The 72,089-nt window shown below is 34.4% G+C and overlaps 1 protein-coding gene and 1 pseudogene across 2 annotated transcripts; both read right to left on the bottom strand.

Moving 5' to 3' along the window:
* Positions 1-22,599: 22,599 nt before the first annotated feature.
* LOC120204949 lies at positions 22,600-25,929 on the bottom strand (annotated as a pseudogene).
* A 3,453-nt stretch (positions 25,930-29,382) lies between these two features.
* On the bottom strand, positions 29,383-30,478 carry LOC120204925. 2 transcript variants are annotated; one of them, XM_039204915.1, is made up of 3 exons: positions 30,079-30,478; positions 29,868-29,971; positions 29,383-29,436 (listed from the first exon to the last, which is right to left on the bottom strand). In XM_039204915.1, the coding sequence occupies exons 1-2, from the start codon at positions 30,455-30,457 to the stop codon at positions 29,880-29,882; spliced, it is 471 nt and encodes a 156-aa protein (XP_039060846.1). In that variant the 5' UTR covers positions 30,458-30,478; the 3' UTR covers positions 29,383-29,436; positions 29,868-29,879. The 2 variants fall into 2 exon arrangements, with proteins under 2 accessions (XP_039060846.1, XP_039060845.1); XM_039204914.1 differs by lacking the exon at positions 29,383-29,436 and having other exon boundaries at positions 29,704-29,971.
* Between the last annotated feature and the right edge of the window lie 41,611 nt (positions 30,479-72,089).

The following is a 72,089-nucleotide window of genomic DNA, read 5'->3' on the forward strand; positions in this document are numbered from 1 at the left end:
AACTCCCCCTAACTATTAGCAAAGAATGCGATCAAAAATATTATTTTTATAAACATTTTTCAAACATAATCAAAAGTGCTAAAATTATTTTAAACACTAAGTCAAGGTAGGTTTGTTAAACCTAATTCTCTCCTAAGTGTCCAAAATCTTTCTTTATTTAAAGGTTTTGTAAAAATATTCGCTAATTGATGCAAAATATCAATATATTCTAGAACTACATCTCCTTTAGTGACATGATCTCTAATGAAATGATGTATAATTTCAGTGTGCTTAGTTCTAGAGTGTTGGATGGGATTTTTAGTGAGACAAATAGCACTAGTATTGTCACACTTGATAGGTATGGTACGTACTTCAATTCCATAATCTAAAAGTTATTGTTTCATCCATAAAACTTGTGCACGACAACTACCGACTGAAATGTATTCCGCTTCAGTGGTAGATAATGAAACACAATTTTGTTTATTTGAAAACCATGAAATCAACATATTTCCTAGGAATTGACAAGTAGCGGATGCGTTTTTCCTATCTATTTTGCATACTCCATAATCCGCATCAGAGAAGGCATGCAAGCTAAAGCTAGATTCTCTAGGGTACCAAAGTCCTAAACTAGGAGCGTCCTTAAGGTATCTAAAGATTCTCTTAACGGCTAGTAAATGTGATTCCTTAGGGCATGATTGAAATCTAACACAAAAGCAAACACTAAACATTATGTCTGGTCTACTTGCGATTAGATATAGCAAAGAACCAATCATTTACCTATATAATTTAACATCCATACATTTACCTCTTTCATCTTTGTCAAGCTTTGTTGATGAACTCATTGGAGTGGCAAGATGTTTCCCATTTTCCAATCCAAATTTCTTGAGCATATCCTTGACGTACTTTGCTTGATTGATGAATATGCCATCTTTTTTTTGGTTGATTTGGAGTCCCAAGAAAAATGAGAGCTCCCCCATCATGCTCATCTCGAATTCACTCTGCATTAGCTTAGAAAATTCTTGGCAAAAAACATCATTAGTAGAACCAAATATGATATCATCAACATAAATTTGAACTAGTAATAAATCTTTACTTTTATGCTTTAAAAACAATGTAGTGTCAACCTTCCCTTTTGAAAAATCTTTTTCAATTAAAAAATTTGACAATCTTTCATACCATGTTCTAAGAGCTTGCTTTAAACCATAAAGTGCTTTTGTCAATTTAAAAACATGATCCAGAAATTTTGAATCTTCAAAACATGAAGGTTGTTCCACATACACTTCTTCTTTTATAAAACCATTTAAAAATACACTTTTAACATCCATTTGATATAATTTAAATTAATTGAAACATGCAAATGCTAATAATATTCTAATTGCTTCCATCCTAGCTGCGGGAGCATATGTTTCATCAAAATATGTTCCTTCTTCTAGAGTATAGCCTTGAGCAACAAGTCTAGCATTATTCCTCACTATATTACCACTTTCATCAAGCTTATTCCTAAATACCCATCTAGTACCTACAATAGATTTATTACTAGGTCTTTCAACTAATGTCCATACTTTATGTTAGTATTTTTGGAAGCTCGAAACGACAACCGGAACGATTTGCAAAGAGGGGTCGGAATGGTTTTGTGTTTAGGGAGTAAGGAGATTGAAAGATAGAGAATTGCACAGCGATTTATAGTGGTTCAACTTTATCAACCAAAGTCTACGTTCACTACCTTAGCTCCTCACCAATGATTTTCCAAAAAATTCACTAATTTGTTCTTTCTTTTGAGGATAAAGAGTAACCTTACAAACTCCCTAGTTTTTTCAGGCTAAACTAGAACTTTTCTGTAGCTTTTACACGGGCTAAGCTAGAACCTTTCCCGTTTACAAAAGGATAAAAGATGTAAACAATAAAACCTCTCTAAGGTAGGTGTTTACAAGAATTAAGCTCACAAGAACAAAATATTTACAAGAGAAAGATGAAATAAGAATGAAAAACTCTTCTCTTGTGTTTGATTGCTTGGATAGTTGTTCTATTACTTCTTCAAGTGTCCTTAGCTTGTATTTATAGCTTGGAATGTGTTTGAAGTCATATCTAGCCGTTGGGGATGTTTTGAAGCCGTTTGGGAATGATTTTTCTGCAAAAATAGGCTGCCCAGAATGGGGGGAATCGGTACCCCTTCATAGGGAATCGATACCCCTTCATAATATTCAAATATTATGACCGTTGGGCTGATGAGCAGATAGGGAAGCCGTTTTGAATTATTTTTGTAAATTTTGAATAAATTCAATTAAGTCCAAATACATTTTGTAAATTCAATTCAAGTCCAAAAACCATTTTGCCTTAAATTGTTATATCGAAACATAGTTTAACACTTTACTTCTCTCAAATTGATTTAACTCTTCTTGCATAGCCATTATTTAATTCTCATCATCTAATGTTTCTTGAATATTCTTAGGCTCTATGCATGAGATAAATGCAACATAATTACATATATATCTAAGAGAAGATCGAGTTGTTACCCCTTTGGATGGATCACCTATAATCTCACCATCCTTGATATAGTTGTACTCTCTTGGGTAAGACTTCTCTTTCTTCAATGGTTGGATTCTCGAGAATATAATGGGTTTCCTCATCTTTTACTTTTTCCTTTGATGATGATTCTCCAACGTCATGTCTAACGTCATGTGTATTTACAATACATAAATCATCATTCACACAAGAATCCTTCCTCGGAAGGGGATTATCATCGAAAACAAAATGTATAGACTCTTCTACAACTAAAGTTCTTTTATTAAATACCCGATAAGCTTTAGAATTTAAGGAATAACCCAGAACAATTCCTTCATCACTTTTAGTATCAAATTTGCCAAGTTTTTCTTTATCGTTGTTTAAAACAAAACATTTACATCCAAATGGATGAAAATAGCTAATGTTAGGTTTTTTATTTTTGAAAAGTTCATATGGAGTTTTCTTCAAAATAAGTCTAATCATTACACGATTAATAACATAACAAGCGAAATTTGTGACTTTTGCCCAAAAATATTTTGGCAAATTGTTTTCACAAAGCATGGTTCTAGCCATTTCTTCTAAAGTTCTGTTTTTCCTCTCAACAACTCCATTTTGTTGAGGGATTCTATGTGCTGAAAAATTATGGCTAATACCATTAGAATTACAAAACTCAGTAAATCCAAGATTTTCAAATTCAGTACCATGATCACTCCTAACACTAGTTATGGAGTAACCATTCTCATTTTGGATTACTTTTGAAAGTGTGATGAATTTTTCTAATGCTTTATCTTTAGTACTTAAGAATAGAACCCAAGTATATCTATAATAGTCATATACCAAGACAAATGCGTATTGTTTTCTACCCAAGCTAGTAGTTCTAGTTGGCCCAAAAAGATCTATATGGATCAATTGTAATACTCTACTAGTTGATGCATCATTAATGGAATTAAAGGAAGCTCTTTTATGTTTTCCTTTAGTACATGCATCACATATTTTATTATTATCAAATTTTAGCTTTGGCAACCCTCTAACTAAATCTCCTTGAATTAGTCGTTGTAAAACACCCATGCTAGTATGTCCTAGTCTCCTATGCCATAACCAACTATCATGTTCATTCTTAGCAACTAGGCATAAATTAGTCATATTTATAGAATTTAAATGCACCATGTAAATGTTTTATATTCTATGGCCAACAAATATAATCTGATTTGATGTAATGTCAATTACTTTACAACCATTAGTTTCAAATATGACATTGTATCCATTATCGCATAATTGAGTAATACTCAATAGATTATGCTTTAACTCATTCACATATAAAATATTTTTAATTTGAATGGAAGATGTATTACCTATTGTACCTATACCTTCAATGTGACCTTTCGAATTATCACCAAAAGTCACCTCTCCTCCATTTTTGTTGTTAAGCTCGATGAATCGGCTCTTGTCTCCAGTCATATGTCTTGAGAGCATCCACTATCAAGGTACCATGAGTTTGAACTTGTATTTTGTGCCTTGTAGCAATGCTCCTTTTCCTACAAACATAGATTAATTTTTTATTTTTGGCACCCAATTTCTTTTGAGTCCATATTCATTAGTTTCTAAAATTCAAGTCCCCATGGGTATCCATTTGTGTAGGATATCTTTATCTTTAGTAGTAATGAGTTCTTTAGGAACTCATATACTTTTAACGATTTTTCCATTAGAGGTTCTTCGGGGACCTCTATGATTGTAGTTTTTAAAACTTTTTCTAACAAAGTTAGATTTTGAACTTTCTCCATTTCAAAACGTTTTGTTCCAACTTTATCAAAAGAAGCTTTAAGATCATCAATTTTCTTTTGATGATCATCATTTACTCTTGAAAGTAAATTATGCAAATCAATATTTTTCTTTTTAAACTCATCTAGTTTGATTTGCAAATCCTTAATTTTACTTTCAAGATCAACGTTGGTCTTGGATATGAGATTATTTTCACTTTTCAATTTTGAAATATCATTTTTGTATTTTAAAAATAATATCTCATAATCCGAAGCTAACCCAGTATATTCCTCTACTAACTCATCAAAAGAATAAACCTCAAAGTTGGATGAATTAGAGGTTACCTGAGAGTTTTCCCCGATGGCCATCAAGCACAAGTTTACTACTTCTTGTTCTTCTTCATCGGATTGTTCATCATCACTCCATGTAGCCACGTGAGCCTTGTGTTTTTTCTTTGATTGACTTTTTTTCTTCAATTATAGGCAATCATATTTGACATGCCCCTATTTTTTCATTCATAGAAAATGATCGGGTCTTTCTTATTCGATTCAATTTTGATGCCTTCATTTTGTTTGAATTTTCTTCCTCGGTTGGACTTCATCAATTTTCTGAACCGTTTGGCAAATAATGTCATTTCCTCGCCATCTTCATCAGAATCACTCTCATCTTTTGTGGATTTGAGAGCAACTCCAACGTTTTTCTTCTTCTCCATCTCCTTCTTTATCTCATCCCTTTTCTCGAGGTCTTTCTCATCTTGAAGCAACATTTCATGCATGAGGAGAGAACCAATAAGCTCATCGAGGGTTAAAGATTTTAAATTTTTATCCTCGATAATAGCCGTCTTCTTTGATTGCCAAGCTTTTGGAAGAGAGTAAACTAACTTCCTCACAAGCTTATCGTTTGGAATGATCTCTCCATATGATTTGAGACCATTGACAATCACGGAAAATCTATCCATCATAGCTTTGATTTTTTCATCCGGTTTCATCCTAAAATTTTCATAGCTATGAGTTAGAAGACTGATTTTAGATTCTTTTACCTCGTTAGTGCCTTCATGAGTGACTTGTAGTTTATCACATATATCCTTGGCTCTTGTACAAGATGAAACTTTCCCGTATTCATCTGGTCCAAGAGCACAAAATATAATATGGATAGCCTTTGAGTTGAGCTGGAACATTCTTTTCTCTCCTTCACTCCACAATCTTGAATGAGTGGAATGTATGATGTATCCGTCTTCTATGATATTCCATGCTCCCATGTCACTTGCTTAAATGAAGTACCTCATTCTATTCTTCCAATAAGAATAATTAGCTCCATTGAAGAAAGGAGGCTTGTTGACATGCATTGAATCAAGACCAAAGTCAAAGTTTAAAGTGGAGGCCATTGATGACTTGAATATCAATATAACTCTTCCCGAATCGACTCAAGAGGCAATTAAACCTTCAAATGAGTGAGGCTCTGATACCAATTATTGAGTTAATCGATCGAATAAATAGCTAAGAAGGGGGGTGAATTGGCAATAAAAATTTTGGTAGAAGTTTTTGCAGAAAATATTAAATAATTGCACAGTGATTTAGAGTGTTCGACTTTCTCAACCAAAGTCTACGTCCACTACCTTAGCTATCAACACTAAGGATTTTCCATAAATTCACTAATTTTTCTTTCTTTTGAGGATAAAGAGTAACCTTACAAATCCCTCAAGAATTATACCCCAAATTCTTGAGAATACTCTCTCCTAAAGAGAAAAATACAAATCTCGCAAACTTACAAAAAAACCTCACAAGGCAAGATGTTTGCACAATTCTAGAACAAAGAAACAACACTCAAGAATGAATACAATTGAGAACAAATGGTTTTCTTGAAAGAAAAAATGAATATTGAATGAAAATAGGCTTGAAAATGCTCAAACGATAAGTTCAAGGCTTTCTCTTTGATTCTCTAGATTCTATTCTTAATTGTTGTTGATCAATGGCTCCTAAGCTTTTTTAAATACACCTTGAATCACTTTTGAATGTTGGGGATCATTGGTGAAGTCAATAAAGCCATTATTGAGTAATTACCATTTAAAAATCTGGTGGGAGAGTGGGTGCATCGATACACTCTCAAGGGTATATCGGTACACTATGTGTAGAATTCAAATATTTCGACCGTTATAAGACCTAGTGCATCAGTACACTTAGGGTGCATCAGTAAACTAATTACATTTGATGTTTCAAAAGAGCCAGGAGTGTATCGATGTATGGTCTGTGCATCGGTACATAAAATGCATTCGATGTTTCAATAAAATCAGGAGTGCATCGATGCATGGATGTGCATCGGTACACAAAATGTATTCGAATTAGGGTGTGCATCGATACATCAAGGAGTGCATCGGTACATCCCTTTATAAACTTGATTTTTGGCTCAATTTTGGTTCGAAATACTTTTTAAAAATTGTTTAAAAAATATTTTAAGTTTAAAACACAATTTTACAATTCAGTAAGGATTGAAATTGATCTTTGAAAAACTTGGAGAAATATTTTGATATTCGAATAATTTAATCGAATATATTTTAAAAATGATTATAAAATTTTAAAATCCAATAACACTTAATTTGTTATATCGAAATATCAAAATGTTTTCAACACCTTTAAGTACCTAAAGATATACTTGATTGCTTCACAATGTTGCTTACCAGGTTTAGACATGTACTTACAAACTTGACTAACATCATGAGCTAAATCAGGACGAGTACATACCATTGCATACATCAAGCATCCAACATCATTAGAATATAGAACCTTTGTCATATCTTCAGCTTCCTTATTTGTCTAAGGGCACTATTCTGATGAGAGCTTAAAGTGATTCGCCAATAGAGTGCTCACTGGTTTTGCGCTGCTCATCGCAAACCTTTCTAGCATTTTCTCAACATAACCTCGTTGAGATAGCCACCGTTTCCTTGAGTCTCTGTCCCTGTAAATTTTCATTCCAAGAATTTTATTTGCATCACCTAAATCTTTCATATCAAATTAATGACTCAATATAGTTTTCAAACAGATAACACCATCCATGTTTTTCGCAACAATTAACATATCATCAACATACAATAACAAAAAATAAAAGAACCATCATCAAGGCTCTTAACATAGACACAACAATCATACTCACATCGCTTGTAGCCAATCTTGATAATATATGAGTCAAATCGTTTGTATCATTGTCTCGGAGACTGTTTCAACCAGTACAAAGATTTCTTCAATTTGCAAACTAAATGCTTGTTTCCAGGTTGAGTGAAACCTTCAGGCTGCTACATGTAGATATTCTCCTCTAAATCACCATGCAAAAAAGTAGTTTTAACATCCATATGCTCTAAATGCAAATCCCAACTAGCCACCAATGCAAGTATTGCTCGGATTGAAGTGTGCCTGACCACAGGAGAAAATATTTCATCATAATCAACTCCTTTCTGCTATGATAAAACCCTTTGCTACCAAACGAGCCTTGAAATTCTCCCCATGTTTTTCTATTACTACTAGTTTCTTCTTATACACCCATTTGCAACCAATAGGCTTCTTACCCTTAGGAAGACGAACTAACTCCCATGTACGATTGTGATTCAAATACTCCATCTCCTCAACCATGGCAGTCATCCACTTGTCATTTTCCTGACTAGTAACAGCATAATGAAAAGTAATCGGATCATCACTACTAACAATAAGTGCAAAAGATACCAAGTTTTCAAAACCTAATATGTTCGGAGGCTTTATATTCGTTCGTCTCACCTTGTCTCTGGTGAGACTATAATCCTGCAAATCAACCGTAGCAGAACCACCAGAAGTCGGTTGAGAAGTTTCTGTTTTCTCAACTGGAAACTGCTCGAAATCCACCACTATCGTGTTTTTCTTCTGTTACAGCATGGGTTGTTCATCAAAAACAACATCTTTACTGATCACAATTTTCTTCGCAACTGGATCCCATAACTTGAATCCTTTGACACCTGTCTTGTAACCTAGAAAAATGTACTCCTTTGATTTTGCATCACGTTTGGATATCTCATCAGCAGGTACATGCACATAAGCAGGATAACAAAAAATCTATAAGTGATCAAAAAAGTAACATCATGACCAGTCCATACCTCTTCTGCAACTTTCCCATCCAATGATGCCCTTGGTGATCTATTGATAAGATAACAAGCCATGTTAACAGCCTCAGCCCAGAAGTGTTTGGGAAGCCCTGCATTCAACTGCAAACATCTGGTTCTTTCATTCAATGACCTGATCATTCGTTCCGCAACACCATTCTGTTGTGGTGTCTTGCGCACAGTAAAATGCCTTTTAATCCCATGCTCCTTACAGAAGTTTAGAAACTATGAATCTGTGTACTCTGTACCATTTTCAGACCGCTAAGACTTCGATTTTTTGTCCTGTTTATTTTTCTACCTCAGCTTTCCATAGCTTGAACTTCTCAAAAACGTTAGACTTCTATTTCAAAATATACACCAATCTTTCCGTGAAAAATCATCAATAAAAGTAACATAATACCTAGATCCACCCAAAGACGATGTCGTGGAAGGCCCCCATACATCATAATGCACATAATCAAGAATCCATTCAGTTGTGTGTTTCTCAGTCTTGAAACGAACTTTAGTATGTTTACCAAGAACACAATAATAGTAAAAATTGAGCTTACAACTTTTAACACCATGCAACAGATTTATTTTATGTAATTCAGCCATACCACGTTCACTAAGATGAGCAAGACGCATATGCCACAATTTGGTAGTATCATCACAATACTCAACAGAATGAACTCCACCTACAACGGTACTCCCTAACAATCTGTAAATATTCCCTGCATTTATCTTTCCTTTCATCATAATCAAAGCTCCTTTAACAATCCGAATGGTTTCCCTATCCTCATCAGCCTTAGGGATAAAACCATTCTTGTGCAAAGTGCCCAAAGAAATCAAATTCTTCTTCAAATATGGGATGTGTCGAACACCACACAACGTCTGAACAGAACCATCATACATCTTAATTCTGGCATCACCAATACTAACAATATTGCAACATCGATCATCACCCAAATAAACAGAACCAAAATTAACCGACCTGTATGTCAAAAACCATTCCCTATTTGGCGTGATGTGATAAGAACATCCATAATCAAGAATCCAAACATCCGTCAATTGAGTCGTTGAAATAGAGAGCATATCACTCTCACTGCAATCAGAATTGTCATCCTCGACCGCATTCACAGACTTGGATGAGTCATCACTCTTCTCATCAGTCTGCTTTTTCAACTTTGGACAATCTCGCTTCCTATGTCCCGCCTTCTTGCACTTGTAACAGTGAATTGTCTTCTTATCCCTAGATTTGGATATGAAATTTTCTTCCCAGACTCTGTCATCTCTGGCTTCCGTCCACGGTCTCGATTACCCTTAACATATAAGCTATCATCTTGAGAGCTTTCCCCTACATTCTGCTTCCGCTGGTTGTAAGCCAACAAGGCTGCATTAATCTCCTCAACTTTGATAGTCTCTTTCCCATATGTAAGAGTAGTTACCATGTGTTCGTAAGAGGGAGGCAACAAACACAACAGAATCATCGATTTGTTTTCATCCTCAATTTTCATATAAAGCCGAGCCAAATCATAAATGATTTGATTGAAGACATTAATGTGTTGCGCCAAATAATGATAGTCCTGCATCTTCAACCCATACAGCTGTTGCTTTAGATACAGTTTAGTCGTTAAGGATTTAGACATAAACTGACTTTCCAACTTCTTCCAAATTTCATCTGGAGACGACAGATGCATGACTTGATACATGACCTCGTCCGCCAAACATAATCGTATAGTTCCTGCCGCTCGCTGCTGCAATTCTTCCCAATCTTCCTTCTCCATCGACATCGGCTTTGTAGGTCGCAAAGCCTTCAGGATCCCTTGCTGCACCAACAGATCATTCACCATTGTTTGCTATAATCCGAAGTTACCCTGACCATCGAATTTTGAAACTTCAAGTTTGGTTCCTGACATCTGATACCAATTGTTGAATAATCGGGTAAAGAAAACAGAAAGAACATAATAATTTTAACGAGGTTCAACAATGTGCTTACGTCATCGGTGCCCTAGGCAGCGCTAGAATTTTTATTCAATGTCTCATAGGTTTTGGTTACATCTCCTTTTATAATAAATAAACCATGGTACATATTTACAAAAATAACCCTGTACCATACCTTGGGGCTGCGCCCCCGCACCCCCGCACCCCAACCCACATAATCGTAACCCCCACTACGAGATTTTCTTTGTAAGAACAGATGACGTTCTCTTCTCTCACTCCACTCCATCTTTTGTCCTATTTATCGATATATTTATGTGGCATTTTTAAAAGTTTGAGGTCCAAAGAGATGGAAAATAATTTAAGAACTAAAATGAATTTTTAAAACTTTTGAGTGCAAAAAAAATGTTATTAAACCTAAATAAATTAGACAACTTTTTTTTCTTCTTCCTTTTTCTTTATTTCCTTCTATATGAAACAAGGGATATATTCCATGATTAGCCCCTTCAACCTTTTTAATAGCTGTAAGAACCAATGGATTTAAGTAATTAAAGCATTGTTGTTATACCATAAAGTCTTGGATTCGAGCACGATGCCTATAAAGAGTGTATGAACATTTATTGTCAAATGATTGAAATTATTTCAAACAAATATTACTCTTTGTATTCACTGCATATTAAAAAAAACCCTTTTAATACCCAAATTTGTTTATTTTAAACCAAATCAACCCAAAATTTAATAAGGCAACTTTTAATATTGGTAATTGATCATCATCACCATCATCATCGTTAAACGTCTTATCCTTATTTTTAGGTCAAAGACTAAATTAGCCACCCTTTTTATAGAAGTGACAATTTAATTTCAAAGTGGTAAATATGAAACATTGATTGTTTAAAAAATATGTTGATTTTTCGTGTTCTAAAATACTATAGTTCTCTTTTCACCATGTTGCTATAAAACCCTAAACCTATTCTTATCTAAAGATAGGCATGAGACCCGAACTCGATAGGTTTTGACCTAATCCAATCTGATCGGGTCAGAGTTTCTTTTTAGAAAAAATTTAGGTTCAGGCCGGGTTAGGTTTTTTTAAAGTGGCGTTCGGGTCGAGTCGGGTTCGGGTTTAGGGCGAAAAATACCCGACCTGGGAAAAATATAATTGTACCTTATATATTAAGAAATAGTTACAATAATATTCCTCTATATATTATTTTTTTCAATTAAATCAATTTTTTATTGAATAAAAATAATATTTTTTATTATTTCGGGTATGGTAGGGTCGAGTTTGGATTTTATTTTAAAAAATAGGGTCATGTTCGGGTCGGGTGGAGGGTATATATTATGCGGGTCGGGTCAGATTTTGGGTGAAGGAGTCATTGTTCTCGAGTTGGGTCGGGTGGACCAAAAATCCGACCCAACTCAACCCATCCCATCCCTAATCCTATCATCTACAATTTTACCTATTTACTCTTAAGATAGTTTGACAATTTTTTTTTTTGTTAGATTAAGCAAGTAGTTAGTAGATTGTTAAGAAATTGTTAATGATTGTTAGTTGGGTAGTTAGAATATTGTTAGATATATACGCTTTTCACTTGTAAAGGGTAAATGACCTTTTGATTCATTCTTGAGTAGTAACAGTTTCTTACAATTTTAATTCCAAGTTCATTAAATAGTCGCTGCTCTTCATCTTCACCTGACGTCGGTCACCGTCGGCACCATGCCACCTTCTTCACTTTTTTTATGTTATAAGTACTCGATATAATTATATTATTTTGTTCATATCTGTATGTTCATTTGAAAGTGTAATCATAATTGGATGTAAAGTTTTTATATTAGTATAAATTTTTTAAAATTTAAGTGCGTGAATTTATAATATTTTAAGAGTAAAAAATATTAATAGAAAGTATTAAAATATATATAAAATATATGATAATTTGAAATTTTCTGGAAGCAGCTGTCCCATCTCACTCTCGATCCATCCATAAGTGTATTGTATTTAAATAATAATTTTTTAATAGTTTGGGGTGATTACAAGATAATATTTTTTTCTGAATCTTTTTTTAACTATTAACAATGCATACATATCCTACAGACATAACTGTTTAAATTTGTGATCTTTAAAGAGAACAATACTCCTTTTTATCATTAAAATTGTTTGGAGGATTCAAAATTAAAATAATATCAAATATTGATATGTTTGATATAATGTTTAATACAAAAAATAAGTGCTTGAAATTTACCTTGAATAACATTTTAATGCCTAAAGATTTTTTCGTTAAAAATTAGTGTCTAACGTTTTCTCCGTTACTATTTTAGGTGTTTGGACGTTAACCACCATTAAAAATCCTCGTTAAGTGACACGTGTCATGTTGTGGTATTTTTGAATTTAAAAAAAAAATTATATTAAAAAAACTAAATAGTGTCGTTCCCCAACCAATCCCCATTCCCTCCCCCTTCTCCCCCTCCCCTGCCACGGTCGACTACCACGATCAAATTTCGACTGCTATGTCGTTGACCAAACGATAAATGACCGACCACCGCATCCAATCAAACGGTTGATTACCACGATCGATCTAAGGGATTTTTATGGTTCGAAACCCTAAAACAAAAATTTTCAATTACACCAATTTTATGTGTTTGATTGGTTGCGAAAGTATGGGGCTTTTGGTCGTCGGTGGTTGGCTGGTCACACACCGTTGGGTGTTTGGTCGATTGACGGTGATGACGTCGACCGGAGGTGACAAAGGATTAAAATAAAAAGTTTTAAAAGTTTGGATTCTTTTTAAAAAGTTTTGAAAAATGTTTTTTAAATAAAAATATATTTTTATTTTATTATTTTAAATAAAATTTCCAAAATTACCAGAATATGACACGTGTCACTTAACGGCCAAATTTAACTCTTGTTGACGTTCGGACACCTAAAAATATAACGGAGAGAATATTAGGTATCTATTTTTAGCAAAAAATTCTTTAGGCACTAAAATATTTTTCGAGATAAAGTTTAGACACTTATTTTTGTATTAAGCGTTGATATAAATATATTTAGTTTTTCATTATTTATTCTGTTAACTGATACAAATCAATATTTATAATATAATATAATACTATTTTTTATTTTATTTTATAGGGTGCTAATCATTTTTATTATACATAATTAGTGGTGCTTATCAAGTAAGTTGATCACGAGTTAAGATAGTGCTCGACTTGTGCTCTGAAAAAGTTTTTGTTTCACTCGTTACTCGGTAAGCTCGTTAAAATTTTGCTCAACTCATGTTCATTAAAAAAAATGTTGCTCAACTCGACTCGTTGCTCGTTAAACTCACCAGAATTTTTATCTTATTTTTTAATTATTTCTAAAATCTACTAATATTATATAGAACTTAATATAAACTTAAATTAATAAATTTAACAAAAAAATATCTAAATCTACTAATATACTATACAGGGCTTGATTTTTTTGGTTTAGTAAATTAATAATCATTGATTCATAATTTAGTGTTTTTATTATTATTTATTAAAAAATTAAATTAGTAGTAGTTATTATTTAGTAATTTATTATTTTTATTATTGAATTAGTATTTATTATTTCGACATTCTTTTTAATGGAATAAATTTTAAGATAACTATTAAAAAAATTATAAAAATTAATAAAATTGTATTTGATATATTAAATAACATTATAATGTGAAACAAATAATATATATATATATATTAATAAAAATGATATAATTATGAACTCAAATTCAAATTCCAAAAATTATATTACTAAAAAAATAGAATTATACACGTTAAATATAAATTATAAAACAGATATTAAAGATATCGAAAAAAAATCTCCTTCGACATGAACAAGAATTCAGGCAGCATTTCTTGCCTGGTACATATATATAATTGCATTGGATTCCGTGCATGTGGCATTTCGATTTCCACCATTTTCTCATGGCTTTAATTGAACCAATTTTGACATAAATTGTTCAACCTGGTTTGGCCCTATCCATTTATTGGAATCGCTACAATCCAAACGTTATATTATCGACTATAATACTGTTTAGCGGTGAATCTAAAAATTTAATGATGGGTCTAAATTTTTTATTTTTTTAAAAAAGTAATAGGGATGCAGAATTTTTTTTTTCTAATAAATAAATTAAATTTATTTATTTTTCTAAAATAATGAGATACATATAACCCCTATCGAACTTAGTGCATGTGCTCCTAGTACTACTTGAACTAATTAATACCGACAAAGCTTACTAATTATTTGGTACAACATAATTAAGCGTGCTTTATGTCTTATAGACAAACATTATTTAACAAACATGTTTTGTATTTTATTTAACCTTAAAGCACAATTTGTTGATTAAATTATGCTTGTTTCATTGAATTTTATTTTATAAATTATTTTAGATCATTTTGTTTTCTTAATTTCAAAAAACTATCTAAATTATTTTATTTTTTCTAACACATTTACAATCATGCCACATGACACTTTTAATCATAGAAATACAATTAACTTTAATGAAAATCCTAAATAATATGCTAAGTCTTTATAATTATCTTTTTATTCAGTTTTATCAATATAAACTATTTAATCATTAACTGACCTCTATTTATTTCTAAATTTTATAATTTAATTTAATATGAATATTTATGATTAAAATATTTTTATTTAGGAAATTAACATTATCAAATAAAATGATTATATGTATCACCATATTTTTGTTGAAGAAAATGAGATTTGATGTCTAATCATCAAATGAATTTAGAAAACTATTATATTATTAAAAAAAACTATTTATCATATATTGTGGTTACATTAATTACATATATATTTTTTTATTATATTAATTGATTAGCTACATAAAAGAAATTGAAATTCATAATCATATATAATCCATCCGACTTTTTATGAACACTATATATATTATAATGAGTAAATATATTTGATTCATTGATCATACTACTCATTTTTGTTCCTTATATTTTCTTAGGTCATGAAATGTAGTCTCACTAAAACACTCATTTTCCTTTTCCTTGGAGTTTCCCCTTCTCCTCCCCTTTAGATAGGATTATGATTAAATTTAAATTTTTCAAAAAAAAATACATATTATAATTATTAATTAATTTCAATAGGGAATGAATAACTCATTAATTACTTAATTAGATAAAAAAAAATTAAAATTCACCAACCATATACATAATGAGGATACCTACCAATGCCTTGTAAGGATTTGATCAACACATCACTAAGGTGGTGTTTGGTTCACGGAATGTAAGATTACCTTTGGGAATAACATTATTGGAATGTAACATTACTATGAAAATGTTGTAATATCTTGTTTGGTTTGTTTAGAAAGAATGTAAAATTACATTGTTTGGTTGGAGGAATATAATATTATTTGACTGTATATTTTACCAAATCATCATTGTGATATATATATATATATATTAAAAAAATTAAACTTTAATATTGAATTATAAATATTTTAATCGTTATACTATCTAATTTTTGAGAAAAAATATATTTAATATATAATTAGTGTATTAAACTTATATTCTTAAATAATTTTCATAAGCATCATATCTATTTATATAAAATATAATATAGTATAAAAAATTAAATATTATGATCTTTAGTGGACAAAGATATTATTTTTCAATGTATAAGATATATTTTTAATAACTTAATGTTAGATATTATTTTAAATAATTAAATTTTTATAATTATATTATTTTTACCTCATAAAATTATAAATAATTAATATATTAAATATTAAAAATATAAACTAATTTTAAATACTTAAATTTATTAATAATTTTGTATATTATTATTATATTTATACTTTTGAGTACAATACAAAAAATAAGAATTGAAAATGATCATTATAAAAAGAATTTATTATTATAGGGGTACTCTTATCCAAAATAGTGGGAACAATCTAATACCTAAGAATTTAAAAATAATAATATTCTCACTAATTTAACTAAAAAATATTACTATAAAAAATATTATTCTCTGATAATAATCTTTATCGTAAACCAAATACAATTTTAAAAAATATTCCCCTGGATAATATTGTTTTATGTGAACCAAATGCTCCTAAGGGTGATGAGATGCTCGCATTTATGATGGGATATATGCAGATTAGTGAATGTTTTTTTCTTGAAGTGATAACCAAGAACATTGCGGCTAGGGATTGGGCTCACGCAATTCAACTCACTCATCATCTTTTATTCCCTTTTTTTCTTAAGATTTTATTCAGGAATTCGAATCAAAACTGGTCCAAAATTAAATCAATCCAGGAGATCCAATGCACCATGCTTGCAATCTTTAGGGTTACTAGGGCTGGCCTAGATACAGGGCAGGAAAAAAGATCCACAAATCTTCATCTAGATTTCATTCCGATTCAGGGTTGGCTAAAGACAGAAATATCAGAGCAGTACGGCACTGGAAAAATCTCCATCCTTCTCGGTTTTCTCTCTCTAAGGATAAGTACCGAATTATGCTCCAATTGCTCCGCTTTATGCCTTCCCGATGCTCGTCATTTGGGACGCATGTATGCACCTTTAAAGTAATTGTGTATTTATTATTTTTAAAAATATTAAATATAGTTTAATATTCTAAGAGAAAGAATATATATATTTACGTTTTGAACTTAATTTTTTAATTTCTAAATTAGTTTGTTTGTGAAACATTATGTATGTTATTATCACGTGTCTACCTTCAATAATGCTTGGGCTTGCCAATGCATGCTATCATTGACATAAAAATTATCATACCATTATTATAAATTATCATGTCAACATATTGACCGTCATATCAACACTATTAACTTTTATATCAATATTGTTGTCGAAACGATCCTTAAGTTTTTTTAGAGCTAGATGAGGAATAATTCAACTTAATTTTTTTTTAAAAAAATATAAGATTTTAGAAAAAAAAATTTGGAGTCACCATCGACATATGAGTTAGGTAGGTCAAATACCTATAATTATCTTTTAAAAATATTTAAGAAAACTTAAGTTAAAAAATAAAACTAGCTTGTGTTTAACTAGAAACTCGTTTTGAAAAGGGTTCGGGACTCAATCATGCGTGGGGAAAGATGAGTACCCCCACATTGCCCTAAAATGGTACCTAAGTGATTATACATCATCTAAATGTTGAAAATTGCAAACTTAATTCTACCCTTAAATTATGATCCGTTTTTAGAAAGATTGAAAAAAGATATTCTTTTATAGGAATAACCATCAAAAACACACTTCTATTGCCTCATTGTTAGTTAAGGTGCGTCTCCATGGGTTCCTCTCACGGAATAAATTTGTCTTAAATATTTTTAAGATAAAATACATAAATTTAATATATACTCAAATAAAGATAAGAAATATTAGTTTGTACAAACAATTATTGGAAACACACTCATTGTCGGTTAAGGCGTATCTCCATAAATTACTTGCATAAAATAACATTATTTTATTTAAAAAATATTTCAACAATATATTAAGTGATTTACATATAAATATTAATTTAAAAAATCAGACATCTATATATATAAAACATTATTTAAAATAATATAACATATTACGCAAAACTATTTAAAACTACTATTAACTAAAAACAAAACGTGACTTTCACTCTTATATATACATGTAATCCATGCTTAATCTTTATGAAGTGCGCTAATTGTATACATATTATAAGCAAACATAAGAAAACCTAAGTGACAAGCATTACACCATTTATGAAATATATTTGATTATAATCATAACATGAAGGACCAAAACGCAAGGGTAGTAACTAAGTATGCGCGAAGGTAATCATGGCAAAGAATGAGGAGTCAAACGCAAATATCATAGAATACCTGCACCGGAAACACGAATAAACCACAGCTATCAGGGAGAATTAAAATGAAAACACGCAAAATTGCATATCAAATGTAAAATAAGTAGAAAATTAAATATATGTGCAAAGAGGACCAAAATATAAAACGCACGAATTACAAGGACCAGATCTATGATTTTAAAACCTCAAATTGAGGACTAATTCTCATTAATATTAAAATAGGAGGAGCCCTTACAGTAAATAATCCAAAAAACTCAAAACAGAACCCTAAGGCATTAACCAAAATATATATAAACAAAACCCTCGGACGGAAATAAGTATCTACAACAGTGGTGATCTACGTTGATCAAGAAATAAAATTAATATAATTAAACCACTTCAAAGATAAAATTAATATAATATTATTGATTTAAATTTATTTCAATAATAAATTAACGCTTTAAACTTGATATTTTATTTTGATAAATTAACATATAATTAATTAATCAATAGTAAATCTTTAAGATATCATATTTTTGAAATGATCACGCAAAATCAAAGAAACAAAGTTGTGGATGAGAAGAATTTCCACTAGTACAAAGTAATTGTTTTGTCTGTTTTACTTGTTTCTATTCAATGAAAATAAGGTGGGGGCAATTCACGTGGATGCAAAAGAAGGTTTCCAATGATTTCGGAACAAGTGGCCCTCAGCCTCATGTTGGTCCCTGCAGATTGGCATTAGGGCACAAACCTACTCATTTTGTTATCTCTTGCTTTTGTTCTCATCCTAATTCAGAACTACATTTTGTTTTGATCATAATAGTTGTATTACTACCAGATATTTCGGCTCAAACCAATTGTTTCAATCTTAATCTGAGAGATGAAGAGATGGCCACAGTAGTTGGCCTGTAATTTAATGATGAAAAGATGAAAATGATTATTTGAGAGAATGAGTGAAGAGAGATGTCATTTTTTTTGTCTAATGGGAGTTTATGTACCGGTTTATTATATGTATTAGGGTTAGATGTAATATCATGATTTTTATATGTAGGCTAGCAATGTGAATAAATGTGATCATCAATCCACATACTTGTATCTTGTCAGATTTTTTAGGTCTTTCGATAATCTTGTCAAGAGATAATGATTGACCTTAGGTATAATGTGCAACTTCGAAAGTATTCAGTTCCGTAGGTACAAGTGTTTAAATTTGATTTATTAGTTCAAAATGATATTAGAATTTCTGGGTTTAAGGAATTGAATCTGCAGGATATGTGTGCATTCTTAATGATTAAAAAAAATTATAAACATATACTCTCACCCTGTTTTAAAAAGAGTTTGTCTTTTTAGTTCAATCGATGAAAGAATTGCCTCAAAAACCAATTGACCAACATTGATTTAACACTAACAAATAATATTGGGCAACATGTGAAGCTAAAACTGAACAATAATGCAGGGGCTGATTGCAACATATCATTTTAATGAATAATATTGTTTGAATGACACCAATGTGAGAAAGATTGCTTGAGAGATTGTTCAATCGACTTATACTCATACAAATACGCTAAACGTTTCATTTCTTTCATTTTGATAATGGATGACACCGACGTGAGAAATATTACTTAAAAGACCTGACACGTGATATGCCTTTATCAAAAGAATATCATTTTAATGAATAATATTGTTTGAATGTCATTCTGATAAAATATAATGTTTTGGTTTATTATTCTCGGAAATTATTAAATTAACTAAACACTCTTTGAATAAAATGAAAATATATAGAGGGAAAATCATACGTGAGTATTTATACCTAACTTCTTCTGATCTATCCAAAGGGCTGCTCGATGTATGGTCAAGGCGTCTTGATTTGCCTACCCTACAATTTGTAGTCCTCGTGACATTGGTTGCTCGTGTCCTTTCTAATAAGATATTTGATAGCTGAATGTTGTGCTTGATCATGTTGAACACTTGTAGGCTTTAATTCCCTTTAAATGGTGTCCTTCAGCTTTCTTTGCAACATAATGGGGTTGTAATTTGATAACAAATTAGGCCTTCAGATTGATATGCGTTGCTTGACCATAATTCCTCTGGGAAGCCTTTACTTGCTATTGGAATATTCGTCATCCCAGTCCAATACCCAAGCCCACTAGTTACATTTCAGGAAAATGGGATTAAAATTATTTATAATATTTCTAACTCTCAACGTATTGAGTGACTTTAGTGATAAAAGATAGGTATGTAAATGAACGGAAAAAACATAAACGAGCATATGTTTATGTTCGTTCGTTTAATTTTAACCTAGCAAACGAACGAACACGAACAACTAAACCAACAAAATTTTTTGTTTGTGTTCATTTCTTAAGAAATTTAGTTTGTTCGTGTTCGTTTATGTTCGTTCTTTTAAATGATAAACGAATACAAATGAACGAATACAAATGAACGAACGTAAATGAACATAAACGAACGAACATAAAATTATTTGGGTTTATATTTTAGAAGAGTTTTTTTCTTTTCAAATAATTTTAGGATTTATATTTTATTTAATTAATTTGAGTATTTTTTATTTGAGTTTAAAATTAATTGAGTTTAAAAATATTAATGGGTTTAAGGTTAAATTCTATTAAGTATGTGTTGGCACAAGTGATTGGGATTTAAGAATTTGAGCTTGTAAGGTCAAGTTCGAATCCTACCACCGTCACTCTTTGTGGACAATCTGTAAATTCCTATGTAAATCCCAATTGGATCTTAGGTATACTCTGGCTATGGACTGGGGAGCCACCCCTTACCTAAACTTTACTAGCACCAAAAAAAGAAAAAGAAATAACAACTAAATGAACAACAGGTCTAAAGAACATAAATAATCAAACATCAACGAACTTTCAATTGAACGATTTACGATCAATTCGCTGAACGTTCGGTTCTTTTACATGCCTAATAAAGGATAATAATATTTTTTTAGAGATTTTGAATTTAAATAATTATGTCTACATAATATGTGTGCGTTATCGATAAATTTAAAAATTTCTAAAATATACTACATTATAATTATCTTAAATTGCTTAACGAAAATTCTAAAAACGAGTAATGCACTCGATATACATGATTAATATGAGACACCAAAGTGCAATGCAAGGTCATTATGCCTTCCCGATATTCCCCCATCGTTCTTGCATCACCTCTGTCAATCCACAATTTGGTGGTACAGACCCAAAATTAATTTCTTTTTCAGGAGTTGTCGGAGAAGCTCCGGCTTCCGCAGCCGACGGACCTGGATTCGAAACCTTCTGCTCGAACGATGAACCAACCAGGAAGTCGCTTCATTAGTAGGATTATTATCGTCCTCCATCGATACAATGCCTCCTTTTCTCGATGAACCTAAACTCTTCTCCTTTGACGGCTTAGAACTAGAAGACAAAGCACCTCCAACTAAATTCATATTCAAACTAAATTTATATTCAAAAAGAGAAAATTATGTTTTAAGTCCTCATACTTTAAAATATATGTAATTTAAAAAGTTAAATGATTTTGTTTAGTAGAAGTACCTGATCTTATTAAAAAAATGAAAATATAAAAAATTACAATAATAATTTACAATTATATTCGTAAGTTAAATACATAATTTAGATACTTTCTAGTAGCGTTGACATAAGAAACTTGTCAATCTAGAACACATAAAGGCCATACATGAAAAAAGTTTAAGACCTATCTAGAAGACTCAAACGAAAAATAGATACGAACAACTCTGACTATATTAAAAAATGAACTATAAAAGGAAATTAAGCTATTGAAAGATCATCGAGAACCTAAAATCAGAATCGATGGTTTGTGAGAAACTATCCAAGAACAAAAACTCGTATATTCAAACTCAATTTGAGAGTTCAGAGCATGAAAAATCATTATGATTATAAATAAATATCATTTTGATCAATTGTGATATTTTCAAATTCAACCATGAGAAAACATAAATTAAAAAGGGACAATCAAACGATCGAGAAATAAAACAAAAAAACGTAGCACAAAGATAAAAATTACAGAGTTATTCATATTAAAAAATATAAAAGAGAATCGATGAACAACCAACATCAAAACTGAATCCGCTAAACAGAGTAAAAAAAGTTGATATGATAAATAGAGAACGATACAAACTCAAAAAAAAAAAAACACAAACCCTAACTAAAATGAGTTTAATCTGTTAAAAAAATAGATAACACACAAACCCTAACTAAAAAAATAGATAACACTCCAAAGAGCTTAATCTGCTCTTAGAACAGAGTTTAATCAAAGGAAAAAAAGAAGAAAAAATAATGATCTTGAACTGAAAATATACTATTACCGATAGCTTTATTCTGATACATTTTATCATACAGAAAGCTGTTAGAAACAAGAGATTTTCATTTGATCATCCCACTGATGAAGATCCTCAACTATCTTTTAAAACCTCCATTTTTCTTCCAGTCAAAGCTTGTTAAAAAGAAAAACAAATTTTAAAGTAATGAACGAACTTGGTTTTGAATCAATCTTCCCCCTTCTTCCCTCTCTCTAGGGACAGCTCCAAACTGTTCCACCAAAATATCAGCAACTATAGGCACCAAGTCCTTGCAAGGGACACCTTTTTTATAAACTTGTCCCAAATGTGAGTCATACCCAATCCTCCCTCCCAAGAATATATATCCGCCCCTTCACACGGCTTCCCATTCTCATCCCTCGCCATGCATCCCATGAAACCTATATCCACGACATGTACCTGACCGCACGAATTGGGGCAGCCGGTCCAATGCATCCTCACCGGCCGCATGTGTCAGCTAACCGAGCTAATTCGTCCATGTCGTCGGCTTGGACTCAACCGACTGGAATGTGAATACCGATATAGCTAAAACCTTCTTGTTTCTGCGGATGGACACCGAGATAGTCTCTCCTTTCCCATTGCTTTTCAACTAAATCTTCAGGAGATGCTCTCTCTAACCCTTTTTGAGGCATTCTTTTGGCTATCTCTGATCTAAATACTTCAAGGCCCTGCATTTTAACGAAGTTTTTTGAGCCTGCTATCCCGGAAACAACCTAATACGGATATAAAAAACGAAACCAATGAAAGCAAAGTGTGTTACTCACTAGTTCATCAATCAGCCACATCATTCTTGTCTTCTGTCTTCTGAGAAATCTCGTAACTCCGGCAAGGTGGCCGGAGGCTGCCGAACGGCAGCAGTCAATGAAGAAGGAAGCTGGTATCTATTGTTTGGTGAAAAAAAAAGATAAAAAAGAAAATGAAGTTTATTACTAAATTGGATAGAAATGAATTACAAAGGCTTAGTCTTAGCCCCAATATTCAATAGGCTTATATAGTCCTTAATACCATGCTAACAAGCTAACTTTAATAGAACAACCAACAAAAACCATGTAGTGCTTGTGGCCAACATTCAACAACATCAATTTAGAACCAAATCAGTAACAGCTTGTTACAGCAATACGAATAGGAGCCCATGTCAACAATCAACACTAGTACACTAGTGATGAACAATGGATCTCAAATCAGCCATGACAAAAAAATCTGTAGCGATTTTCAACATCAATCTGAACCAGCAGTAATCTTTTATACAAATCTTTACCACAATCGATTGCTAAGTGCACATAAAACTAACTTCTCAAATCCACACCAACTCTAAAATCTTGCTTCCATAACGTTTCAAAAGAAAAGCTAGTTCATGCTACCACCAATTTTTTACCTACTTCCAAGTCAACTATCCAGATTTATAGCATCCACGGAAATTCTAATCTAAAAAAGAAAACGGTGATCAGCAACACCATCTTACAACCCAAATCTGTAGCAATGGTGATCAACATTCAACATAGTACCAATCAGGACTATAAGATTGAAAGATCTCACCGGAAGTTTGGAACCGAACATGAACCGAGACTCACATGCAGTAACAGTAAAGGAAGAAATTGGCGGTGTCATCAAATGGACGCAGGAGAATCGAAGGAAGACGAGAACAAAAACAATGGAAAAATAAAAAAATCTTTCGAAGGAGGCAGTGGCGATTATCGAGAGTGAGTCAACGCCAGAAGTTCTGAAAGTAGCGACAGCAGCAGCAATGCCTATCAGATCAGAAAACATGCAACAAAAACAATTGTTGTAACAATGGCGTTAAAAAAATAACTAAGGGGCTACTTGTTTATAGAATGATTAAGCGCTGAATGATTCAGAGGCTCTGAATGTGACATGCTGTTTGATAACGACTCTTAATCAGCATTCAACGCTAAATGATTCTATTAAGAAGCAAACAAAACAACCACTAAATCTCCAATTGACGGTACAGGCAGCAGAGGAAAGTGACAATCCAATGGCAGAAACAACAACGGTTGAACTGATTTAGATCTACAACAAATAAAAATAGGAGTAATGGATGAAGGAACCCAATAGCCAATCGATAGCGCACCAGCGAAAGAAAACAAAGGCGTCTGTATCTTTAGCCAATGATACCATGCTAACAAACTAACTAAATTCTAACTAATTAACAAAATTAGTTTCAACGCAATACTCTAATATGTCTATTGCCCCTGTAACCAAGATCCCTAAAGGCTTCCAACATAACCTTGCACAATGGGATCACATCATCACCCGGGATCCAAGCATCAAGAGGAATGGCCTCATCGTATCTCTTGCCACTAAAGAACCCACCAACCAGCAAATTGAACCCGAATCGTCCGTCTTTCGTGGCCGGCATGTAAGCAAGATCGTTGTGGGGATGTTCGTAAAGATCATGAGATCCCACAACACAAGCATTCCATTTCCTCGGCCTATTCGAATTAAAACATAACATCAAGAAACCAGGCACATTATAGTTTCCTAGGAACCAATGATGTGCAAGGGAAAAACTTACAAGTTGGCGAAGGCCGGATTGCCACGGGAATTGGCCGTAATGAATTGTGATAACAAGTTGGTATAAGGACGTGTATCTACGATCTCATCGACGTCGATGCCGGCGAGAGGGTTGCCGACGGGGTTTCTCACATTGTCCATGCCACTTCGCAGGCTTGTCAAGCCTACTTGTTCGAGACCATCGAGTATTTCAGGCACATCAGACAACATCACTCCTCGGATTTGCCAGTTTTACCTGGTTGTAACATCGGCACACCCTTCTCTCCCGTAGTTTCTAATCACGCTAGCTAAATATCGTGTTTGAGAACTTGTGGTTACTCCATTTGGAAGCTTCAATCTCATCATAAATCTTCCATCTGTCATCAATAACAGCAAGAAAATTTCTCCAATTGGAAGCTAATAAAATTCAGATTAAAAAGTAAAAATCAAGCCTTTACATTGATGCTTCCTGCGATGGAACAAACCGACTCATTTGAGTCTAATATCAATGTCATCCTTTGTACGCTTAGCTTTATCAATCTATTCAATCGGCATCTTAGCCAGTTCTTCGATCCCTCCTTCCATGAAAAGCTTCAAAGGGTCTTTCTCAATCTTGACTTTCTCTTGAGGGTTGATGCCTTCTCTGAACTTCTCTTTCAACAACAAGTATCCATCTGTTTCTTCCACTCGGGAATCCAATCTGACGGCGTCGAACTCCATCGGAGCCGACGTGTGGGCGGCGAGAACACGTGTTTTGGGCCTGACAGTGGAAGTGGTGGATTGAAGTGGTTGCTGTGGCGTAAAGAAACGAACTGAAAAGGAAGACATGAGGGTGGGATTAGTTGTTTTGAAAAGGTGCAAGTGGTGGAATTGTGGTGGTGGAAAGACGATTGAAGAGGATGTAAGAAGACATTTTTTGTAATGGGAAGAAGGGGACCTTAAGAGCAGATAATTTTTTTTTTTCTGTTAGTGTTTTTGGAGAGGGGACTTTTCGATTGTGTTAAGGGTCAGTTAAACTTGTTAACACGTTGTAAGTATGAACTGAGAAACATGCGGTGGTTCTGTCTTTTACTTTAAAGTTCTTTAGTAGTGATCTAATATTATTATCAACTGTATTTATCGACTTATTTAAGTAAATGTTGTGAAAAATAAAAAGTTAGACCGAGAGGATTTATGAAAATTATTATTTTTTTAAAAAAAAGTGAGGTTAAAATTTATAATATTTGTTAAAGTTGTATTAGAAGGGATTAATAGAAAAATAAGTCATCAAAGAATGCCTCAAAAAAAGGTTTTACGCCTAATTTTTTTTTTTTGTTAAAAATAAATGTTTAAAGTTTTCTTCATTACACTTTTAAGTTTCTACCGTTAAAAAGATCCGTTAAGTGACACGTGTCACGTCCATATTTTTTTAATAAAATATTATTTAAAAATATTTAAAAAAAAACTGGACATGAAACGTATCATTTAACTGTTTTTAACGATAGACACCTAAAAATGTAACGGATGAAACTTTATGCACTTATTTTTAGCGAAAAATTCTTTAGACACCAAAATTTAATTTTGAGTATAGTTTATGCATTTATTTTTATATTAAGCCTATTAGAAAACACAAGTGTTTATCATTGTTTTATTGAGTCTTTTAATTAGTAAAAGTTATGAAATGATATCTTAATTATAAGACAATATTTTATTGAGTTTTTCTATCATTACAAGTTACAAAAAGATTATCTAACTATTTATACGTTTCAAGCTCGTCATTTTTCATTGAAAATTTGATTCTACTAATTGATATGATAAAATTATATTTTTAATGATATCTATTTACACCGTTGTTGCTTTCAAACACTGGTTTGTCGACATAATATTTCAAGCACAAACTCAACATTATAATATAAACGGAGAGTTGGTACACAAAATACAACTAAACCGATTATGAAATCAGATTTTATCATATCCTAATTAACAAATTAACGTTTAGCTCAGACTACCGTCAATCTTTTAATGGAAAATGACGAGTTTTGTACATATAAATAATCGAATGATCATTTTATAATTTTTAATAGTCGAAAGACCTAAAAAGATAGTTTCATATAGTTAAAGGATATTTTTGTAATTTTTAATAATTAAATAATTCACTAAGACAATAGTTATAATAGATGAACCATTTATATAACACGAATATATACCGAGTTAAGTGGTGATTCATGTTTTAAGATTTTGGTTTTTATTACTAATAACAGTAAGTTAAAAAAATTGTATTTAATATTTTCTGGAAAATAATTTTTAATTTATTTGGGAATTAGAGCTAGTGTTCTCGCGTCAAGGTCATTGTTCGTCTTAATTTTAAATTCTTATTTCATTAATATTATATTAGATTTAATCAAATATTCATTATAATTAACTTTTTTCAATTATTACGAATTACTTGTTTTATTGGCCTTTTGCTTCTTATTTGTACCTTGGAAACCACACTTGCTGGCAGCGTACCGCAAATTGGTTCGGCCGCTAGATTTCGCGTTAAGACGTTATATTCCAAGATTTGTACATTATTTTGATATACCATATTTATATGTATTTTAATCAATTATTTTAGATAAATATTATAAAAATATTATTTTTAACTTTATATTGTTTATTTATTTATAATATTAAAATTAAATTCATTTTTATTTGTGTTTGTAAAGGGGAAGAGTGAGAGGAGTAGTAGATTTGTTATGAAAATGACGCTATATATTTTCTTTTACTTTAGATGTCAATTTTTTTAACTAAAGTATATTGATATTGTATTTAAGTTGTATTTATCACTATACAATAATTGATATTGTATAGACACAATACTGATACTAGATGGTGATGCCGGTAACTGTATGGGTTTAAGAATTTTAATCTTTCACTTTATATACCATATATGTAACATTGGTTTGAATCCATATACAAGTAAGCATTATTTTCATTTTATTTCATGTTTCTTTTATAAAAAAACATAACCTACTAAATTTTGATATTTTCATTATTGAAAATAAAATTTTATTTCTAGATTACCAAAAATAGTAAATGAAGATTATTTAAAAAAAGCAAAAAAAAAATATTTAGAAATCAAGCAGTCATATTCCTCTACTTTTTGAATTTAAAAACTCAATCAGTTATCGCATAAAATTAATATTACAATATTTTTAAAATGCTCTTTTAGTTTTAATGCAGAGAGCCATCCAAGTTGCATTCATAATATAGTACTCGTACGTATCTTAGTTATAATATTATATAGTATAATTTTGTTTGGCACTGGTGAAAACATAGTACTCTGCTTACACGTCTGCATCACAAATCTACATAAAAAAGAGCGAATCAGCACAAGAATTTTAATTGCTTATAGTTTCAGGCAACATTTGGAAATATTCCGTTATGCGCTTTACGTTTATAATGTCATCAAGATTCTGAATTTTATATACACTACCTCAAAATAATATCAACTTTGGTACATCTGCAGAGAAACAAATATAAAACTACAGCAGCTCTAGTTCAGAAATCAGACTTGAGTTTTTCAACTTGATCCCGATTCGAACTCATTTTGTCACATGTAATTGTTCTTAACCAAACTATGTGCGTATTGCCGGATAGCTAACCAGTTCAGATAACTAGCAGAGGTTAGAAAGCATGCAAGTTTAAACAAATAGGAAATGCTTTTAGAACGAAATCAAGAAGCTAACAACAGTTCTGGACTTACCCTTTAGTATTGCAAAAACAGGTCATATCATCATGTTCCTTTATGCTGGAACTTACCTGAACACGATTCTTCTTCCTCACATGTCATCTTTCCAGCTATGGATGTGGTCCAGCGGGAAACTGGGGTTCAATGCAGTGGGGCCTCCTCAAACCTCACCGCATCTGTTAACCGAAACTGGCAGTTCATCCAATCCATTCTACCCCATAAAGCAACACTCTGCAAGTCCTCATTTCTCCAGAATCAATCAATTATCTTTAGTAAGATCAAATTGGAGGCACACACACAACAATGGAAACTAAATCATGAGGCTTTACATTAGTAAGATCAAGCTGCTTGCATCAATCATGTGAAGTTCCGTCACCAATTTTAAACCAGTAACTCAACTGAAATGATTTGTTAATGTGCAGGAGAGTGATACATGTTCGTGGCAAAGCACAATGCACAAGTATATAGGAGGTAAGATCTAAGTACTTCTCAAGTAGGTTTCGTCTTCGGGAACCACGGTTCTCTTGGAACGGGGAATGTTGCTGACCTTTTGCCAGCACATACTAAATTGACGTAAAAACGGTCTTCCCTGGGTATCACAAGATATCAGCAGCCATCTTGAAACAAATGGTGCTGACCTTCTTTAGCTAACAGATAATAAATTGATGTAAAAGTGGAACAGGGAATGTTGCTGACCTTTTGCCAACAGATCACTGCTCTCTTCTAGCAGCAGCCATCTTGTAACAAATGGAAGACTTTACTTAAATAGAGGGAACTACAGCAAGCTGCAAAATTAGAAATTGAAATAAACGAAGCAATTCACTTCGATCATCGGTATCATCATATTTCTAGCAGGCATTAGATGGGACTAAGGGCTGCTATGCTCTCTAACATCCCTGTTCTATGATTGTCGTCTATGCTTTGCCGGCAATTATAAGGATCGCATAGTTCATGTACATATAAAGAAAGTAGACGATTGAAAAACATGATAATAACGTCACATTTTCAATAGAGATTTTGAAATTGAACCAGAAATCAAACTCAGCACCTTGAAAAGTTCTAGTTTTTGTATTATATAACAAATCCAAATCCTAAACCTAAATCATGTATTAGGATACAAAATTGAAGTTTAGATCTAGAACCTAAAAAGAAAAACTAATTACTATATCAAATATTGTTATCGCCTCTATACAAAAAATAACTCAGAGAAGAGAACCTCCGCAGTGAATCACTTTGATCCCCCGGAAATCTGCCGCACCGAACATGCAACCAACTTCGCCCATTGACGCAACCTAGTCTTAACCATCTCCGGATCGTCACCTAAAATACATAAAAGAACAGAAAAATCAAATCAAACGATTGAAAACACGATGCCAGAATCGAATTATTAAACTTAAAAAGAAAGTTGCGTTGATACTAGATTTTACCTTGATCAATTATGGAGGCAGTGCTACCAGCGTCACTTAAAGAGCCAATCGATGACGCGGACGAAGACCTCAACATTCCACCGTTATATTGGCGATCAACGGCGCGATAGAACTGCAAAACCGGTAGAGTTTCGGATAGTTTAGGGTTCAATTCAGGAGAATCAGGTTCGAAGTCGAAACCTAAATCTATACAGCCTTTGAGCTCCTCTATATCATCGACGGTGAAGCTCTGAGTACGGCGGAGTCCCTGGCCATAAAGATGCTTCCGCCTGTGCCACGCCTCTTCCCGTTCCGCTTCATGAGACCATGTCCACTGCTTTTGTAAAGCGCTTCGTTGCTGGAAGGGAGCAGGTGGAGAATGCGCGAAACGTCTCGACATTGGGTTCAGAGCTACTCTGGGGGTTTTGAGGTCAGCGAGGGAGAAGAGATGGACAGCCTTATAATTATTATATATGAATTACTGATTTACTTCTAATGAGGAAGATGATTTGTAGCAGACTTCTGTAACTAATGAAATATATATATATATATTACTTATAATGAGGAAGATGAATTATACTCGAATTAGGACTTAGTAGTAATTAACTAATTATACTCTCTGAAAGAGATTTATTTATTTTGAATAAATCTTTTTTAAATACTCTATTCATCCAGGGCGTTTTGTTTGCAAATTTTTTAAATTGCTGGAGGTTTGGTGGCTCCTTGTGGGGGCCATTCTCAATCCATTTGGAATTTCTACTAATAATTCGAGGGTAAAGCTGTAAATTAATACTTAATAGTTAAGTGTCTGGATAATTTAAGTATTTTTTTTATAAATTTTAAATTTAATTTTAATCTTAATTGAGAATTAGAAGAGAAAATTATAGAAAAAGGAAGAGTAATATTCTTAGTGAATTTAAAATCCATAATCTAAGCACGAATCAAGTGATCTTTGTAGTAAACGATTTATTATTTTTTGAGTACTCGGGTTCAAGCATCATAGATGTCAAGGTTGTAAGCGTTCAATGTCAAAAGATCAAATTTTTTTAACATATACTGTTTTATACTTACCCTAGATTAATAAAAAAAATTCATAACATAAAATAATATTAGAGGATAATAATAAATAATTTGCTCGGCCGATTACTTGCTCAAATAATTTAAATATTCTAGTTCGGCGTAGAAAGGTTTTTCAGTTTATTTTATTTTTTATAAAAGGATCAACTGTTGGCCCACCATAATGACGTGGCGCCAATAGATACAAAGTAAAGCAATTGTTGAAGTGAAAAGAAAAAAGTTCCAAGGAGCTTACAAACTGAAGTAAAAAAAAAAAGAACGTAACTCTTAAAGGAGAGCAACAGTCGATACCCTCTCCAATTTGAAGAGATAAAGACTTGAAGGCCAAGGATCAGAGGATGAAGCAGGGGTTCACTGATGAGTGTGAATAGTATATCCCATTCGAAGAATAGTGCCAAGTAGGATCAGGGAGGATCGAGTAGACGTCGGTCTTCAGTTGCGATTCGAAAAACTATATTTGGCGCTTCCTTTACCCATAAATGATCTAGAGAGCTGGAAAGACCTTCGACCTCCATTGCATGTGCTACCTTATTACCATTTCTTTATGTAACGTCCTAATCCAATATGACTCGAAGATCGACAAACTATGACGTTATACAGACCACCAGAGTGGCTAACCAAATTTTTTCCTTAAAAAACATAATCGTTTACTTAAACCCATATTTTGATATTCGAAATCAAATAAATTCATATCACTAGTTTACAAATCGTGAGTCCCAAAATACTTGAAATTATAGTTTACAAAATATTCAAACATTACATTTTTGACATGTCGCACACAGGGTTCATTTACAATAAATGCCCCTAGTACAAACTCCAAAGATGGAAACTGGTGCTAGTCAGTCTAAATAAAGGCTCCTCCAAAAACTCATACTCATAACCTGCTCACGGAAACAAATTCTGAACTCTGAGCTCACAAGCTCAGTGCAACACTAATAACCAATTTAAACTACATTCATCCTCAAATGTTCACACTTAAAATGTACTTAAACATACTTAACTCATACTTGTTAGCATAAAAATATGCTAACTAAAACATACGTACAAAGATAGGCATCATGGTGCGGTTGAGGGGCTACATCTCGGAGCTCACACACCCCTCTATCCTACCTAAGTTGGAAATCTGGAATTCTACATCGGATTACGTCACCCGTTAACTAGCTCTGTTGAACCTTGGGGCATCTACACCCAGTTAGCAAATATGTGCCTAATACATCATCTTAAGGTTGGCCATATCTTAACATACAAATGCTTCATTGTTCTAAAGTCATTCGGGTGTCTGCCACGTTTTTCGAACATCATACAAGGCAAGTCTTATGATTCCTTAAATTTTAGGGCTTTTAACTTTTTTACAGAGTTATCACACCCCCAAACTTAAGATATTTCTTGTCCTCAAGCAATGAATAGTATTAAGCAAAACAAAAATACCATGACAAGTTTAGAAGCATAATAGTTATATGGGATAAAATTTCAGCCCTCAGGATTTGGCTTCAACATGCTAGACTAGTTTGAGAAATCAAGTACTATCCCCTAGGGTAAGATTCTTTGTGTGGGTGTGTGCGTGTTTATATCCAGTCCATGCTTAACAAACCTAAAAATTTTCTAAGCAAGCTTTCTTAATTTGCCACGACATTTACAAATTTTACTCCCACATTGTTTTCTTTTCTTTCATTAATTCTGCTACGAGATGAGTCATCCCATCACTCCTACCATCCCACACTCTAGGTGAAAGAGAGCATACCTTCCACCCCCGAGCTAGTCAAATAGAGTCATCCCATGACTACTTTCATTCACTCATATAAGATAGCTATTATTTATTTATATCAGTTGCCAGGCAATGCCATGGCATAACGGAGTGCCTCTCTACAGATATGCCAAGGTATTTATTTATAACTTCATTTTTTTTGTTTTATTTTTTTAACAAATGTGGGGTTTTCTTCATTCAAAGTTTTATGCCACGATATTTAAGAATTCTCTCATAAAATATTTCTAAGTTCCTCAAGCATGTAAATTATACAATTGTGTATTCAAGGGTTTAAAAGAAGCAAGTCCTAGAGTTGGTTCTATCATCCTCAACCAGTCATGTACATTCTATCCTAGCCATCAAGAATTCTTCATCATCGGACATCCTTAATTAATTCCAGAAAACTAATTCTACATTTACTAATGTCATGGCATATTTATTATACTAATACTATCATGCAATGATTTGGGAACCCTACCTTCAAAACCTTGTCCGTGCTGTGTGAGTACTATATATAGGTGTGAAATTATGTGCAAGTATACACAATTGAACAAGTAATATAGTGATAAGTGAGTATCGTCTCCTCAGGGATTAGAGGAAATTTAATAGGTTCGGTCAAAGCACTTTACTCTGTCACCTAAGTAAAGTTAGTGATGGTATGTACAAATGAGAATGTTGTGGCAAAATGAGATGGATATTGTGGAAATGGAATGGTGGTAGTATGGTAGCAAATGGATATGTCGTGGCAAAGTGGATAGAAATGGAGATGCAACAACAAAATAAAATGTAAATATTGGATTTAATTCTCGGACTTTGTCTTCCTCACACAACAAGCTACTATGGGAATGAGTGATAGGAGTCACTAAGGAAAATCCAAGTCCACCTCTTAGAATGGTCTTACTTCTATGCCTTACCTGTCCGACAGAGTCTACTAGGGTGTCCTATGCTATCTCTAGTAAGGGACTCGATAGATTGAAGATGCCTTGGCAAAACCGATTGGCGTATGCCCCTGTAGTGATCCTATTGGTCCAGATAATAGGATATGTCTCGACAATACCTTTTTGCGACAACATTAACATTTAACCTATCGTTCATGCACAACTCCTTTTAGTCGAATGAAATCCTAGCCTTATCTCTAAGGTGGATTAGGCCTAGTTACTATCTAGAACCCCTTGTTTATGTGGTTCCTCCCTAGTTTCTCTCGAACACTAAGGATGTGCTACCTAGATATTCTCTCGAACCCTAAGTAATATCCTAAGGAACGACTACTCTCATAGCTCCTACAACCTTAAGGCACTAAGCTTCATAAACAAAACAAATTATAACATAGAGAAACAACCATTCATTAAAGTAAAACTTAAATATCCAAAATGAACTCCCACCAAATAGGATTAGTTCATAGTGGGGTTCGAAATAAGCAAACATAAAGCAAGTTTATCCGTTCCTTTCTATCCAAATGATTAAATATGAAAGCAAAGAGCAAAGAGAAGAAGGAAAAGCCTTTGACGTGCAGTAACAGAGCTTCCCTCGGCCACCACGAACTATCCAAATGAACTAGCTCCTCTCGGATGACTAAAACGCCACTCCCTTAAGCTTGTCAATGGAGAAATCCCACGGCAAATAGAATTGACAGAGAAAAGAGATATATTTTCCCTCTTACTTTTATGCTCAAAACGGAGTGGAACTAAAAGTCTCTACCATTGTAGCTTCATCCTCTATTTATAGGGGGAGTAAAACCCTAGGAATTACTATTGAAATTCATAAGATACCCCAAAGCATGCTTAATTCATGTGAGGATCAGGCAGATCTGGCAGTGGTCCAGTTGAGCAGCTGGCATTGATCCAGCCTTGGTGGCTGGCTGAGTACTAGGCATAATCCCATTGCAGAAGGTGAATGAAAGACAAGATCAGTAGTAGGGCGGTGTGGTCCAGCAGGATCGACTGTAGCAGCGCTGATCCCTCTAGGCAGATTTCTCGCTCACGGTCAGAGATCACGTAAAAGTAGGGACAACTGGCTCTAAAAATATATTCTTTCATTTTTTCGCTCTCGAAATGCCAACCAAGTCGGCATTTTCATTCTGCTCAGAAGTCTCCTTATGTCATGACATTTCCCTTTTTCTTTTTCTTGCCCTCAAATCCTGCATATCACCGAACAAACACCTTCCCCATAAAGCATCACTGATTTCAAAATAAAATGCCACAACAAATAGAATTCCACCACATACAACTATATGTTCCTAAATGCGTCTATATGGTCCTAAATGAGCTCTTAGACATTCAATAACTTAAGTGAAAAAGTCCCAAATATGACCTTTTTACGGAGTTATCACACCCCCATACTTAAGCTATTGCTTGTCCTCAAGCAATGGATAGTATTAAGCAAAACAAAAATACCATGACAAGTTCAGAAGCAGAATAGTTATATGGGATAAAATTTCAGCCCTCAGTATTTGGCTTCAACATGCTAGACTAGTTTGAGAAATCAAGTACTATCCCCTAGGGCAAGATTCTTTGTGTGGGTGTGTGCGTGTTTGTATCCAGTCCATGCTTAACAAACCTAAAAATTTTCTAAGCAAGCTTTCTTAATTTGCCACGATATTTACAAATTTTACTCCCACATTATTTTCTTTTCTTTCATTAATTCTACTACTAAAGGAGTCAACCATCACTCCTACTATCCCACACTTTAGGTGAAAGGGATCATACCTTGCACCCCGAGCTAGTCAGGTAGAGTCATCCTGTGACTACTTTCATTCACTCATATACCATAGCTTCCATTTATTTATATCAGTTGACAGGCAATGCCATGGCATAACGGAGTGTCTCTCTACAGATATGCCAAAGCATTTATTTATAACTTCATTTTTTTGTTTTGTTTTTTTAACAAATGTGGGGTTTTCATCATTCAAAGTGTTATGCCACGACATTTAAGAATTCTCTCATAAAAAATTTCTAAGTTCCTCAAGCATGGAAAACATACAATCGTGTATTCAAGGGTTTCAAAGAAGCAAATCTTAAAGTTGGTTCTATCATCCTCAACCAGTCATGTACATTATATCCTAGCCATCAAAAATTCATCATTATCGGGCATCCTTAATTAATTCCAGAAAACTAATTCTACATTTACTAATGTCATGGCATATTCATTATACTAATACTACCATGCAATGATTTGGGAACCCTACCTTCCCCAAACTTGAGAGAAGCATTGTCATCAATACTTAAAAACTAAGAAAAACTAAACTGCATGCTATAACATGCAATGCAATCCAATATACATCGACTTCATGTTTGTGGTGGTGCGGCGGTCGTACGACGGGTGTGCTTATGCAGTTGTGCGTGGCTGGAGTGTTCAGAGTCGGATGCTGGTGCAGTGGGGGGGATTATTGGGGCCTTCTGAAACTATTGACAGCTGGGGCTCCTTGTGCTTAGACACCTTCTTTAGTCGGCGTCTACTCCTTCTCAAAGGAACTTTATGTGGCATCTCAGATTGCTCCTCCTCTAATGACGCTGTAGGCTGTGGTATTTTGGGGTATTTCTTCGCCAGTGGCTCAACAAATTGTAGGGGTTCTGAAATATGTGCAAGTTGGAGGTTGGCTTCTCGATTTTCAGTTGGCAACATAGTGTGGAATGGGTCAGGGTCAACCGAGTCTTCCTCAACGGCTGACTGGTGGACCTTTTCACTGGCGGGCTGGTGGACATCTGCAGATGCTTCAGCATTTTCAGTTGGGTACACGAGCGTATCAAGGAAGACTGGGATGTTGAAATTTGTATGCGGGAGAATCTCCAAGAAAGCGTTGGTGAGGAATTCGTCTCGGCGTTTGGCATAGGTAAAGTATGTCATCATTTTTTCGCACAACTGCTAAACTTTCTCCTTAGTGCGCTTAGTGATTTCTTTTAGGGCATCTAGTTTTGCCCTGGTATTTGGAGTTACAGCAGCACGAGACGTGGTCGCCTCCTTCTCCTTTCCCTTGGCTTCCTTCAATCCTAGCAATATAGGAATCTTGGCATTTGTAATACCAGCTATGCCAGGTAAGACCTCGTCAAATTGTTCCTCGGACACATTTTTCTTATGGCAGAGATCCGTGATGTGATTTGGAAATACCAAGGCACTGGTAGGTCGCTTCAGGCATGTATGAACTTGGTCCACGATGATTTTTCCTATGTTAATGGGACGCCCGAATATAATTGAATGCAACAGAAGCATTCGTTAACAGGAAACGGTGGTGTTGTGGGAAGTGGGGAGAAACTTGTGCTTCATGAAGTAATTCCACAACTTGACTTGCGGTTGTAACCTCTCTCGGTCCACCGTCTTTTGGCTCATTTCCTGGCCATTCCATTGAGTGTCGGGAGGACAAAAGTCTTCCAAAATGCCATGGTATGTTTCATTGTATGCTTATTATGCGAAAGTGGTGTGGTGGTCGACAACATCCTACAATTTAAAATAGCGATTAATAGCAGAGGAAGTAAAGCGAATGGAAATACCATGAACCACCACGGTATGTTGATTCGACTCAGTGATGTTGGCGTAGAATTCCTTCACTAGCGACGCATTTACATTCTCAGGATGCTTGGCAAATTTTTTCCACTTGTGCTGGTTAACAATGTCGAGCATATCACTGCCTAGGTTGACATCTTTCTCATCAGAAAAGATAAACCATAACTCAAAGAACACCCGATAATTTTTAAGGTTTTGGAATCGTTCTTGTACAGCTTCATTCACGATGTGGGTGGCGATGTTGTAGTTGAGCTAGATGGACGGGATCATACCATGATTAATGAACAAAAAAAGGAAGAGTGAAAAAGACAGAGGCTTTTGTTAGCTATGGAGGTTCGACGCAAAGGAAGGAAAAAGAAGAGAGAAAATAAAGTGAAAGAGTAAAGTGAAAAAGTGGAGCACATAAGAACAAAATAAAGATTTTGGGGGGGGATATTTAATGAGTTGGTGGGGTTTAGGCGGGAAGATAACAAAAGTAAAAGTGAAAAAGAAATTAACCCTAAAGCAAAAGTAAAAAGTAAAAAAGTAAAAAAGTTTTCCCTCATTTTTCTTCTTTTCTTGTTGCCACCCTTTTTTCATTTAGCTTCCACCGTATGATATCACGTGCTAGCTATGTGGGATGGACCTTGCAAAGAAAAAATAAAAATAATTACTTAAAAGAAAATAGAATAAAAATAAAAAGAAATAAAATATTATTTATGCATAGAAGTAAATCTAAAATGTCACGGCATCTTCAAGATGCTTGGTCGGTATCAACATCGTGCAAGAGGAGTGCAGATTTGTCACGCATGGTGGGACTCCTTGATAAGCCTTCAGACGTTGGCTATTGACTTTAAAGATGGACCCGTCATCCATGTTCTTGATATCCACAATGCCATGAGGGTAAACATGGTGGACTTTAAATGGTCCCGACTATCTTGACTTCAGTTTCCCAGGAAAGAGTTTAAGCCTCGAGTTAAACAAGAGCACCTGCTGGCCATTATGAAAATGCCATGGCAAACGCATTATGTCATACCACTTATTGGTTTTTTCTTTGTAGAGCTTGACATTTTCATATGCTTGTGCTCAAAACTCTTCCATTTCGTTCAGATCGAGTAACTTTTTCTCCCCAGCTAGTTGTGCGTCGAAGTTCAGCTTCTTGATCACCGTGTATGCCTTATGTTCTAACTCTACTGGTAGGTGACAGGCTTTTCCATGTACCATCTTGAAAGGCGACATTCCCAGAGGTGTTTTGAATGTCGTTCGATAAGCTAGAGTGCTTCGTCCAGCTTTGGGGACTAGTCTTTCCTTCTAGGGTTCACCACTTTCTCGAGGATTTACTTGATTTCTCGATTGGACACTTGAGCTTGCCCGTTTGTTTGTGGGTGATATGTCGTGGCAATTTTATGTTGCACTCCATATTTTTGTAATGCCTTGGCAATTAGCTTGTTATCAAAGTGAGTGCCCTCGTCGTTGATGATAGCTCTCGGTACTCCAAATAGAGTAAAGATATTTTTGTGAAGGAATTTGAGCACCGTCTTAGAGTCATTCCTTAGTGTGGAAATCACTTTAACCCACTTAGATACATAGTCCGCCGTAAGCAAAATATATAAGTCTCTAAAAGAAGATGGGAACGGCCCCATGAAATCAATGCCCCAAACGTCAAAGAGCTTTATCTCCAAAATATTTTGCAATGACATTTCGTGTTATCTAGAAATGTTTCTATTGTGCTGGCATCTATCGCATGCTTTGTAAAACTTGTGAGCATCCTTAAACAATGATGACCAGTAGAAGCCTGATTGGAGGACCTTTGCAACAGTCCTCACACCTCCAAAATGCCCTCCACAGGGTGCTGTGTGGCAATGGTGTAAGATGTCTCGTTACTCCTCTTCGGGGACACATCGTCGGATCATTTGATCGGTGCATTATTTAAACAAATATGGCTCGTCTCAAAAATATTTTCTCATCAGGGAATTCTTCTTACCCTGGCTGTTCAATTCATAAGGAAAAATACCACTAACAAGAAAGTTAATAAGGCCAGCGTACCACGGGATTGCCGTGGCATATAAAATTTTCTCATCAGGGAATTCTTCTTTAATATAAAAAATGTCATGGCATTTTGAAATGTTTTCTAGCATAGATAAATGATCTGCAACCTGGTTCTCAGTACCTTTCCTATTGATTACCTCTAAGTCGAACTCCTGCAGTAGTAATATCCACCTAATAAGTCTAGGCTTGGCATCTTTCTTGTTCACTAAGTATTTTATTGCTGAGTGATCAGTATGAACTATGACTTTGGTGCCTATCAAGTATGACCTAAACTTATCAAATGCAAATACCATGGCAAGTAATTATTTCTCAATGGTAGTGTAGTTCAATTGTGCCTCATTCAAGGTACGACTAGCATAATATATAACATGAAAAATTTTACCTCTGCGTTGCCCAAGCACAACTCCCACGGAAAAATTTCTTGTATCACTCATTAACTCAAATGTTGACGTTAAATCTGGGGGAACCACGCTAGGTGCAGAGATAAGTCTTCGTTTCAGCTCATTGAATGCGCTATGGCAATTTTGATAGAACACGAATGGTTGGTTTTGTTGAAGCAGGGTACATAAGGGCTTAGATATCATGGAGAAGTCCTTGATGAATCGTCTATAAAACCCAGCATATCCAAGGAAACTCCGAATGCCCTTGATAGAAGTTGGTGGGGGTAGTTTATCGATCACCTTGATCTTGGCTTTTTCCACCTCAATGCCCTTTGCAGAAATTTTATGGCCTAGAACAATGCCTTCGATTGCCATGAAGTGACATTTTTCCCAGTTCAGCACGAGATCGGCCTCCTCGCATCGCTTGAGTACCTTTGCCAAATTGTCGAGGCATTTTTGAAAGTCATATCCAGAAACAGGGAAATTATCCATAAAAATTTCTAGAAAATCCTCAACCATGTCTGAAAATATGGCTTGCATGTAGCGCTGAAAAGTTGACGGGGCATTACAGAGTCCAAAAGGCATTCTTCGAAAAACATAAGTTCCATAGGGAAATGTGAATATTGTCTTCTCTTGGTCATCTGGTTTAATGAAAATTTGATTATACCCCTAGTATCCATCCAAGAAACAGTTAAATGCCTTGCCAGCAAGTCGATCCAACATTTGATCGATGAACAGCAAAGTGAAGTGATCATTCTTGGTGGCCTTATTGAGTTTGCGGTAGTCCATGCAGATTCACCACCCGATGACAGTGTGTGTTGGTAGCAACTCGTTGTCTTCACTTGTCACCACGGTCGTGCCTCCATTCTTCAGCACACATTGGACGAGACTTACCCAAGAACTATTAGAAATAGGGTAAATTACTCCAGCGTCAAGCCACTTAAGACTCTCTTTCATCACAACTTGCTTCATGATTGGGTTTAATCTTTACTGTGGTTCTATGGATTTGCCATGGCATTCTTCCAGTAGGATTTTGTGCATGCAAATTGTTGGACTTATTCCCTTCAGATTTGTCATCGTCCATCCTAACACTCTCTTTTGCTGTAACAAAACACTTAACAAACTATATTCTTGCTTAGGAGTAAGGGTAAAGGAAATAATCATAGGTAAAGTTTCATTATTTCCCAGATATGAATATTTAAGACGCTGTGGAAAATTCTTTAGCTCTAGGGTAGGAACATGATGTAATGAGGGGCTTAGGAGGAACAAACTCTTCGAAATTAAGAGGTTCAAAATATGTACATTGGCTAGCTATGAGAAAGCTAGCCTTCTACTCATCGGATGAAAAATCATTAGGCTCTCCGGCCTTTACGTCTTCACATAACCTCTCATCAGGGTTCCAGCTGAATGAAGTTATCATGGTAAAATTGATCTGCTTCTCTTGCGATTACTGTATCCACTTCTAAAATGCTCTGGCATTATTCAGAATCATCCATGTATTTGAGAGATCAGAGGAAATTCACAGTGACACTTTGGTCGGCCACTCGCATGGTCAGCTTGCCCCTCTCACAGTCGATGAAAATACGACCAGTAGTTAGGAAGGGACTCCCCAGAATTACGGGTGCTATGGCATCAAGCTCACAGTCCAGAATCAGAAAGTCGACTGGAAAAATGAATTTGTCAACCCGCACAATGAAATCTTCGATTCGTCATTCGAGACGAACATGTGAACGATCAGCTAATTATAAGATGACAGGGGTAGGTCTCGTATTTCCTATTCCAAGTTTCACGAAAATTGACTTAGGCATCAAGTTCACGCTTGAGCCAAGGTCACATAGTGCCTTTCCAACATATTTGTCTCCTATCGAACATGGGATAATAAAACTGCCCGGATAATGTCTCTTTGGTGGCAGCTTGCTTAAAGAAGCGCAAAATTCTTTTGCTGTGGCAATTGTCTCGTACTGCTCAGCCTTTCTTTTCTTGGTAACAATTTCCTTGGTAACAATTTCCTTGAGGAGCTTAGCATATGTAGGCATTTGTTCCATAGCCTCCAGAAAAGGAACATTGATTTGAAGTTGACTCATAATGCCAACAAACTTCTTGAATTGAATATCTTCGTTATGCTTCTTCAGTCTCTGCAGAAAAGGAGGTGGGGGTCTGACTTCTTGTGCTGACGGGGTGTGAACATAAGTTGCCTTGGCATTTTTGTTTGCCCCTCAGTTGCTTTACTCGATGAACCCTCATCCTTATCCTCTTCTATTGGTGTTTTTTCTAGCACTTCTTGCTCAGTTTGTACGGTATCAGGGGGTGAATTATCCTTTGGTCTTCCCCCAAACTTATCTTCGACATTGATCTGTGTACTACTTCGGAGAGTTAGCACACTGCATTGTTATTTGCCACGAAGTTTTGTGATTTTAGTGTCATTCAGTAGATGTCATGGTCGTCGTTCCTGTAATGCCGCAACAATTTGACCAACCTGACCCTCCATACCCTTAGCGATGAACTATGGCTCTAAAGCAGGGCTACTTGATTTTTGATGGAGGTCGCATGGTCTTGCAGCATTATCTCCATTGATGCTATGAACTCTTGTATTGTGGCCTCCAGAGAACTGGTGTTAGAGGAATATGGCCATCCCTTGTGAGAATTATGCTATGGTATATTCGTTTGAAAACCTTGGGAGTCATTGAAATTCTACTGCTGAACTGGTTGATTAGCACTGTTGGTTCCTTGATTTCCCCATGAAAAGTTTGGATGTTGACGCCATCCAATATTATATGTGTTAGAATAGAGGTTGTTGTTGCCTCTATTGTAGTTGCCCATATAGTTGATGGATTCTTGATTGGTCAAGCAGTCACTCTCATGGTGATTGCTGTGGCATAATAAACATGCTAAATTGGCTACCTTTACTTCTCTCACCTCACTTGGCCTTTGCAAATTCTTCAACATATTGGTGATAGCTAAAAGTTGATCGGACACCATATCCTTAGAATCTAGCTCGAAAGCTCCATGTGATTTGCGCCCAAGTCTAAGCCTTGTTGATGAAAATTGATAATCGTTGGTTACAATCCTATCTAGAATGTCAAATGCCTCTGCTGGTGATTTGTCAAGTAATGTCCCATTTGCCAAGGCATCTAGCATCATCCTCGTGGGTGTATTAACCCCATTATAGAACATCACCACTTGCGTCTAATCTTGGAAACCATGATTTGAACATTTACGAAGAAATCCTTTGTATTGATCCCAACATTCATACATTGACTCATCATCAGTTTAACGAAAAGAAGCGATGTCGTTCCTCAGTTGGGTGTTCATGTTCGGTGGATTATACCGCATCAAAAGTTTTTTATACAGATCAGTCCAGGACTCCATTGAACCCGCTGGAGCACCACTCAGCCAAGCCCTTGCTTGGCCATGCAGAGAATATGGAAATAACTTTAACTTCAGGACATATTCGTGCACTCTTTGTTGACGAAAATAATCGCACACCTCCAAGAATTTACGAATATGTTGCCTGGCATCTTCATTTGGCATGCCCCAAAATTGCCCTATGGAATTCAACATATTGAACATGACAGGTTTGTGCTCGAAGTGGGATGCCTGAATTTCTGGTGTCACTATTCCAGGATTTAAGTAATCTAAGATTGGGTTTAAGTGATCACGGATGGCACGAGGTCTGGCTACATCCCCAACATTTAGATTTACCTCGGCATTCTGATCCTCCTCATGACCATTGCCTTGATTTCCAATTTGATACATATTTTCACGTTGAGCACGTCTTCTTCTCCTGAAAAGCCTCTCGATCTCAGGTTCAACTGGTTCTAATGGCTCGTTCGAGTGTCATCTGGTCATACACCATGAAAAACCTGAAAAAGATAAGGGAAATAAAAAGTAAAATTATATATAAAGGAAAAATAAACAAGTAAAATAAAAATGCTATAACAAAACAAATTAACTTCTAGTTGCCAATCCCCGACAACGGCACCAAAAACTTGTCCGCGTTGTGTGAGTACTATATATGGGTGTGGAATTATGTGCAAGTATACACAATTGAACAAGTAATGCATTGATAAGTGAGTATCGTCTCCTCAGGGATTGAAGGAAATTTAATAGGTTTGGTCAAAGCACTTTACTCTGTCACCTAAGTAAAGTTAGTGATGGCATGTACAAATGAGAATATTGTGGCAAAATGAGATGGATGTTGTGGAAATGGAATGGTGGTAGTATGGTAGCAAATGGATATGTCGGGGCAAAATGGATGGAAATATCTTGGCAAATTTAATTGTATTGAGTGCAAACAAATGGAGATGCAACGATAAAATAAAATGTAAATGTTGGATTTAATTCTCGGACTTTGTCTTCCTCATACGACAAGCTCTTATGGGAATGAGTGATATGAATCACTAAAGAAAATCTAAGTCCACCTCTCAGAATGGTCTTACTTCTATGCCATATATGCCCGACAAAGTCTACTAGGGTGCTCTATGCTATCTCTAGTAAGGGACTCGACAGATTGAAGATGCATTGGCAAAACCGGTTGGCGTAAGCCCCTGCAGTGATTCTATTGGTTCAGATAACAGGATATGTCTCGGCAATACCTTTTTGCGGCAGTATTAATATCTAACCTATCGTTCATGCACAACTCCTTTTAGTCGAATGAAATCCTAGCCTTGTCTCTAAGGTGGATTAGGCCTAGTTATTATCTAGAACCCCTTGTTTATGTGGTTCTTCCCTAGTTTCTCTCGATCACTAAGGATGTGCTACCTAGATATTCTCTCAAACCCTAAGTAATCTCCTAAGAAATAACTATTCTCATAGCTCCTACAACCTTAAGGCACTAAGCTTCATAAACAAAACATATTATAACATAGAAAAAAAACCATTCATTAAAGTAAAACTTAAATATCCAAAATGAACTCCTACCAAATAGGATTAGTTCATGGTGGGGGTTTGAAATTAGCAAGCACAAAGCAAGTTAATCCTTTCCTTTCAATCCAAATGATAAAATATGAAAGCAAAGAGCAAAGGGAAGGAGGAAAATCCTTCGACGTGCACTGTCGGAGCTTCTCTTGGTCACCATGAACTGTCCCAACGAACTAGCTCATCTCGGATGACTAGAACACTACTCCCTTAATCTTGTAAATGGAGAAATGCCACGGCAAATAGAATTGACGGAGAAATGAGAGACCTTTTCCCTCTTACTTTTAAGCTCAAAACGGCGTAGAACCAAAAGTCTGTACCATTGTAGGTTCATCCTCTATTTATAGGGGGAGAAAAACCCTAGAAATTACTGTTGAAATTCCTAAGATACCCCAAAACATGCTTAATTCATGTGAGTATCGGGCATATTTAGCAGTGGTCCAGCTGGGCTACTGGCTTTGATCCAGCCTGGGTGGCTGGCTGAGTACTAGGTATAATCCCGTTGCAGAAGGTGAAGGACATACAAGATCAGCAACAGGGCAATGTGGTCTAGTAGGATCGGCTGTAGCACCGCTGATCCCCCCAGGTGGATTTCTCGCTCACGGTCAGAGTTCACGTGAAAGTAGGAGCAACTGGCTCTAAAATATATTCTTTTATTTTGTTCGCTCTCGAAATGCCAACCAAGTCAGCTTTTTCATTCTGCTCAGAAGTCTCCTTATGTCACGACAATTCCCTTTTTTCTTTTTCTTTCCCTCAAATCCTGCACATCACCAAACAAACACCTTCCCCATAAAGCATCACTGATTTCAAAATAAAATGTCACGACAAACAGAATTCCACTACATGCAACTATATGCTCCTAAATGCATCTATATGGTTCTAAATGAGCTCCTAGACATTCAATAACTTAAGTGAAAAAGGTCCCAAATATGACCTTTTTATGTAGTTATCAGTTTCTAAGTGAAATTTAACTTGTTAATATTGTAGTATAAAATTCCCATAATTCCCATAATTTCTTATATTTGAAAATGAGGTAGTATAAATATTGGCTTATCAGTATCGATACTGACCCAAGAGTATCGATACCCCTACTTGAGTATCGATACCAGCATCTTAAAATTGACCTTGAGAAAAAAGGGTAGTATCGATACCTCTATAGGGAGCATTGATACTCAACCTTTGGTATTGATACTCCCATGAGTATCGGTACCAAAATTGTATTTTGGAATTTCAGTGTCGAGACCTTTCCTTCATGTATCGAAAATGGGCTTATAGTATCGATACTCCTGCTTATAATTCTTTAGATTTTTTCCTTGCTTATGAATAACATCGATACTTATTCATCCAGTATCGATATTAACACCCAAAAATGTCCTATTTGGGCATTTTCAAACCTTTCTAACCCTTTATAAGACCCTAAGGAGGTTCCCAAACATTATTCGTAACTTATTTAAACTTATTAGAGTCATAAAGAGGCATCATATATCTTAAAAACACATAAAATTGAAATCTACCATGAACATGCTCTTAAATCCTTCAAAGCTAATGTAAGCTACATAAATGCATGGTAAGGCTTATAATTGTCATAAGAAGGTTATAAGGGCGTTACCTTGAGGTCTTGGTAGCTGGAAAGAGTACAAAATCACCCCAAATTTAACTTCTCATTCCCCTTTGCCTTGGACCCTTCTCCAACTTCCTTCATTATTACATAAAGAAATGGTATTACTAACTTATTTAGGAGACTATTAGGAGTCAAACATTTCTTAAAGTTCATCCTACCTGAAACACAAGATAGAATCCACTTGTAACATCCCAATCATCGTGTCAGTTATCAAAATGTAACAATTTTAAACTCAGTGATTGAATTAGAATAATTTGATAAATTCAAGGATGTATGGTGGAATTTATGTGTAGGGTTTGATAGCAAATATGAATTGTTATTAAGGGAAAAAATGGTAATTTATAGGAAATGATATTTTATTTGCTTTCTTATTGGATAAGTATATGGTAAAAAGAGATAAGTGTCTGGAACTCTTTATTTCTTTTCTTCTTCTTGCCATGGACTTCATTAGAAAAAGTGAGTTTTTGTAAATCTGATGGTTTTCTCAATTTGTGGTTTGGTAATAGAAGTTGGGGTGTTCTATAAGCTTAAGGAAAGCTTATATAAGATTAAAACAACAAGATGAGTGTATTAGAGATGAAATTGTAAAATGGGTTTGGAAATGAAATTTTGATATGGAGTAGCTTTTAAAGTTTTAATGAGATATTTGACTTGTTAATGATCTAAATTAAGAGTTAGGAGTGTTAGAATTTGTTAAGATTATGTTTGAAATTTTGGTATGATTTTGAGATTCAAGTGTTCAAACGAGATTTTGAATAATTAGGAGTAATAAAGGAAGTCAAGTTAGTGTGGATGTATAAGGGTGAGTTTAAAGGCTTAATGTGGGATAAAAAAATAAGAGAATTAGGAAGATTTGGGGTAATTTTCGAAGTGAAAATGGTCATTATGGGCTTCGAGTATCTGTACCATTAGAAAAGTACCGATACTTCAAGGGATAAATCTGTGTATTTCTTAAGGGTATTATCGATACTAGTTGAAGGAGGTATCGATACTGTGTGGGTAGTATCGATACCATTTTTAAGATACGATTACAGAATGCCAAATTGGTATCAATTCCTTAAGGAGGTATTGATACCCTTGAAGTGTAGTATCGGTATTGTAGAGATAGTACCGATACTTCTAAGCATGAAATGGAAAGTTAAAGTTTCTGGCATCATAAGTTATTCTGATTGGTTATTAGCAATTTGAAGAACGATATTGATTTTCGATTGTTTTGTGTAGTGAGTGAACGTAATCAACTTCCGGTCAGCTCGACATATTAAGTATCGATTCGAAAGGGTTAAGGATTTGGCTTAGAACTTCAGTGAGGCAAAGGTGAGTGCAACTTCTCGGTTTTGTAACAGAATTGAGGAAGGCTTACGATAAGCCAACCTCAGTGTTTTCGATCGAAAACTTTATAATTTCTTTTATGTTATATTGCAAAATTTTATTCAATTTATATTATACAAGCTATGTTTTATGATGATATGGTTATGGAAATGTGAACTTTGAACAAGTGAATGTGAAAAGATTCTATGTGAGAGGAATGATATGAATAAGAAACATTTTGAATAATGATTGAACATAATTATGTGATTAATATCCTAAAGTATATGTATGGGGATTAGAGGTATAGTTGGCATGCCAAGAGTTGAGGGTTTTATGTTGTCATTCGGGATAATTATATGGTCCTTCGGGACAATTATGTGGTCTTTCGGGACAAATGTGGTCTTTCGGGACAAATATGTGGTCCTTCGGGACAAATATGTGGTACTTTAGTGCAAATTACGAGTTGTGGTGACAACATTAGTGCACAACCTCAATGTAATCAAATACCTAGCGTTCTCAGTAGTATACCTTAGGCATTTAAAACAAAGCTATACAAAGAGAATAATACATAAGCTTACCTTCGTGATATGAAAATAAGTTGAAATTCCTTATAAAATATTCTGATCAAAATCAATAAAGTTTTTTTTATTAAGTTATCACTCTTAGTAATTGCCTCACTAAGTCATCAACTTAGCGTGTGATTTTCTCACACGTAGGTTTGAAGAAATCAAAAGATTGAGTTGTCAAGGATAACATACCGTGAAGATCAGATCAAGACGAATTAAATGTAGGTTTTTGTTAATTTTGTAAACCGTTGGCATGTATTATACGTTTAATTTGAAATGCTCTGATCTATTTTGTAAACTCATATATTTTTTAATTCTATACATTATCAAGTTTTATTATGTAAATATAAATGTGAAATGATTTTATTATTTGAATTAAGGTTTATATTTTTATCTTGATCAAAAATTTTAAATTGTTCATATTTGTTAATTACATGTGTTTTGAAAAGTCAATATGACACCTCAGATTCGTATCCAGGTTGGGTATGAGTAAGGGGTATTACACCACTATTTCATAAACCCCTACAAAACCCATTTTTAGTTTAAAGCTTAAAACTTGACATATGGGGCTTAAAATGAAGCTCTTGAAATGAAGAATGATTTCCTTACCTTGAATAAACTTAACCAAATGTTGAAATACCTAAAGCTAAAATCTTGGCTTCAGTTGAAAGAAAGAGAAATGGAGAGAAGAGAAAGAGTGTTTGGTGGAGAAAAATGAGAGTGGTTCACGTTTATGAGAAAAAATAAGGGGGTTTAACAATTGATTTGAAAAAAGGGGAAAATTACATTTTAGGTCCTTATTCTCTTAATTCTCAATATCTTATCCCAAACTCTTACTATTGGGCCCAAAATCAAGCTCAATTCCAATTTAACTTTTATCCAAATAGTTTAATGGGTCATTTTGGGCTCTAATTAAAGATTTCAGGTCAACCCGAACTACTAACCTGAGATTTGGGGTATTATATTTTAAATGAAGCTGAAATCACATGAGATTTGGGGTAAATTTCATCTTTTTTTCAATTTGTTGATGATGAGTTTTACATCACTCTCAATTATAATCCTGCTGAGTCCATGTCTAATGCGAATTGTATCCCCTGAAAAACAACTAGTGCCTCGGCAATGAAGATAGACGTAATTGGGTTATTGTTGATATGGCAAGATCCCAAAATATGCCCTTCATTATAGCGAATGATGATACCTGAACAAGCTTTATTTTCCTGCTGAATGAAGCTCGCATTAATGTTAACTTTGGCAATCGAATTCGATGGAGATCCCCATTTGGCTTAATTGTTTCCATTTTTATACTTAGGTATTTTTATTTATTAAATTTAAAAAAGTAATACATAAGTTATCTATAATATCATTTATTAGTTTTTTAATTATTTATATTATTAATTATTATATTTTGATCACTATATTATTAACTCTAGTTATCTTTATGATGTGACATATTAATTAAAAGAAGTCAATATTTAATTTAATTTAATTCTTAGACAGAATATTATTTTAAATTTTAGATAAAATATCATTTTGACCCTTAAAATTTAGATAAATATCAATTTGACCATTAATTCAACCAAAATTTCTCGTTGTTGCTATCACTTACCACCATCACCATCGATCGACATTGGACATCATCGTAATCAATTGTCGGATCTTAAAAGTTTTAATTCACTCATTTTTTGCATCCTAGATGCGAATTTGGTGTTATTTTACCTAAAATGTTCGAAACGCAACAAATCTTGCCTAAAACTCTTCAACCTCTTTTAAAATTAAATCATAATAATAAATTTATCATATTCTTTTAAAATAGTAAAGATACCAAACAACTAAATCTATATCATAATTAAATTATTTAAATTTATAATATTTTTTGTTGAATTTTTTGTTATGTTTATAATACTAAATATACTTGTTTAGTTTTTGTAAATTATAATATTATTTTCATTGGATTAAAAAACTATTCTGAATAGATGCTTTCTTTAATAATCTCAGTTTATTAAAAAATTATATTTATTTCTTTGTCACCAAGTTAATTTTGTCAATCATAATGATGAACTTTAGTTTAAATTCAACTATACCACTCTATTGTTAAATGAAGTCAATAAAGAGACAATGACATGGCTAATGATTGTTGATGCTACTTGTCACACCAAAACAACATCGTTTTAGACACTAGACTTTAGGGTGTATTGATTTTACTATTGAACTTTTAAACAAATTTCTTTTTAGCACTACAATTTTTTGCTGTCGGTGACAACCAAGCAATGTCTGTGATTGGTCATATTCTGTGGAAATATTAGTATCAAAATGTTCATACTTGTAACGCCCCAGATCCTAGGTTAGAAGTTTTGGGCTAACCTGATATGGGCCTTGGATTAATTCTTAGCTTGAATGAAGCCTTATCCAAATTGTTTTGGAGTTAAGCCCGACAAGGGATAAAAAGGGTAATTTTAGCTTTAAACCAAAATTAGGACGATCAAGAGTGTAATTAGATCCTAGATTAAAATTAAAGCTGAAAACCTCTTCAAGGAGATGATATCACGTTTGGTAAACCCGCATACCTCTCTTTACCAAATCATGCTCATATTTTCTTATCTTTTTTCTTCCCTATCTCATTTCTTCAACCAAGTTTAAAAGGTGCAAAATTTATAGTCTCAAGCCCCATTCAAACACCTAAAGGTAAAAAACTTAAACTACTCATTTCAAGCTTTAATTCATGACCTCTTTTAAAATGTTTGGCCATGGTTTAAGGAAGTGGGTTTTGAGAGGATGTAAGAAACTTTTGAGACCCAACCCAATTTTCAATACGTTTAGAACTTTAGAAGTGTCTTTAAACCTTTGTAGACCCCTAAATTCAGTTGGTAACCAATGCAATTGTTTTCTCAGAGAAAGAAGTTAGTGAGCGCTCTAAAGCTAGAGGAAGGAAAAACTTACTTTGGGTTGAGCCATTGACTTTTCCGACATCCAAGAAGCTTAGGTATCTCACTTCTAACTTTTCTATACCACTTGTATCACATTTAGATGGGATTAGTATAATGCATAAGCTTAAAGCATGATCATGGTAGATTACATAATTTGAGTGTTTTTAACATGTTTACACGCTCTTTATGACCCTTAATATCACATAAAACACTCAAATGTTAGTTGGGGACCTCAAGGGGACATATAGGGTAGAAAAATAGGATTTTTCGTGTCAAAATAAGGTACCCGTAGTAGTAATATTGATAACGTAAGAGCAATGTCAATATTTTTCTTCAATCAGGCATAAAATAGGTAATTTTCAAAGGGTATTATTGATACTCATCCTTAAAGTATCGATATTGATGCCCCAGTTCTGATACTGGCTGGCTTGGTATTGAGACCATCATAACAGTAAGCAATTTTGGTATTGATAATCACATAGAGTATCGATACCAGGTTAACGATATCAATACTCTCAGTAGAGTATCCATGCTGAGGGTATTTTAAAATCATTTAATCCAATTTGGTATCGATACTCAGTCCAATATCGATACCCATCACTAGAGTACTGATACTTAGCTTAGAGTATCAATACTAGCGAGTATTGATACCAGTGGGTAAGTATCAGTAACAAGGGTCTTGTATCATTTAATCAAGCATCCTTATTCAATTAAGGGGTATCGATACCAACGGGTGGGTATCGATACCAAGGGTCTTATATCGATACTGAAAGGTCAGTATCATGTCCACGAGCAGTTTTGGATAATCAATCCAATGATTAAGGGATCAAACTAGAGGTACCCCATATACTCAAAATAACAGTAAATAAGACTTGAAGTGATAACAATAATTAATATCATAACAATAAAAACAATAACAACTAGGATCATATAAAACTAGCATTGTTTGATGCTCGGGAAGTAGCCATGACACCTGAGTTCCTCTTAGCAAAAAATGATAATCAGTGGATCCAAGTTAGTGCCAAGGCACTTTAGTAGCCAATTGGACGCAGATACCCCAAGACTTAATGAAGTAAATTGGTAGGGTTTACATTTTCGATACAACTCTAGATCTCACCCATGTACCCAAGGGGACGGTGTATATTTTTTATGCATCTTTGGATCTCACATTGATACCCGAGGGTATTCCGACAATAGAGGGGTGTGTGAGCTCTTAGATGCAACCCCTCAGCCGCACCATAATGCATGCCATAATATAAGTTCAATAATCAATATATTTATAGACTTGTGCCACTATCCATCTCATTAAATGAATGTATATAGTATATTTAGTTATTAGTGAGGCACTGAGCTCGTAAGCTTAGCGTACGAAATATGTTTTAGTTCTCAGGTTCTTAAGGTTCATGGGGAGTTATCCTCACCAGACGTTTTGGTGCAGCAATGCAGACCAACAAAGACCATCAGAGTACGTCTTGAGTCATCTTTAAAGGGCAAGTACAGTATAGACCTTTTTATGTATTCAATCGTAACTTTATTTGGTACCCAGTATTTGTATTTTGTGAACGTATTTAGGAGCTCTCTATTGATTTTTAAACTCGTATTATTCTCACGTTTATTTTATTATTATGGATGACTTTTTGTTTAGAAATTTATAAACAGTTTTTAAAGAAAAAATTTGGGTCGCTATTTCGGTAGTCCCGTGTAACATTATAATCTGGGGATCTTCAAGTCAGACTGGATTAGGGTGTTATATTTAGTAGTATCAAAATGTTCAAGTTTAATTGTTTCTAGGATCTGCGGGTTAGAGTCAGACAATGTTTATATATGTACATGTCTATAGAGAGTCAAGAGTACTATAATAACTAGAATGACGATATTAATCCCTATTCTTTTTAATTTCATATAGAACCCATGGAAGATGACCCAACACATAGTTAGGATGGTAGAGACAAGAGTCATGTCTCATTATCATTAGATACTGGTGATGAGTTTGTCCCAGACACCTCTTAGCAAGAGGCTCTGGTAGACGCGGGGATTAAGGAGGCAACCTTCTTCAGAGACCTCTCCTCGTTTTTAGGCAGTTTGCTAGGTCCCTAACTAGTTCTCTAGCTACACCACATACCTCACCAGTGCCCTCAGTTTAGCCAATAGTCATCCCTTAAAAATCCCCAATAGATCGACTCCGCAGATATAAGACCATTGAGTTATTCGATTTAGAGGATGACGATCCTATAGCATCAGAATAATGGCTCAGAGAGACGTTTCACACCCTTAGACAATTGCATCTTACCCTAGCGGGTAAACTGGAGTGCGTCACTACCCTTCTTAAGGGTAATGCGATAGAATGGTGGAAGACTTTTGAGATGGTGATGGAGCCGGAGAGACCAACTTAGGAGCAGTTCCTCACTGAGTTCAGGGAAAAGTATATCGGGTGATCCACATTGATGATTTAATGAAGCATTCCTACACCTGACTTAGCAGGTATATGGCAGAGCTAATTTTGATCGAGGTGTATTGTTGTCGTAAGTTCAAAGAGGGTCTACGTTGTGACATTTTGACTTAACTTGTGATACCCCAAATCCTAGGTTAAGAGTTTGGGCTAAACCGAGATGGCTATTGGATTAATTCTTAGCCTTATAAAGAGCTTAGACTTAAAAACAAATGAAATTGGGCTTGAATTTAGCCCAATAGTGTATAAAAGGGGATGTTTTTAATCTGTAATCATAATTAAAAAGATCAAGGAAACAATTATACCTTGATTGAAATAAAATCTAAAACCAATTAAGAATTGGTGATCTCATGTCTGATTTTTCATCCTCATTTCCCTTATCTTTGTCTTCTTCCCCAAACTCTTTTCTTCATCTTCTTTCTAAGAATTTCAAATGAAAGGTGGGAACCTTATTCTTTCCAAGATTCTTCCTTCAACACCAAGGTAAGGATTAAACTCAACACCCCTAAAACTTCCATTTGATACCAAAATGATAAGGTTTGGCTATGGTTTTTAAAAGTGGGTTTTGAGAGTGGTTAATAAAATTTTGGGTTTTAATCTGATTTTCACTAAGCTTAGGCCCTTAAAAGTGTTTTTAAACCTTTTTTAACCCTAAATTTAGCTAGTAACCATAGTTTTACATTTTTTCTAGTGAGAGAGATTAGAGAAAACTTTAAGGCTAAATGAAAAGAAAAACTCACCTTAGGTTGAATCTTGAATGTTTAAACGGTAACGTTTAGCAAGATAACTTATTTTGAACTCACTTATACCATATGTAGCTCATTTAGATGAGAATTGGTACGTTGCATATGTTTGAAGCATTTTTATGGTTGATTCATATTTTTATGTTTAGCATGTGTTAAGACCTATTTATGACCCCTAATATTAATAAAATACTTAAACATTATTTGGGGACCTCAATGGGGCATTTGGGTATGGAAAGATAGGATTTTCGTGCCCAAAATAGATCACCCTATAGCGACGGTATTGATATTGTTCTTCAGTCGGGTATAAATTAGACAGTTTTATAAAAGTAATATTGATACCCATTCATTGAGTATCGATACCAGGGAAGAAGTATCGATACACCCTATAAGAGTATCGATACTTAGGTATTTTTCTAAACATCGAATTGAAATTTGATATCAATACTCAGTCAAGTATTGATACCTCATTACCTTAGTATCGATACTCATATGAAAGTATCTATACTTGCCTTAATCCAAAAGCCATGTTAGCCATGAGGTATCGATACCAATAAGTGAGTATCAATACGAAAGATTTAGTATAAATACTGAAGGGTTAATATTGGTACTCATGAGTATATTTGGATAAATAATCCAAGAAGTAAGAGATTAAACCCGAGGTACCTCAAATACACTATAATACAACAAATAAGACTTCAAGTGATGACAATAATTAATTATAGAACATTAGTAACATAAATAGCTAGGTTTACATAAAAATAGACTTGCTTGACGCTTGGGAAATAACAAGACACCTGAGTTCCTCTCTAGTAGAATATGACAATTAGTGGATATCCAAGTCAGTGTTAAGGCACATTAGCAGTCGACTGGGCGCAGATGCACCGAGACTCAATGAACTAAGTTGATGGGTAACATTTCTGATGTAGCTTTAGATCTCACCTTAGATACCCGAGGTTATCTCAAATAGGCTAGAGGGGTACGTGAGCTCTGAGATGCAGAACCCTCAATTACACCATGATGCCTACTCGGTAGATAAACCAGTGGGTTTGCATGTTTAGACCTGTGCCACCAGTTATCTCATTTTAGTGAATACATGTAGTATAATATAGTTATTAGTGAGGCACTGAGCTCGTAAGCTTAGCGTTCAGAATGCATTTTCGTGCGTAGGTTCTTAGGTCGGTCTGTGATGATTTATCGTTATTAGACATTCCAGTCCAGCAAATCAGACCAGGAAAGACCATCATAGTACATCTTGAGTTATCTTTAGAGGGCATGTACTATTTCGTGCGTAGGTTCGTAGGTTCTTTGGTACTGCATTTATTTTGGATACATTTTGGGAGCTCCCCATCGTTTTGTAACTCAGAATATTACCGTGTTTATTTTATTTACATGATGGATTTGTTCCAGTGATTATAAACAGTTTTTAAAAGAAATTTTTTGGTCACTATTTTAGTAGTTCCTTGTAACATTGTAAACCATGGATCTTCGGGTCAAACTAGATTAGGGTGTTACACACCTCGCAACTGATCCTCCTAGGGTTTTCGCTAAGTTGACCCACCAGGTAAAGACGGTTGAGAGAGTTCTTGATACACAAACCATGCAGGTCGGTAAGACTGTGGGACAATTAGGAGAGCTCTAGAGATAACGAGGTTATCTCAAACTCTATCCAAGAGGGCTAGAGACAGACAGGGTTTATCGAGGCCCTCAGCAACACAATGTAGTAAGACCATGCATAATTTAGAATGAGGAGGTAGGCGCGACTCTAGGAGGAACCATTGAATTTAGTCTCTGGGGTAGTACGAGTGGGTGCCAGAGTCTTCACCCATCCATTTGTTCGCAGTAAGAGAGGAGACACCTAGGGGTGTACCAGTAGGGTTCCTGGGGTTTCTATAGTTGTGGTTCCATATACCACTTTGTCAAAGACTACCAGAAGTTCAGGGAATAATATCCACGATGACGTAGAGATCGACGCTATCAGTGTAAAGGGGTTGAGGTACAACTAGGGGTGGAAATTCAGTATCTGGACAGTAGAGCCGTGGGATGACTAGATCGGTAGTAGGTATAGGACCTAGGGTAGCCTTCAAACAGTATTTTGTGAGCCCGAGAGGACGTTGATGTATAAGATGTTATATCAGGTACATTTACCATCTTTTCCATTTCCATTACTGTATTGATAGACCCTTTTCCACCCATTCCTACATTTTCTCTAACTTAATTCAAGAAATAGAAATCCCATCAGAAGATATAGAGATCGGTGTTCGAGTTTCAAGCCCCCTGGGTCTAGATATCCTGATGAAAAAAGTTTTAGATGTTGCCCAGTAAGAATTCAGAATTATCTTTTCCCTGTAGACTTAATATAATTACCCTTCAGAGAGTTCGACATGATTTTAAAGATTGATTGGCTAACCGAACATGATGTCGATTTGAGGTACAAAACTAGAAAGCTTAAACTTAGGACAATCGATGAAACAAAATTAGTAATGACAAGAGCGATCCCATTAGTAAAGGATAATGTCAGCTTTGAGATCCTAAAGAATGATTGACCGAGGGTGTGACACCTTCTTGGATCACTTGGTCGACACTCAAATTTTAGTTTAACAATCGAGGATTTTCACACAGTGCAAGATTTTTTGATGTGTTCCCAGAAGAATTGTTGGGGTTACCACCCGAGCGTGAGTAGGAATTCGACATTGAAGTAATGTCAGGTTTAGTCCCGGTGTCCATTTCTCCTTATGTCATGGCACCAATAGAACTAAAGGAATTAAAACCTCATATCCAAGAGTTATTAGAGAAGGCTTTATTCAACCAAGCATATCTCATTTGGGAGTGCCAATCTTATTCATTAAGAAGAAAGATAGGTCATTGAGCCTTTGCATCAACTACAGACAGCTGAACAAGTTAACCATTAAGAATCGTTACCACTCCCTAGGATAGATGACCTCTTCGACTAGTTGAAAGAAGCATATGTCTTCTAAAAAATTGTTCTGCGGTTAGGCTACTATCAGTTGAAAGTCAAAGAAGTAGATGTGGCAAAGACAACTTTTAGGACAAGGTACTGCCATTATGAGTTCTTGTTAATGTCGTTTGAACTCACCATACTTAGATTAGTTTGTGGTGGTATTTATAGATGAAATCCTAGTGTATTCCCGATCAAAGGATGATCATGATCATCATATTCATATTATTTTAGATGCTTAGAGATAGACAATTATTTGCTAAGTTTAGGAACTACGAATTTTGGCTATCAGAGGTTTCCTTCTTGGGCTATGTCATGTTAGCAGATGGAATTAGAGTCGACCCTAAGAAAATTCATGCTATAGTAGAGTGAGAGCCACCTAAAAATATGTCAAAAGTGTATAGTTTCCTTGGTTTGGCTGGGTACTATCGTCGATTTATTCAAGGTTTTTTGATGATAGCTGCCGACTAACCAAACTGCTTCAAAAAGGTGTCCTTTTTGTTTGGGATGAGAAGAGACATAAGAGTTTCAAATAGTCGAAGGTCATATTGACCCAAGCTTCAATGTTGACGTAACCAGAATTGGGAAATGAGTTCACAGTTTTCAGCGATGCTTCGTAAAATGGCTTAGGGTATGTTTTAAGGTACAGGACAACGTTATAGCTTAATCGTCCCATCAGATTAAGCCTCATGAGCGAAATTATCTTACCTATGACCTTGAGTTAGCAGCAGTGTTGTTTGCCTTGAGTATTTGACGACACTACCTCTTTGGGGAGAAGTGGCATATCTTCACCGACCATAAAAGCCTCAAGTACCTAGCGCAGATGGGTCGAATTGCTTAAAAATTAATACTATGATAGACTACCACTCAGGTAAGGCAAATTAGTGACATATGTATTGAGTAAAAAGTCAATGACAGAGTTGCGAGTTGACCCACAGTTGGTAGATGAAGTCAAGAAACTACAAATTTTAGATGATTGGTTGAGGACTTGGGTTGAGTAAGTTCATCAGAGTGAGGCCCTGAGTTTTGAGCTTTACGATGGAAACATATTGTACTTTAGGGGTCGATTATGTATACCCACGGACACTTAGTTGCGCAGTAGGATTCTTTATGAGGCACATTGCAGTCCACACTCAGTGTACCCAGGCAGTAATAATGTGTATCAGAAGCTTCACTGGTATTCTATTGGTCGGGTATGAAAAGAAAAGTGTCAGAGTTTGTCGTTAAGTGTCTAGTGTGCCAAAAGGTTAAAGTGGAATACCAAGTTGCCTCATGTTTGCTTTAGCCACTCAGATTCTCAGTGGAAATGAGACACAGTAACTATGAACTTTATGAATGGGTTTCCAATGAAAGAGAAAGGCATGAAGCAGTTTGGGTTATAGTAGACTACCTAACCAAATCAATTCACTTCATTCCAGTTAGAATTAAATATAACTTAGAGAGGTTAGCTCAATTATTTTTACGTGAGATAGTTAGTTTGCATGGTGTGCCGACCTCTATCATATTAGCACTACATTCTAACCTCAGATAGATGGCCAATCAAAGAGAGTTATCCAAATCCTTGAGGACATACTTAAGTGTACCATCATTGGTCTATATGGGAGTTAGGAAGACCACATGTCGTTAGTGGAGTTTACCTATAACAATAATTTTCAGTCAAGCATCCAGATGACTCAGTATGAAGCCTTTTATGAGCGTAAGTGTAGAACTCTGCTATGTTGGACTGTGCTTAGTGAGAGTAAAATAGTAGGCTCAAACTTGATCAAAGAGACAGAAGAAAAAGGTCGATTGATTTAGAGTTGACTAAAGAAAGCATTAGACATGTAGAGGTCTTACTCAAATTTGAAGAATAATGACATAATGTTCGCAGTTGGGGACAAGGTATTCCTCAAGGTTTCCCCATAGAAGAAATTGCTCATTTCATGCACAAGGGAAAGTTGACTCCTCGTTTTATAGGGCCTTATGAGGTACTGAAGAGAGTCAGACCAGTGGCTTACAGATTATCCTTACCATAAGAGTTACAGCACATTCACAATTTATTCTATGTATCCATGCTCAGGAGATATTGTTATGATCTTCTTACGTCATACTCCTAGAGTAGAATGAGGTCAGCTCAGACATAACCTATTAGAGGATCCAGTCAGAATCCTAGCAAGGGATGTGAGTGAGCTAAGGAATAAGATGATTCATTTGGTTAAGATGTTGTGGAAGAACTATGGCATCGAGGAGGCAAATTGAAAAACCGAGGAGGGCATGCAACTTTAGTATATTCACCTCTTCTATCCAAATAAATTTCGAATATCAAATTTTAATTAGGAGGGGAGAGTAGTAACGCCTCAGATGCGAGTTAAGTGTTTTGGGCTAACTCGAGATGGGCCTTAGATTAATTCTTAGCTTATATGAAGCCTTGATCCAAATTGTATTGGACTTGGCTTGAGTTGAGCCCAAAAAAGGATAAAAAGGGAATTTTTAGCTTTCAACCAAAATTAGGAGGACCAAGAGTGTAATTAGACTATAAATTAAAATTAAAGCTCAAAACCTTTTAAGGGAGATAATATCATGTTTGGTAAACCCCCATACCTCTCATTGCTAACTCTTGTTTTCTTGTCTTCTTTATTCCTCATCTCATTCATTCAACAAAGTTTAAAAGGTACAAACTTTATAGAATCTCAGTCCCATTCAGCAACCTCAAGGTAAGAAACTTAAATTACTCATTTCAAGCTTTAATTCATGACCTCTTTTAAAAGGTTTGTTCAAGGTTTGAAAATGTGGGTTTTAGGAGGTTTAAGAAACCTTTGAGACCTAACCCGATTTTCAAGAAGTTTAGACCTTTAGAAGTGTTTTTAAACCTTTCTAGACCTCTAAATTCAGTTGGTAACCAATACAATTGTTTGCTTAGAGAAAGAAGTTGGTGAGAGCTCTAAAGCTAAGGAAGGAAAAACTCACTTTGGGTTGAGCCATTGACATTTCCATCATCCAAGAAGCTCAGGTAAGTCACTTCTAACTTCTCTATACCACTTGTATCACATTTAGATGGGATTAGTATAATGCATAAGCTTAAATCATGATCATGGTAAAATGCAAAATTTAATTGTTTTCAGTATGTTTAAAGGCTATTTATGACCCTTAATATCATATAGAACAGTTAAATATCAGTTGGGGACCTCAAGGGCACATATGGGGTAGAAAGATAGGATTTTTCATGCCAAAACAAGGTACCCCGTAGCAGTAGTATCGATACTGTTATTCAATTAGGTATAAAACATACAATTTGAAAGGGAAATATCGATACTTATCCTTAGAGTATCGATAAGGAATCCCTAATTTTGATACCGATTGGCTTGGTATCAAGACCATATAATAATAGCTAATTTTGGTACTGATACTCACATAGAGTATTGATACCAGGGAAAAGTATTGATACCCTCAGTAGAGTATCGATATTGGGGCTATTTTTAAATCATCGAATCCAATTTTGGTATCGATACTCAGTCTAGTATCGAAACCCAACACCAGAATATCGATACTCAACTTAGAGTATCAATACTACCCTAATCAAGTAGCCTTATCAAGTCAAGGGGTATCGATACTAGCATGTGGGTATCAATACCAAGGGTCTGGTATCGATACTAAAAGATTAGTATCGATACCTACAAGCAGTTTTAGATAATTAATCCAAGGATTAAGGGATTAGACTCGAGTTACCCCATATACTCAGAATAACTGTAAATAAGACTTTAAACGATAACATTAATTAATATCATAACAATAGAAACATTAATAACTAGGATCATATAAAACTAGCGTTGTTTGATACTCGTGAAACAATCAGGACACCTGAGTTCCTCTTAGTCAAAAACAACAGTTAATGGATCCAAGTTAGTGCCAAGGCACTTCAGTATCTAATTGGGCGCAGATGCCCCAAGACTTGAATGAGTAAGTTGGTGAGGTGTACATTATCGATGCAACTCCGGATCTCACCCCATGTACCCAAGGGGTCGGTATATATTTTGATGCAACTCTGGATCTCACCTGGATATTAGAGGGTATTTCGACAGTCTGAGGGGTGTGTGAGTGATGCTACAAAAATGCTGTAGCATACAACGTAAGTCCACGCATCGCAAATCAAGTAATAAAGTGGAAACTACGAGAGTTTTGGATGTTGAACCCACATAGAGCATATTGTTGTCATTAGAGTTTTTATATAAACATGATATACTTATGATATTCTAGATAGAAAGTATTAGATCTTGCTACAACATTCCAGAAAGCAATTTCTCAACTACCAAATCAAAGGGTATGATATTATAACTTCCAAATTTTATGCAAACATGATATTCTCATTCAATATGATTAGCATTGATTGAAACAATTTGAACTACTTTAATAACTTTTATTAATTAAAGATTCAAACTATTAACAATGTTAATGTAATGGTTGCACACTTTTCAGTGTACCTATGCTACTCAGAAACACCAAAGTTCACAAATGTATATAGCAATTCGAATGAAAATACTTCCAAATTCAAACAAAAACACTATATTTAATTACAAACTATTTCTACTCACAATCATGAAGTTCAAAGCTCATAAACTAAATACCTAAGTAAATACAAAAGACAAAGTTCATAATAAACATCCAATAAAAGTTTAATTATTTAAATCATTCTCTCTCAATAAAAGGCATTGAATGTGATAAGCTTACCGTTGAAGCTCATCAGCAAGATTCCTTTGTGCTACAACAATCCATGGTAGAGGATTTAGGCGTCCAGGCTTGGGAAGAAATAATGTGGAAAATGGTACTTTGGATTACTCCCAATCTTCACACTTTTTTTGCACCAAAGTACTCCCTTTTATAGCTTGAATGAGAATTCCATTGCCCAACAGGAAAGGTCCACGTTTCAGGTATTATCCATAAACATGACAGCTACCCAAGCCAGTTATCCCAATCCAGAAGGTTCTTCCAACCGTCTGAAGCTTAGATGACTACTACATCATCAGATCAACATTTCCTGCAGTACTACATCATTAATGCAACAACTTATAGAAAAAAAAATCAATTTTAACCCTTACAACCCACAACGCTTCTATCATGAATAATGTGGAAAATTAAGTAAATTTAATACTAAAATGCTTTTAAATATGATTAAGTTCAAACTAAATCTAGGTAATTAAGGCTACCAAATATAACTTTTTTAGAGAGTTATCACAACCCCCACACCTAAGTGTTTGCTTGTCCTTAAGTAAAACATGCATGAAACACCTAAACTAACAACAATACCATATAATAACCAAGAAAAATTAACCATGTAGCAAAGTTTCTTTTTCATCCCTTAGAGAATGATGTAAAGCATATATTAATCTCAAATAAGAAAATACCATGTCACCCCCCTCAAAATTAAATCTTCAGTGTGCAATGTTTGAAATATAGGTGTATCTAATCAATACTTAGTTGTAACATCCCTAACCCATACCCGACCTGGATACGAATCTGAGGTGTCACATTGGTTTTTCAAAACTTTGACTCTTTAAAAATTCGTTGAAAATTTAAACTTTACTTTGAAATTATTGGTGGAACCCTTATACAATAATTCATAACCAAAAACTTTTATTTTATAATGAAAGTTAATGCTTAATATATTTACAAAAATATAAAATAGTATGGTTACAAAACTGATCAGAGCATTTCTATTTAAACCTTAAAAATACATGCCAACAAATTTTCAAAATAACCAACAACACATACAATTTAAATAGTTCTGATCTGATCATCTTCAGGCGTATGCTGTCCTTTCTTAACTTTACTCCTCAGATCTTGTTGAACCTATGTGTGAAAATACTCACATGCTAAGTCATTGACTTAGTGAGGCATAATGAGCATAATAAAACATTTAAAAACATTTGCTTATTCATTTCATAGAAAACATTGCATACTGAAGCCAAGATACACTTCTCAAAATAACATATATTGTTACACATTATTTAATTTATATCACTTTGTTATAATAGCCCAACGTATATTACAGAGAACTCACGGTCTGAGTACATTGAGGTTGTGCACTATAATTGCAGTCACCACTGCTCATATAATTTGCATCGAAGTGCCATGTAGAATATGCACTGAAGTGCCATATAGATTTGTCCCGAAGGATCGTGTAGAATTTGTACCGAATGACCATTTAGAAATTTTTCTCGAAGGACCACATAGAACCCTCGACTCTTGGCATGCCAATTATACCCCTAATTCTCATACATATACTTTGGGATTTAGTTTATAATTATTTTCATTACTTTATTCAAGTGTCTTTCATCCACATAGAATACTTTCACATAGAGCATTTCCACGTAGAACACATTCACATAAAGCACTTTCATATGTTAATAAAATCAAACAATACTTTGGAAATACAATTTATATAAAACATCATATAAAAATATTACAAAAAAAAATAAATAAAATTGTTTTCGATCGAAAACTTTCGAGGTTGGCTTATCGCATGCCATCCTCATATCTAATATAAAACAATAAATTACACTCACTTTTGCCTCACGCAAGTCCTAAATAAAATCCTTTTAACTTTCGTTTAATCTCTTTGCTATATCGCTTTGTTCAGTATGCTTTCGAGCCAAATGTACACATCAACGTATTCAAGATAAATATCAAATCTCAATTAATGATTAACAAATTAGCATTTAAATAAATTAAATAAATCACCCAATTTAAAATTTCAGACTGAAAAATATCGGTACTCTACACCGTACCAATACTTCCCTGCTATGGTATTGATACCTACTTCAGTATCGATACCATTTTGGCATTTTGGAATCCATCTTTAATAATAGTATTGATACCTTACTCATGGTATCGATACCTCCACATCAGTATCGATAATACTTCAATCAGTATCGATATTGTTCATTGTATTCATCTCTTTCCTTTAATTTAGCCTTATAGTATCGATATTGTTCTTCCAATACTGATATCCTTACCCAGATTTTACTTATTTCACTTCAAATTTTATCAAAATTCACCTAAATCTCTTACTCTTATCTCCAATCATGCCATCAAACTCATTATTACTTATCCCAACTAACTTACATCCATTAATCCTCTTATAACATCCAAATTTCTCCAAAGAACACTTCAAACTAAAAATCACACCAAATATTCGAACGTGTTCTCAATCATTTGTAAGACTTCAAACTCCTTAATAAGGTCTTTGACAAGTCAAATATACATTTAGAAATAATTACTAACAAAATTTCATCTATTCACTTAAAAACCCATTTTCCTAATTCACCATAATTTCTCAATCCCTTAGCTTCTGATTCTCTTTAAGCTTTCCTTAAGCTTTTATATCACCCAAGGACTAAAAACCGAACCAAAAATACAAGAAGCCATCAATCTTAAAATCACTTACCTTTGAAAGGGTGTTCACGGAAAAAAAAAAAAGAAGAGAAAATTACATATGTTTTCAGACTTTTCTTTCCTTATCCATATCCCACACACTTTAAATCCTTTAAAATGATTTTAAATTCATTTCTTGCAAAAAGACCAATATGACCTTCCATTCTTCAATCTTTGATAATAATTCCTAGATAAATTTTTCAAATAAGTCATTGAACTTTTCAATTTATCAAATGAATCACTAAATTTTAAATCCTTTCATTTTAGTCACTAACCTGATATTTGGGGGTATTACAAATCTCCCCCTTAAGAAAATTTGTCCTTGAATTTTCACTACACAAATAGATGAGGAAACTGTCTTCTCGTATCATCTTCACGCTCCCATATCACCTCTTCTACTTTTGATTTCTCTAGAGAACTTTAAATAATGGAATCGTCTTGTTCCTTAGTTGTTTTAATTCATGTACTAAAATCTAAACTGGTTCTTCCTCATAGGTCAGGTCAGATTTAACTTATATTTCTTTCGTGCTATGATGTGAGAAAGATATGATCGATATCTTCTACGTATCAAAACATGAAAAACATCGTGTATCTTCTCCATTTCTGGTGGCAATGCTAACTGATATGCCACTGGTCCAATTCTTTTTAAGATCTCATAGGGTCCAAAAAATCGCGGACTTCCTTCATGTCCAAAATAGAGAATCTTCTTCCAAGTCGATACCTTGAGAAACACTTTATCACCTACTTGGTATTCAATTTCCTTTCTCTTCAAATATGAGTAAGACTTCTGTCGATCACTAATTATCTTCAGATTATTTTGAATAATCTTCACTTTCTCTTCAACTTCTTTGATCAGATCTAGCCCATTAAATCTCAATCTTTCAATTCAAACCAATTTAATGGTGTTCGACACTTCCTTCCATATAAAGCTTCGTATGGTGCAATCTTGATACTCGATTGATAACAATTATTGTAGGCAAATTATATGAGTGGAAGATACTTCTCCCACGATCCACGGAAATCAATCACATATGCTCTTAACATATCTTCTAGAACCTGAATAGTCCACTCAGATTGACCATCTGTCTGTGGGTAAAAAGCTATGCTAAAGTTCAATCGGGTACTCAAGGCTCTATGTAAAGATTTCCAAATCCTTGAAGTAAATCTTGAATCTCTGTCAGAAACTATGGAAACTGGTGCTCCATGTAGTCAAACTATCTCATTGATGTATAGTTCAGCATATTTATCCATTGAATAATCAGTTTGAACATGAATGAAGTGGGTTGTCTTTGTCAACCTATCAAAAATTACCCAAATTGAATCATTTTTATTCGCTGTCAATGGTAATCCTATTACGAAATCCATCGTAACTCTTTCCCATTTCTGCTGAGGAATGGAGAAATATTGTAAAAGTCCTGAAGGCACATGATGTTTATCTTTCACTTGTTGACAGGTTAGACACTTTGTAACAAACTCTGTAATAGCTCTTTTCATGCCTGGCCACTAGTATCACCCTTTTAAATCTTGATACATCTTGTTTCCCCCTGGATGCATAGTCAATGGACTACAATGCGATTAAGAAAATATATCTCTCTTCAACTCTTCATCATTTGGAATATAAACTCGGTCTCTATAGTTTAAACATCCATTTGAATTTACGTTAAATTCCTTGATTTCACATTTTTCTACTTTTTATTCTTGCTAAGAACTTATCATCCTTTATTTGTAACTCTTTTATTCGCTCCAACAATAGTGGTCTTAGCTTTAATCGACTATAAAGCACCATTGTCCTATAACGCAAATTGGGCTTCTAACATACGTAAAGCTGCAAAAGTTTTTGGACTAAGTACATCATCTACAACATTAGCTTTCTCAGGGTAGTAATCTGTAATTTCATCATAGTCTTTAAGTAGCTCGATCTATCTCTTTATCTCAAGTTTAGCTCCTTTTGTTTCAGTAAATATTTCAAACTTTTTGATTCATGTAAATCTAACAACGCTCGCCATATAAATAGTGGCGTCTTATCTTCAGTGCAAACACCACCGCTGCTAACTCAAGATCATGCGTCGGATAATTATTCTAATGTGGCTTAAGTTATCTCGAGGCATAGGCTACTAGTTTTCTAACTTGCATTAAAACACATCCTAGACCATTGTGGGAAACGTCACTATAAATTGTATAATACTTGCCTGATTCTGGTTGTACTAGCACTAGAGCTTCCGTTAGCACATCTTTACAGATTCAAAACTCTCTTAGCATTTATCCGTCCAATTGAATGACACATTTTTCCTTAACAGCTTTGTCAATGGAGAGGAAATCATCAAAAATTCCTTAAACAACCTTCGATAATATCCAACCAAACCCAAGAAACTTCGTAATCAGAAACATTTCTTGGAACTTCCCAATCTATAATAACCTTAAACTTATAAGGATCTACTCGAATCCCCTCTATAAATACCACATGTCCAAGGAATGCCACTTCAAGTAACCAAAATTCACATTTAGATAACTTAGCATAAAGCTTCTTATCTCGTACTTTTTGAAGAATCACTCGAAGATGGGTGTCATGATCCTCATTTGTCTTTGAACACACCAAGTTGTCATCAATGACGACAACAACAAATTGATCAAGATATGGTTGAAATACTCTATTATAAGGTCCATAAACGCTGTCGGTGGATTAGTTAACCCAAACAACATTACTACGAATTTGTAATGGCCATACCAAGTCCTAAAAACTATTTGTTTTTGAATATCCACTTTTGTATCTTCAGTTGATGATAGCCAGAGCGCAAATCAATCTTGGAAAACACTGAAGCTCCCTTGAGTTGATCAAATAAATCATTGATTCTTGGAAGGGGATGCTTATTCTTTTTTGTCACCTTGTTGAGCTATCGATAATCAATACATAGACGCAACGAACCATCTTTCTTCTTTACAAATAGTATCAGTGCGCCCCAAGGTTATACACTGGGTTTGATGAATCTTTTGTCCAAAAGCTCTTGCAACTGAACCTTCAATTATCTTAATTCTTTAGGAGCCATTTTATAAGGAGCCATCAAAATTGGTGTCGTTCCAGGCATTATTTAAATTTAAACTCAACCTCTCTATCTAGAGGTAATCCCGATAACTCATTTGGAAGCACGTCTGAAAATTCTCAGACCGTCGAAATGTTCTCCAATCTCATCTCATTGGCTCGAGTATCGATCACATTGGTGATAAAAGCTTGAAATCCTTGTAAAATTAACTTCTTACCCGACAATATCGATATCACATAGTTAATGGATTAATTCTCTCACTGACTACAATTACTTCCAGTTCATCAGAACTTCTTAACACTACCCTCTTCAATCGACAATCGACATTGACATGCTAATGATACAACCAATCTATTCCTAAAATAACCTCGAACTCATCAAAGGATAATTCATTATATTAGCATGTAATTCAATTCCCTAAATCCTTATAGGACACCCGAGCACTATACCCTAGCAAGTTAGTCACAATCACTTCACTACTTATAGCTTCTAAATGAATTGTCAATTATCTCACTAATTTACTACTAATATAATAATAAGTTGAGCATGGGTCAATCAATACAAAAACAAATTGATTAATTAATTTGAAAGTACCTGCAATTATATCTGGATCATCACGATCTTCACTAGTCTTAAGGTTGTACACCGAGCAATAGAGCACATTTCATGCTGAGTGGCACATTCAGACTGATTCCTTCCTCTGCCTCATCCTCTACCTTTCTGAGGTACAGTAGCAGACCTCTAAGACTATGAAGACTCTCCAATCATTAATGGGCAATCCCAAATAAAATGTCAAGTATCCCCACATCTGAAACATACTCCGAAGACCATCCGACATACGCCACTATGATTTTTTCCACAATACTGACATAGAGTTGACTTTCCCTCTCTTGATTCAACTGATTGAGTCTGCTTATCTCTCATAGGATTTGATCCTCTCCCTGACGATGCAGTTAACTCTGATCTAGACTACGGTCGAAAACCCAAACCTCAATTTTTCTTTGATTGTGATACACTCTATGAGACACTAGCCCTCTTGTTACACTGGTTTTTTCTCTCCAAATCTTTCATTCTAAGCTCGCTCCAGGGATTTAGCTCGATTCACCACCTCTTGAAATGTAGAAAGGTTTAGCGTTAATAGTAGTTCTTTCAATCTAGGGTGCAAACCCTCCACGAACCAATCACATGAGTATTTTTTTATTGGAACCAATTCAGCTGCAAATCTACTCAATTTGTTGAACTCGCACTCATACACAATACAATTCCCTTGTTTTAAATTCATGAACTTCTGCTTCATTTGTCTAATAAACTGATCACCAATATACTTGTTCTTAAACTCTTCCAAAAAGAATGGCCACGTCACTTGATCTCTAGGTGCTTTCATTATCACGTTTTTCCACCATATACGTGTTTTACCTCATAGCAATAAGACTACTCTATCCAGCTTCTCTATTCCAGAACAAGGGAGACCCTCAAACATAATCTTAACATCGTTTAACCAAAAATACATAGAAACAGGACCTTCCTCACCTTCTCCATTAAATTCAGGTGCTCCTAAACTTCTTTGATCCTTAGCCACATTAATCTTAGGAGTTGGGGAAGCATACTATTGGAAATGCGTCAGAATCGTATCTAACATCCAGAAAAATGATCCCTGATCTTATGCAGGCACTCCCTGAGGTGTCTGCTCTTCACCTTGCCTAATTGGGGCAGGTGAATTACTGCTACCCTCATTTTCATCTTCCGCTTTACTTCGGGAGCCCTCGTAGTCCGACATCTATTAAGATATAATCACTAACTCTATTAGCAAGAACAACATACTAATTACCCTATCAGATCAAAAAAATTTAATATTTCGTAGGCATGTACACTTTTCAAAACATAATTTACTACGTTTCAAACTTAAAATCAGTTAAACCATAAATCTGATACAATAAATGTAACACCCCTAACCCATACCCGAATCAGATAAGAATCTGAGGTGTCACATTGAATTTTCAAAACTTTGACTCTTTAAAAATTATTTGAAAATTTAAATTTTACTTTGAAATTATTGGTGGAACCCTCATACAAAAATTCATAACCAAAAACTTGTATTTTATAATGAAAGTTAATGCTTAATATATTTACATAAATGTAAAATAATATGGTTACAAAACTTATTAGAGCATTTCTATTTAAAACTTCATGATACATGCCAACAAAATTTCAAAATAACCAACATCACATATAATTTAAATAGTTCTGATCTGATCATCTTCAGGCGTATGATGTCCTTTCCTAGCTTTACTCCTCAGATCTCGTCGAACCTATGTGTGAAAATACTCACACGCTAAGTCATTGACTTAGTTAGGCATAATGAGCATAATAAAACATTTAAAAACATTTGCTTATCATTTCATAGAAAACATTGCATATTAAAACCAATATACACTTTAAAAAATAACATATATTATTACACATTATTTAATTTATATCACTTTGTTATAATATCCCAACGCATATTACAGAGAACTCAAGGTATCTGAGTACATTGAGGTTGTGCACTATAATTGCAGTCACCACTGCTCATATAATTTGCAGTGAAGTGCCACATAGAATTTGTATCGAAGTGCCACATAGATTTGTCCCGAAGGACGCATAAATTTGTCCCGAAGGACCTCGTAGAAATTTGTCTCGAAGGACCGCATAGAACCCTCGACTCTTGGCATGCCAACTATAAATCTAATTCTCATACATATACTTTGGGATTTAGCTTTATAATTAATTTTCATTACTTTATTCAAGTGTCTTTTATCCACATGGAATACTTTCGCATAGAGCATTTTCACGTAGAACACATTCACATAAAACACATTCACATATAACACATTTATATGTTAATAAAATCAAACAATACATTGGAAATACAGTTTATATAAAACACCATAAAAATATTGCATAAAATAAAATAAATAAAACTGTTTTCGATCGAAAACCTTCAAGGTTGGCTTATAGCAAATGTCCTCATATCTAATATAAAACAATAAATTGCAATCATCTTTGCCTCACGTAAGTCCTAAATGAAATCCTTTTAACTTTCGTTCAATCTCTTCGCTACATCACTTCATTCAGTACGCTTTCGACCCAAATCTACACATCAAAGTATTCAAGATAAATATCGAATCTCAATTAACGATTAAATAATTTGCATTTACATATATGAAATAAACCACCTAATTTAAAATTTTAGACTGAATTGTATCGGTACTCTACACAGTACCGATACTTCCCTACTATAGTACCGATACCTACTTCGGTACCGATACCATTTTAGCATTCTGAAATTCATCTTTAATAACAATATCGATACCTTACTTATAGTATCAATACCTCCACATCAGTATCGATACTACATTAATCAGTATCAATATTGTTCATCGTATTCATACTCTTTCCTTCGATTTAACCTTATAGTATGGGTACTGTTCTTCTAATATCGATACCCTTACCTAGATTTTACTTATTTCACTTCGTATTTTACCCAAATTTCACCTAAATCTCTTAATTTAATCTCCAATCATGCTATCAAACTCATTATTACTTATCCAACTAACTTACATCTATTAATCCTCTTATAACATACAAATTTCTCCAAAGAACACATAAAACTAAAAATCACACCAAATATTCAAACATGTTCTCAATCATTTCTAAGACTTCAAACACCTTAATAAGACCTTTTACAAGTCAAATATACCTTTAGAATCTAATTACTAACCAAATTTCATTCATTCACTTAAAAACAATTTTCCTAATTCACCATAATTTCTCAATCCCTTAGCTTATAATACTCTTTAAGCTTTCCTTAAGATTTATATCATACAAGGACTAAAAATCAAACCAAAAATACAAGAAACCATGAACCTTAAAATCATTTACCTTTGAAATGGTGTTCATGGGCAAAAAGGAAGAAGAAGAGAAAATGACCAATGTTTCCAGACTTTTTCTTCCTTATCTCCATATCCCACATGCTTTAAATCCTTGAAAAATGAATTTTAAATTTATTTCTTGCAAAAAGACCAATATAACCTTCTATTCTTCAATCTTTGATAATAAGTCCCAGATAAAATTTTCCAATTAGTCCTTGAACTTTTCAATTTATCAAAATTAATATCTAAATTTTAAATCCTTATTTTATTCATTGACCCGATGTTTGGGGTAGTACATTAGCTAAGTTAGAAAAATTCACACCTACTCTGTTAAAGGTATTCAATGCTACATCAATATTTCCACACCAATGTTGGAATTACAACTTATTTATCTCACAATGCTGGAGCTACCATGCTGGAGCTATTACCAGCATTACCCAACTTATTTCCTAAGTCTCTCATT

The sequence above is a fragment of the Hibiscus syriacus genome, unplaced genomic scaffold, assembly GCF_006381635.1.
Source record: "Hibiscus syriacus cultivar Baekdansim isolate YM2019G1 unplaced genomic scaffold, ASM638163v2 tig00011761_pilon, whole genome shotgun sequence".
In the NCBI taxonomy this organism is placed as follows: Eukaryota; Viridiplantae; Streptophyta; class Magnoliopsida; order Malvales; family Malvaceae; genus Hibiscus; species Hibiscus syriacus.

What these genes read in the sequence shown, in the direction of transcription:
- LOC120204925 (XM_039204915.1), bottom strand. Translation starts at nt 30,457, where the DNA reads ATGTCGAGACGTTTCGCGCATTCTCCACCTGCTCCCTTCCAGCAACGA. An exon ending in TGCCTCCATAATTGATCAAG is followed by an intron (nt 29,972 to 30,078) that starts GTAAAATCTAGT and finishes TATGTATTTTAG; the next exon opens with GTGACGATCCGGAGATGGTT.